This window comes from Homo sapiens, chromosome 8 (genome assembly GCF_000001405.40).
Source record: "Homo sapiens chromosome 8, GRCh38.p14 Primary Assembly".
Lineage (NCBI taxonomy): Eukaryota > Metazoa > Chordata > Mammalia > Primates > Hominidae > Homo > Homo sapiens.
Window position 1 is genome coordinate 45,198,431 of NC_000008.11, and position 72,089 is coordinate 45,270,519.

General features: G+C 39.2%; 1 annotated feature.

Annotated features, from left to right (window-relative positions):
• Positions 1-72,089: part of a centromere (Linear centromere model derived predominantly from reads generated in PMID: 17803354. This region does not represent an actual centromere sequence, as long-range ordering of repeats and unmapped WGS contigs is not provided by the model. For details of model production, see http://arxiv.org/abs/1307.0035.) that runs on past both edges of the window.

Sequence of the window (72,089 nt, forward strand, 5' to 3'; positions counted from 1 at the left end):
CCATATTTCCATTCAAGTCACAGAGTGGAACATTCCCATTCATAGAGCAGGTTTGAAACACTCTTTTTGGAGTATCTGGAAGTGGACATTTGGAGCGCTTTCTGAACTATGGTGAAAAAGGAAATATCTTCCAATGAAAACAAGACAGAAGCATTCTGAGAAACTTATTTGTGATGTGTGTCCTCAACAAACGGACTTGAACCTTTCGTTTCATGCAGTACTTCTGGAACACTCTTTTTGAAGATTCTGCATGTGGATATTTGGATAGCTTTGAGGATTTCGTTGGAAACGGGCTTACATGTAAAAATTAGACAGCAGCATTCTCAGAAACTTCTTTGTGGTGTCTGCATTCAAGTCACAGAATTGAACATCCCCTCACATAGAGCAGTTGTGCAGCACTCTATTTGTAGTATCTGGAAGTGGACATTTGGAGGGCTTTGTAGCCTATCTGGAAAAAGGAAATATCTTCCCATGAATGCGAGATAGAAGTAATCTCAGAAACATGTTTATGCTGTATCTACTCAACTAACTGTGCTGAACATTTCTATTGATAGAGCAGTTTTGAGACACTCTTCTTTTGGAATCTGCAAGTGGATATTTGGATAGATTTGAGGATTTCGTTGGAAACGGGATTATATATCAAAAGTAGACAGCAGCATTCTCAGAAACTTCTTTGTGATGTTTGCATCCAGCTCTCAGAGTTGAACATTCCCTTTCATAGAGTAGGTTTGAAACCCTCTTTTTATAGTGTCTGGAAGCGGGCATTTGGAGCGCTTTCAGGCCTATGCTGAAAAAGGAAATATCTACCTATAGAAACTAGACAGAAGCATTCTGAGAATCACGTTTGTGATGTGGGTACTCAACTAACAGTGTTGATCCATTCTTTTGATACAGCAGTTTTGAACCACACTTTTTGTAGAATCTGCAAGTGGATATTTGGATAGCTGTGAGGATTTCGTTGGAAACGGGAATGTCTTCATAGAAAATTTAGACAGAAGCATTCTCAGAACCTTGATTGTGATGTGTGTTCTCCACTAACAGAGTTGAACCTTTCTTTTGACAGAACTGTTCTGAAACATTCTTTTTATAGAATCTGGAAGTGGATATTTGGAAAGCTTTGAGGATTTCGTTGGAAACGGGAATATCTTCAAATAAAATCTAGCCAGAAGCATTCTAAGAAACATCTTAGGGATGTTTACATTCAAGTCACAGAGTTGAACATTCCCTTTCACAGAGCAGGTTTGAAACAATCTTCTCGTACTATCTGGCAGTGGACATTTTGAGCTCCTTGGGGCCTATGCTGAAAAAGGAAATATCTTCCGACAAAAACTAGACAGAAGCATTCGCAGAATCACGTTTGTGATGTGTGCACTCAACTGTCAGAATTGAACCTTGGTTTGGACAGAGCACTTTTGAAACACTCTTTTTGTAGAATCTGCAGGTGGATATTTGGCTAGCTTTGAGGATTTCGTTGGAAACGGTAATGTCTTCAAAGAAAATCTAGACAGAAGCATTCTCAGAAACACCTTCGTGATGTTTGCAATCAAGTCACAGAGTTGAACCTTCCGTTTCATAGAGCAGGTTGGAAACACTCTTTTTGTAGTATCTGGAAGTGGACATTTGGAGCGCTTTCAGGCCTATGGTGAAAAAGGAAATATCTTCCCATAAAAACGACATAGAAGCTATCTCAGGAACTTGTTTATGATGCATCTAATCAACTAACAGTGTTGAACCTTTGTACTGACAGAGCAGTTTGAAACACTCTTTTTTTGGAATCTGCAAGTGGATATTTGGATCGCTTTGAGGATTTCATTGGAAACGGGATGCAATATAAAACGTACACAGCAGCATACTCAGAAAATACTTTGCCATATTTCCATTCAAGTCACAGAGTGGAACATTCCCATTCATAGAGCAGGTTGGAAACACTCTTTTTGGAGTATCTGGAAGTGGACATTTGGAGCGCTTTCTGAACTATGGTGAAAAAGGAAATATCTTCCAATGAAAACAAGACAGAAGCATTCTGAGAAACTTATTTGTGATGTGTGTCCTCAACAAACGGACTTGAACCTTTTGTTTCATGCAGTATTTCTGGAACACTCTTTTTGAAGATTCTGCATGCGGATATTTGGATAGCTTTGAGGATTTCGTTGGAAACGGGCTTACATGTAAAAATTAGACAGCAGCATTCTCAGAAACTTCTTTGTGGTGTCTGCATTCAAGTCACAGAATTGAACATCCCCTCACATAGAGCAGTTGTGCAGCACTCTATTTGTAGTATCTGGAAGTGGACATTTGGAGGGCTTTGTAGCCTATGTGGAAAAAGGAAATATCTTCCCATGAATGCGAGATAGAAGTAATCTCAGAAACATGTTTATGCTGTATCTACTCAACTAACTGTGCTGAACATTTCTATTGATAGAGCAGTTTTGAGACACTCTTCTTTTGGAATCTGCAAGTGGATATTTGGATAGATTTGAGGATTTCGTTGGAAACGGGATTATATATAAAAAGTAGACAGCAGCATTCTCAGAAACTTCTTTGTGATGTTTGCATCCAGCTCTCAGAGTTGAACATTCCCTTTCATAGAGTAGGTTTGAAACCCTCTTTTTATAGTGTCTGGAAGCGGGCATTTGGAGCGCTTTCAGGCCTATGCTGAAAAAGGAAATATCTACCTATAGAAACTAGACAGAAGCATTCTGAGAATCACGTTTGTGATGTGGGTACTCAACTAACAGTGTTGATCCATTCTTTTGATACAGCAGTTTTGAACCACACTTTTTGTAGAATCTGCAAGTGGATATTTGGATAGCTGTGAGGATTTCGTTGGAAACGGGAATGTCTTCATAGAAAATTTAGACAGAAGCATTCTCAGAACCTTGATTGTGATGTGTGTTCTCCACTAACAGAGTTGAACCTTTCTTTTGACAGAACTGTTCTGAAACATTCTTTTTATAGAATCTGGAAGTGGATATTTGGAAACCTTTGAGGATTTCGTTGGAAACGGGAATATCTTCAAATCAAATCTAGCCAGAAGCATTCTAAGAAACATCTTAGGGATGTTTACATTCAAGTCACAGAGTTGAACATTCCCTTTCACAGAGCAGGTTTGAAACAATCTTCTCGTACTATCTGGCAGTGGACATTTTGAGCTCTTTGGGGCCTATGCTGAAAAAGGAAATATCTTCCGACAAAAACTAGACAGAAGCATTCGCAGAATCAAGTTTGTGATGTGTGCACTCAACTGTCAGAATTGAACCTTGGTTTGGAGAGAGCACTTTTGAAACACTCTTTTTGTAGAATCTGCAGGTGGATATTTGGCTAGCTTTGAGGATTTCGTTGGAAACGGTAATGTCTTCAAAGAAAATCTAGACAGAAGCATTCTCAGAAACACCTTCGTGATGTTTGCAATCAAGTCACAGAGTTGAACCTTCCGTTTCATAGAGCAGGTTGGAAACACTCTTTTTGTAGTATCTGGAAGTGGACATTTGGAGGGCTTTGTAGCCTATCTGGAAAAAGGAAATATCTTCCCATGAATGCGAGATAGAAGTAATCTCAGAAACATGTTTATGCTGTATCTACTCAACTAACTGTGCTGAACATTTCTATTGATAGAGCAGTTTTCAGACACTCTTCTTTTGGAATCTGCAAGTGGATATTTGGATAGATTTGAGGATTTCGTTGGAAACGGGATTATATATAAAAAGTAGACAGCAGCATTCTCAGAAACTTCTTTGTGATGTTTGCATCCAGCTCTCAGAGTTGAACATTCCCTTTCATAGAGTAGGTTTGAAACCCTCTTTTTATAGTGTCCGGAAGCGGGCATTTGGAGCGCTTTCAGGCCTATGCTGAAAAAGGAAATATCTACCTACAGAAACTAGACAGAAGCATTCTGAGAATCACGTTTGTGATGTGGGTACTCAACTAACAGTGTTGATCCATTCTTTTGATACAGCAGTTTTGAACCACACTTTTTGTAGAATCTGCAAGTGGATATTTGGATAGCTGTGAGGATTTCGTTGGAAACGGGAATGTCTTCATAGAAAATTTAGACAGAAGCATTCTCAGAACCTTGATTGTGATGTGTGTTCTCCACTAACAGAGTTGAACCTTTCTTTTGACAGAACTGTTCTGAAACATTCTTTTTATAGAATCTGGAAGTGGATATTTGGAAAGCTTTGAGGATTTCGTTGGAAACGGGAATATCTTCAAATAAAATCTAGCCAGAAGCATTCTAAGAAACATCTTAGGGATGTTTACATTCAAGTCACAGAGTTGAACATTCCCTTTCACAGAGCAGGTTTGAAACAATCTTCTCGTACTATCTGGCAGTGGACATTTTGAGCTCCTTTGGGCCTATGGTGAAAAAGGAAATATCTTCCGACAAAAACTAGACAGAAGCATTCGCAGAATCACGTTTGTGATGTGTGCACTCAACTGTCAGAATTGAACCTTGGTTTGGACAGAGCACTTTTGAAACACTCTTTTTGTAGAATCTGCAGGTGGATATTTGGCTAGCTCTGAGGATTTCGTTGGAAACGGTAATGTCTTCAAAGAAAATCTAGACAGAAACATTCTCAGAAACACCTTCGTGATGTTTGCAATCAAGTCACAGAGTTGAACCTTCCGTTTCATAGAGCAGATTGGAAACACTCTTTTTGTAATATCTGGAAGTGGACATTTGGAGCGCTTTCAGTCCTATGGTGAAGAAGGAAATATCTTCCCATAAAAACGACATAGAAGCTATCTCAGGAACTTGTTTATGATGCATCCAATCAACTAACAGTGTTGAACTTTTGTACTGACAGAGCAGTGTGAAACACTCTTTTTTTTGGAATCTGCAAGTGGATATTTGGATCGCTTTGAGGATTTCGTTGGAAACGGGATGCAATATAAATCGTACACAGCAGCATACTCAGAAAATACTTTGCCATATTTCCATTCAAGTCACAGAGTGGAACATTCCCATTCATAGAGCAGGTTGGAAACACTCTTTTTGGAGTATCTGGAAGTGGACATTTGGAGCGCTTTCTGAACTATGGTGAAAAAGGAAATATCTTCCAATGAAAACAAGACAGAAGCATTCTGAGAAACTTATTTGTGATGTGTGTCCTCAACTAACGGACTTGAACCTTTCGTTTCATGCAGTATTTCTGGAACACTCTTTTTGAAGATTCTGCATGCGGATATTTGGATAGCTTTGAAGATTTCGTTGGAAACGGGCTTACATATAAAAATTAGACAGCAGCATTCTCAGAAACTTCTTTGTGGTGTCTGCATTCAAGTCACAGAATTGAACATCCCCTCACATAGAGCAGCTGTGCAGCACTCTATTTGTAGTATCTCGAAGTGGACATTTGGAGGGCTTTGTAGCCTATCTGGAAAAAGGAAATATCTTCCCATGAATGCGAGATAGAAGTAATCTCAGAAACATGTTCATGCTGTATCTACTCAACTAACTGTGCTGAACATTTCTATTGATAGAGCAGTTTTGAGACACTCTTCTTTTGGAATCTGCAAGTGGATATTTGGATAGATTTGAGGATTTCGTTGGAAACGGGATTATATATAAAAAGTAGACAGCAGCATTCTCAGAAACTTCTTTGTGATGTTTGCATCCAGCTCTCAGAGTTGAACATTCCCTTTCATAGAGTAGGTTTGAAACCCTCTTTTTATAGTGTCTGGAAGCGGGCATTTGGAGCGCTTTCAGGCCTATGCTGAAAAAGGAAATATCTACCTATAGAAACTAGACAGAAGCATTCTGAGAATCACGTTTGTGATGTGGGTACTCAACTAACAGTGTTGATCCATTCTTTTGATACAGCAGTTTTGAACCACACTTTTTGTAGAATCTGCAAGTGGATATTTGGATAGCTGTGAGGATTTCGGTGGAAACGGGAATGTCTTCATAGAAAATGTAGACAGAAGCATTCTCAGAACCTTGATTGTGATGTGTGTTCTCCACTAACAGAGTTGAACCTTTCTTTTGACAGAACTGTTCTGAAACATTCTTTTTATAGAATCTGGAAGTGGATATTTGGAAAGCTTTGAGGATTTCGTTGGAAACGGGAATATCTTCAAATAAAATCTAGCCAGAAGCATTCTAATAAACATCTTAGGGATGTTTACATTCAAGTCACAGAGTCGAACATTCCCTTTCGCAGAGCAGGTTTGAAACAATCTTCTCGTACTATCTGGAAGTGGACATTTTGAGCTCCTTGGGGCCTATGCTGAAAAAGGAAATATCTTCCGACAAAAACTAGACAGAAGCATTCGCAGAATCACGTTTGTGATGTGTGCACTCAACTGTCAGAATTGAACCTTGGTTTGGACAGAGCACTTTTGAAACACTCTTTTTGTAGAATCTGCAGGTGGATATTTGGCTAGCTTTGAGGATTTCGTTGGAAACGGTAATGTCTTCAAAGAAAATCTAGACAGAAACATTCTCAGAAACACCTTCGTGATGTTTGCAATCAAGTCACAGAGTTGAACCTTCCGTTTCATAGAGCAGGTTGGAAACACTCTTTTTGTAGTTTCTGGAAGTGGACAATTGGAGCGCTTTCAGGCCTCTGGTGAAAAAGGAAATATCTTCCCATAAAAACAACATAGAAGCTATCTCAGGAACTTGTTTATGATGCATCTAATCAACTAACAGTGTTGAACCTTTGTACTGACAGAGCAGTTTGAAACACTCTTTTTTTGGAATCTGAAAGTGGATATTTGGATCGCTTTGAGGATTTCGTTGGAAACGGGATGCAATATAAAACGTACACAGCAGCATACTCAGAAAATACTTTGCCATATTTCCATTCAAGTCACAGAGTGGAACATTCCCATTCATAGAGCAGGTTGGAAACACTCTTTTTGGAGTATCTGGAAGTGGACATTTGGAGCGCTTTCTGAACTATGGTGAAAAAGGAAATATCTTCTAATGAAAACAAGACAGAAGCATTCTGAGAAACTTATTTGTGATGTGTGTCCTCAACAAACGGACTTGAACCTTTCGTTTCATGCAGTACTTCTGGAACACTCTTTTTGAAGATTCTGCATGCGGATATTTGGATAGCTTTGAGGATTTCGTTGGAAACGGGCTTACATGTAAAAATTAGACAGCAGCATTCTCAGAAACTTCTTTGTGGTGTCTGCATTCAAGTCACAGAATTGAACTTCCCCTCACATAGAGCAGTTGTGCAGCACTCTATTTGTAGTATCTGGAAGTGGACATTTGGAGGGCTTTGTAGCCTATCTGGAAAAAGGAAATATCTTCCCATGAATGCGAGATAGAAGTAATCTCAGAAACATGTTTATGCTGTATCTACTCAACTAACTGTGCTGAACATTTCTATTGATAGAGCAGTTTTGAGACACTCTTCTTTTGGAATCTGCAAGTGGATATTTGGATAGATTTGAGGATTTCGTTGGAAACGGGATGATATATAAAAAGTAGACAGCAGCATTCTCAGAAACTTCTTTGTGATGTTTGCATCCAGCTCTCAGAGTTGAACATTCCCTTTCATAGAGTAGGTTTGAAACCCTCTTTTTATAGTGTCTGGAAGCGGGCATTTGGAGCGCTTTCAGGCCTATGCTGAAAAAGGAAATATCTACATATAGAAACTAGACAGAAGCATTCTGAGAATCACGTTTGTGATGTGGGTACTCAACTAACAGTGTTGATCCATTCTTTTGATACAGCAGTTTTGAACCACACTTTTTGTAGAATCTGCAAGTGGATATTTGGATAGCTGTGAGGATTTCGTTGGAAACGGGAATGTCTTCATAGAAAATTTAGACAGAAGCATTCTCAGAACCTTGATTGTGATGTGTGTTCTCCACTAACAGCAGTTGAACCTTTCTTTTGACAGAACTGTTCTGAAACATTCTTTTTATAGAATCTGGAAGTGGATATTTGGAAAGCTTTGAGGATTTCGTTGGAAACGGGAATATCTTCAAATCAAATCTAGCCAGAAGCATTCTAAGAAACATCTTAGGGATGTTTACATTCAAGTCACAGAGTTGAACATTCCCTTTCACAGAGCAGGTTTGAAACAATCTTCTCGTACTATCTGGCAGTGGACATTTTGAGCTCCTTGGGGCCTATGCTGAAAAAGGAAATATCTTCCGACAAAAACTAGACAGAAGCATTCGCAGAATCACGTTTGTGATGTGTGCACTCAACTGTCAGAATTGAACCTTGGTTTGGACAGAGCACTTTTGAAACACTCTTTTTGTAGAATCTGCAGGTGGATATTTGGCTAGCTCTGAGGATTTCATTGGAAACGGTAATGTCTTCAAAGAAAATCTAGACAGAAGCATTCTCAGAAACACCTTCGTGATGTTTGCAATCAAGTCACAGAGTTGAACCTTCCGTTTCATAGAGCAGGTTGGAAACACTCTTTTTGTAGTATCTGGAAGTGGACATTTGGAGCGCTTTCAGGCCTATGGTGAAAAAGGAAATATCTTCCCATAAAAACGACATAGAAGCTATCTCAGGAACTTGTTTATGATGCATCTAATCAACTAAGAGTGTTGAACCTTTGTACTGACAGAGCAGTTTGAAACACTCTTTTTTTGGAATCTGCAAGTGGATATTTGGATCGCTTTGAGGATTTCGTTGGAAACGGGATGCAATATAAAACGTACACAGCAGCATACTCAGAAAATACTTTGCCATATTTCCATTCAAGTCACAGAGTGGAACATTCCCATTCATAGAGCAGGTTTGAAACACTCTTTTTGGAGTATCTGGAAGTGGACATTTGGAGCGCTTTCTGAACTATGGTGAAAAAGGAAATATCTTCCAATGAAAACAAGACAGAAGCATTCTGAGAAACTTATTTGTGATGCGTGTCCTCAACTAACGGACTCGAACCTTTCGTTTCATGCAGTACTTCTGGAACACTCTTTTTGAAGATTCTGCATGCGGATATTTGGATAGCTTTGAGGATTTCGTTGGAAACGGGCTTACATATAAAAATTAGACAGCAGCATTCTCAGAAACTTCTTTGTGGTGTCTGCATTCAAGTCACAGAATTGAACTTCCCCTCACATAGAGCAGTTGTGCAGCACTCTATTTGTAGTATCTGGAAGTGGACATTTGGAGGGCTTTGTAGCCTATCTGGAAAAAGGAAATATCTTCCCATGAATGCGAGATAGAAGTAATCTCAGAAACATGTTTATGCTGTATCTACTCAACTAACTGTGCTGAACATTTCTATTGATAGAGCAGTTTTGAGACCCTCTTCTTTTGGAATCTGCAAGTGGATATTTGGATAGATTTGAGGATTTCGTTGGAAACGGGATTATATATAAAAAGTAGACAGCAGCATTCTCAGAAACTTCTTTGTGATGTTTGCATCCAGCTCTCAGAGTTGAACATTCCCTTTCATAGAGTAGGTTTGAAACCCTCTTTTTATAGTGTCTGGAAGCGGGCATTTGGAGCGCTTTCAGGCCTATGCTGAAAAAGGAAATATCTACATATAGAAACTAGACAGAAGCATTCTGAGAATCACGTTTGTGATGTGGGTACTCAACTAACAGTGTTGATCCATTCTTTTGATACAGCAGTTTTGAACCACACTTTTTGTAGAATCTGCAAGTGGATATTTGGATAGCTGTGAGGATTTCGTTGGAAACGGGAATGTCTTCATAGAAAATTTAGACAGAAGCATTCTCAGAACCTTGATTGTGATGTGTGTTCTCCACTAACAGAGTTGAACCTTTCTTTTGACAGAACTGTTCTGAAACATTCTTTTTATAGAATCTGGAAGTGGATATTTGGAAAGCTTTGAGGATTTCGTTGGAAACGGGAATATCTTCAAATCAAATCTAGCCAGAAGCATTCTAAGAAACATCTTAGGGATGTTTACATTCAAGTCACAGAGTTGAACATTCCCTTTCACAGAGCAGGTTTGAAACAATCTTCTCGTACTATCTGGCAGTGGACATTTTGAGCTCCTTGGGGCCTATGCTGAAAAAGGAAATATCTTCCGACAAAAACTAGACAGAAGCATTCGCAGAATCACGTTTGTGATGTGTGCACTCAACTGTCAGAATTGAACCTTGGTTTGGACAGAGCACTTTTGAAACACTCTTTTTGTAGAATCTGCAGGTGGATATTTGGCTAGCTTTGAGGATTTCGTTGGAAACGGTAATGTCTTCAAAGAAAATCTAGACAGAAGCATTCTCAGAAACAACTTCGTGATGTTTGCAATCAAGTCACAGAGTTGAACCTTCCGTTTCATAGAGCAGGTTGGAAACACACTTTTTGTAGTATCTGGAAGTGGACATTTGGAGGGCTTTGTAGCCTATCTGGAAAAAGGAAATATCTTCCCATGAATGCGAGATAGAAGTAATCTCAGAAACATGTTTATGCTGTATCTACTCAACTAACTGTGCTGAACATTTCTATTGATAGAGCAGTTTTGAGACACTCTTCTTTTGGAATCTGCAAGTGGATATTTGGATAGATTTGAGGATTTCGTTGGAAACGGGATTATATATAAAAAGTAGACAGCAGCATTCTCAGAAACTTCTTTGTGATGTTTGCATCCAGCTCTCAGAGTTGAACATTCCCTTTCATAGAGTAGGTTTGAAACCCTCTTTTTATAGTGTCTGGAAGCGGGCATTTGGAGCGCTTTCAGGCCTATGCTTAAAATAGGAAATATCTACCTACAGAAACTAGACAGAAGCATTCTGAGAATCACGTTTGTGATGTGGGTACTCAACTAACAGTGTTGATCCATTCTTTTGATACAGCAGTTTTGAACCACACTTTTTGTAGAATCTGCAAGAGGATATTTGGATAGCTGTGAGGATTTCGTTGGAAACGGGAAAGTCTTCAAAGAAAATCTAGACAGAAGCATTCTCAGAACCTTGATTGTGATGTGTGTTCTCCACTAACAGAGTTGAACCTTTCTTTTGACAGAACTGTTCTGAAACATTCTTTTTATAGAATCTGGAAGTGGATATTTGGAAAGCTTTGAGGATTTCGTTGGAAACGGGAATATCTTCAAATCAAATCTAGCCAGAAGCATTCTAAGAAACATCTTAGGGATGTTTACATTCAAGTCACAGAGTTGAACATTCCCTTTCACAGAGCAGGTTTGAAACAATCTTCTCGTACTATCTGGAAGTGGACATTTTGAGCTCCTTGGGGCCTATGCTGAAAAAGGAAATATCTTCCGACAAAAACTAGACAGAAGCATTCGCAGAATCACGTTTGTGATGTGTGCACTCAACTGTCAGAATTGAACCTTGGTTTGGACAGAGCACTTTTGAAACACTCTTTTTGTAGAATCTGCAGGTGGATATTTGGCTAGCTTTGAGGATTTCGTTGGAAACGGTAATGTCTTCAAAGAAAATCTAGACAGAAGCATTCTCAGAAACACCTTCGTGATGTTTGCAATCAAGTCACAGAGTTGAACCTTCCGTTTCATAGAGCAGGTTGGAAACACTCTTTTTGTAGTATCTGGAAGTGGACATTTGGAGGGCTTTGTAGCCTATGTGGAAAAAGGAAATATCTTCCCATGAATGCGAGATAGAAGTAATCTCAGAAACATGTTTATGCTGTATCTACTCAACTAACTGTGCTGAACATTTCTATTGATAGAGCAGTTTTGAGACACTCTTCTTTTGGAATCTGCAAGTGGATATTTGGAGAGATTTGAGGATTTCGTTGGAAACGGGATTATATATAAAAAGTAGACAGCAGCATTCTCAGAAACTTCTTTGTGATGTTTGCATCCAGCTCTCAGAGTTGAACATTCCCTTTCATAGAGTAGGTTTGAAACCCTCTTTTTATAGTGTCTGGAAGCGGGCATTTGGAGCGCTTTCAGGCCTATGCTTAAAATAGGAAATATCTACCTACAGAAACTAGACAGAAGCATTCTGAGAATCTCGTTTGTGATGTGGGTACTCAACTAACAGTGTTGATCCATTCTTTTGATACAGCAGTTTTGAACCACACTTTTTGTAGAATCTGCAAGAGGATATTTGGATAGCTGTGAGGATTTCGTTGGAAACGGGGATGTCTTCAAAGAAAATCTAGACAGAAGCATTCTCAGAAATACCTTCGTGATGTTTGCAATCAAGTCACAGAGTTGAACCTTCCGTTTCATAGAGCAGGTTGGAAACACTCTTATTGTAGTATCTGGAAGTGGACATTTGGAGCGCTTTCAGGCCTATGGTGAAAAAGGAAATATCTTCCCATAAAAACGATATAGAAGCTATCTCAGGAACTTGTTTATGATGCATCTAATCAACTAACAGTGTTGAACTTTTGTACTGACAGAGCAGTTTGAAACACTCTTTTTTTGGAATCTGCAAGTGGATATTTGGATCGCTTTGAGGATTTCGTTGGAAACGGGATGCAATATAAAACGTACACAGCAGCATACTCAGAAAATACTTTGCCATATTTCCATTCAAGTCACAGAGTGGAACATTCCCATTCATAGAGCAGGTTTGAAACACTCTTTTTGGAGTATCTGGAAGTGGACATTTGGAGCGCTTTCTGAACTATGGTGAAAAAGGAAATATCTTCCAATGAAAACAAGACAGAAGCATTCTGAGAAACTTATTTGTGATGTGTGTCCTCAACAAACGGACTTGAACCTTTCGTTTCATGCAGTACTTCTGGAACACTCTTTTTGAAGATTCTGCATGCGGATATTTGGATAGCTTTGAGGATTTCGTTGGAAACGGGCTTACATGTAAAAATTAGACAGCAGCATTCTCAGAAACTTCTTTGTGGTGTCTGCATTCAAGTCACAGAATTGAACTTCCCCTCACATAGAGCAGTTGTGCAGCACTCTATTTGTAGTATCTGGAAGTGGACATTTGGAGGGCTTTGTAGCCTATCTGGAAAAAGGAAATATCTTCCCATGAATGCGAGATAGAAGTAATCTCAGAAACATGTTTATGCTGTATCTACTCAACTAACTGTGCTGAACATTTCTATTGATAGAGCAGTTTTGAGACACTCTTCTTTTGGAATCTGCAAGTGGATATTTGGATAGATTTGAGGATTTCGTTGGAAACGGGATTATATATCAAAAGTAGACAGCAGCATTCTCAGAAACTTCTTTGTGATGTTTGCATCCAGCTCTCAGAGTTGAACATTCCCTTTCATAGAGTAGGTTTGAAACCCTCTTTTTATAGTGTCTGGAAGCGGGCATTTGGAGCGCTTTCAGGCCTATGCTTAAAATAGGAAATATCTACCTACAGAAACTAGACAGAAGCATTCTGAGAATCACGTTTGTGATGTGGGTACTCAACTAACAGTGTTGATCCATTCTTTTGATACAGCAGTTTTGAACCACACTTTTTGTAGAATCTGCAAGTGGATATTTGGATAGCTGTGAAGATTTCGTTGGAAACGGTAATGTCTTCAAAGAAAATCTAGACAGAAGCATTCTCAGAAACACCTTCGTGATGTTTGCAATCAAGTCACAGAGTTGAACCTTCCGTTTCATAGAGCAGGTTGGAAACACTCTTATTGTAGTATCTGGAAGTGGACATTTGGAGCGCTTTCAGGCCTATGGTGAAAAAGGAAATATCTTCCCATAAAAACGACATAGAAGCTATCTCAGGAACTTGTTTATGATGCATCTAATCAACTAACAGTGTTGAACCTTTGTACTGACAGAGCAGTTTGAAACACTCTTTTTTTGGAATCTGCAAGTGGATATTTGGATCGCTTTGAGGATTTCGTTGGAAACGGGATGCAATATAAAACGTACACAGCAGCATACTCAGAAAATACTTTGCCATATTTCCATTCAAGTCACAGAGCGGAACATTCCCATTCATAGAGCAGGTTTGAAACACTCTTTTTGGAGTATCTGGAAGTGGACATTTGGAGCGCTTTCTGAACTATGGTGAAAAAGGAAATATCTTCCAATGAAAACAAGACAGAAGCATTCTGAGAAACTTATTTGTGATGTGTGTCCTCAACAAACGGACTTGAACCTTTCGTTTCATGCAGTACTTCTGGAACACTCTTTTTGAAGATTCTGCATGCGGATATTTGGATAGCTTTGAGGATTTCGTTGGAAACGGGCTTACATGTAAAAATTAGACAGCAGCATTCTCAGAAACTTCTTTGTGGTGTCTGCATTCAAGTCACAGAATTGAACATCCCCTCACATAGAGCAGTTGTGCAGCACTCTATTTGTAGTATCTGGAAGTGGACATTTGGAGGGCTTTGTAGCCTATCTGGAAAAAGGAAATATCTTCCCATGAATGCGAGATAGAAGTAATCTCAGAAACATGTTTATGCTGTATCTACTCAACTAACTGTGCTGAACATTTCTATTGATAGAGCAGTTTTGAGACACTCTTCTTTTGGAATCTGCAAGTGGATATTTGGATAGATTTGAGGATTTCGTTGGAAACGGGATTATATATAAAAAGTAGACAGCAGCATTCTCAAAACTTCTTTGTGATGTTTGCATCCAGCTCTCAGAGTTGAACATTCCCTTTCATAGAGTAGGTTTGAAACCCCCTTTTTATAGTGTCTGGAAGCGGGCATTTGGAGCGCTTTCAGGCCTATGCTGAAAAAGGAAATATCTACCTACAGAAACTAGACAGAAGCATTCTGAGAATCACGTTTGTGATGTGGGTACTCAACTAACAGTGTTGATCCATTCTTTTGATACAGCAGTTTTGAACCACCCTTTTCGTAGAATCTGCAAGTGGATATTTGGATAGCTGTGAGGATTTCGTTGGAAACGGGAATGTCTTCATAGAAAATTTAGACAGAAGCATTCTCAGAACCTGGATTGTGATGTGTTCTCCACTAACAGAGTTGAACCTTTCTTTGGACAGAACTGTTTTGAAACATTCTTTTTATAGAATCTGGAAGTGTATATTTGGAAAGCTTTGAGGATTTCGTTGGAAACGGGAATATCTTCAAATCAAATCTAGCCAGAAGCATTCTAAGAAACATCTTAGGGATGTTTACATTCAAGTCACAGAGTTGAACATTCCCTTTCACAGAGCAGGTTTGAAACAATCTTCTCGTACTATCTGGCAGTGGACATTTTGAGCTCCTTGGGGCCTATGCTGAAAAAGGAAATATCTTCCGACAAAAACTAGACAGAAGCATTCGCAGAATCACGTTTGTGATGTGTGCACTCAACTGTCAGATTTGAACCTTGGTTTGGACAGAGCACTTTTGAAACACTCTTTTTGTAGAATCTGCAGGTGGATATTTGGCTAGCTTTGAGGATTTCGTTGGAAACGGTAATGTCTTCAAAGAAAATCTAGACAGAAGCATTCTCAGAAACACCTTCGTGATGTTTGCAATCAAGTCACAGAGTTGAACCTTCCGTTTCATAGAGCAGGTTGGAAACACTCTTTTTGTAGTATCTGGAAGTGGACATTTGGAGGGCTTTGTAGCCTATCTGGAAAAAGGAAATATCTTCCCATGAATGCGAGATAGAAGTAATCTCAGAAACATGTTTATGCTGTATCTACTCAACTAACTGTGCTGAACATTTCTATTGATAGAGCAGTTTTGAGACACTCTTCTTTTGGAATCTGCAAGTGGATATTTGGATAGATTTGAGGATTTCGTTGGAAACGGGATTATATATCAAAAGTTGACAGCAGCATTCTCAGAAACTTCTTTGTGATGTTTGCATCCAGCTCTCAGAGTTGAACATTCCCTTTCATAGAGTAGGTTTGAAACCCTCTTTTTATAGTGTCTGGAAGCGGGCATTTGGAGCGCTTTCAGGCCTATGCTTAAAATAGGAAATATCTACCTACAGAAACTAGACAGAAGCATTCTGAGAATCACGTTTGTGATGTGGGTACTCAACTAACAGTGTTGATCCATTCTTTTGATACAGCAGTTTTGAACCACACTTTCTGTAGAATCTGCAAGAGGATATTTGGATAGCTGTGAGGATTTCGTTGGAAACGGGAATGTCTTCAAAGAAAATCTAGACAGAAGCATTCTCAGAACCTTGATTGTGATGTGTGTTCTCCACTAACAGAGTTGAACCTTTCTTTTGACAGAACTGTTCTGAAACATTCTTTTTATAGAATCTGGAAGTGGATATTTGGAAAGCTTTGAGGATTTCGTTGGAAACGGGAATATCTTCAAATCAAATCTAGCCAGAAGCATTCTAAGAAACATCTTAGGGATGATTACATTCAAGTCACAGAGTTGAACATTCCCTTTCACAGAGCAGGTTTGAAACAATCTTCTCGTACTATCTGGCAGTGGACATTTTGAGCTCCTTGGGGCCTATGCTGAAAAAGGAAATATCTTCCGACAAAAACTAGACAGAAGCATTCGCAGAATCACGTTTGTGATGTGTGCACTCAACTGTCAGAATTGAACCTTGGTTTGGACAGAGCACTTTTGAAACACTCTTTTTGTAGAATCTGCAGGTGGATATTTGGCTAGCTTTGAGGATTTCGTTGGAAACGGTAATGTCTTCAAAGAAAATCTAGACAGAAACATTCTCAGAAACACCTTCGTGATGTTTGCAATCAAGTCACAGAGTTGAACCTTCCGTTTCATAGAGCAGGTTGGAAACACTCTTTTTGTAGTTTCTGGAAGTGGACAATTGGAGCGCTTTCAGGCCTCTGGTGAAAAAGGAAATATCTTCCCATAAAAACAACATAGAAGCTATCTCAGGAACTTGTTTATGATGCATCTAATCAACTAACAGTGTTGAACCTTTGTACTGACAGAGCAGTTTGAAACACTCTTTTTTTGGAATCTGCAAGTGGATATTTGGATCGCTTTGAGGATTTCGTTGGAAACGGGATGCAATATAAAACGTACACAGCAGCATACTCAGAAAATACTTTGCCATATTTCCATTCAAGTCACAGAGTGGAACATTCCCATTCATAGAGCAGGTTTGAAACACTCTTTTTGGAGTATCTGGAAGTGGACATTTGGAGCGCTTTCTGAACTATGGTGAAAAAGGAAATATCTTCCAATGAAAACAAGACAGAAGCATTCTGAGAAACTTATTTGTGATGTGTGTCCTCAACAAACGGACTTGAACCTTTCGTTTCATGCAGTACTTCTGGAACACTCTTTTTGAAGATTCTGCATGCGGATATTTGGATAGCTTTGAGGATTTCGTTGGAAACGGGCTTACATGTAAAAATTAGACAGCAGCATTCTCAGAAACTTCTTTGTGGTGTCTGCATTCAAGTCACAGAATTGAACTTCCCCCTCACATAGAGCAGTTGTGCAGCACTCTATTTGTAGTATCTGGAAGTGGACATTTGGAGGGCTTTGTAGCCTATCTGGAAAAAGGAAATATCTTCCCATGAATGCGAGATAGAAGTAATCTCAGAAACATGTTTATGCTGTATCTATTCAACTAACTGTGCTGAACATTTCTATTGATAGAGCAGTTTTGAGACACTCTTCTTTTGGAATCTGCAAGTGGATATTTGGATAGATTTGAGGATTTCGTTGGAAACGGGATTATATATAAAAAGTAGACAGCAGCATTCTCAGAAACTTCTTTGTGATGTTTGCATCCAGCTCTCAGAGTTGAACATTCCCTTTCATAGAGTAGGTTTGAAACCCTCTTTTTATAGTGTCTGGAAGCGGGCATTTGGAGCGCTTTCAGGCCTATGCTGAAAAAGGAAATATCTACCTATAGAAACTAGACAGAAGCATTCTGAGAATCACGTTTGTGATGTGGGTACTCAACTAACAGTGTTGATCCATTCTTTTGATACAGCAGTTTTGAACCACACTTTTTGTAGAATCTGCAAGTGGATATTTGGATAGCTGTGAGGATTTCGTTGGAAACGGGAATGTCTTCATAGAAAATTTAGACAGAAGCATTCTCAGAACCTTGATTGTGATGTGTGTTCTCCACTAACAGAGTTGAACCTTTCTTTTGACAGAACTGTTCTGAAACATTCTTTTTATAGAATCTGGAAGTGGATATTTGGAAAGCTTTGAGGATTTCGTTGGAAACGGGAATATCTTCAAATCAAATCTAGCCAGAAGCATTCTAAGAAACATCTTAGGGATGTTTACATTCAAGTCACAGAGTTGAACATTCCCTTTCACAGAGCAGGTTTGAAACAATCTTCTCGTACTATCTGGCAGTGGACATTTTGAGCTCCTTGGGGCCTATGCTGAAAAAGGAAATATCTTCCGACAAAAACTAGACAGAAGCATTCGCAGAATCACGTTTGTGATGTGTGCACTCAACTGTCAGAATTGAACCTTGGTTTGGACAGAGCACTTTTGAAACACTCTTTTTGTAGAATCTGCAGGTGGATATTTGGCTAGCTTTGAGGATTTCGTTGGAAACGGTAATGTCTTCAAAGAAAATCTAGACAGAAGCATTCTCAGAAACACCTTCATGATGTTTGCAATCAAGTCACAGAGTTGAACCTTCCGTTTCATAGAGCAGGTTGGAAACACTCTTTTTGTAGTATCTGGAAGTGGACATTTGGAGGGCTTTGTAGCCTATCTGGAAAAAGGAAATATATTCCCATGAATGCGAGATAGAAGTAATCTCAGAAACATGTTTATGCTGTATCTACTCAACTAACTGTGCTGAACATTTCTATTGATAGAGCAGTTTTGAGACACTCTTCTTTTGGAATCTGCAAGTGGATATTTGGATAGATTTGAGGATTTCGTTGGAAACGGGATTATATATAAAAAGTAGACAGCAGCATTCTCAGAAACTTCTTTGTGATGTTTGCATCCAGCTCTCAGAGTTGAATATTCCCTTTCATAGAGTAGGTTTGAAACCCTCTTTTTATAGTGTCTGGAAGCGGGCATTTGGAGCGCTTTCAGGCCTATGCTTAAAATAGGAAATATCTACCTACAGAAACTAGACAGAAGCATTCTGAGAATCACGTTTGTGATGTGGGTACTCAACTAACAGTGTTGATCTATTCTTTTGATACAGCAGTTTTGAACCACACTTTTTGGAGAACCTGCAAGAGGATATTTGGATAGCTGTGAGGATTTCGTTGGAAACGGGAATGTCTTCAAAGAAAATCTAGACAGAAGCATTCTCAGAAATACCTTCGTGATGTTTGCAATCAAGTCACAGAGTTGAACCTTCCGTTTCATAGAGCAGGTTGGAAACACTCTTATTGTAGTATCTGGAAGTGGACATTTGGAGCGCTTTCAGGCCTATGGTGAAAAAGGAAATATCTTCCCATAAAAACGATATAGAAGCTATCTCAGGAACTTGTTTATGATGCATCTAATCAACTAACAGTGTTGAACCTTTGTACTGACAGAGCAGTTTGAAACACTCTTTTTTTGGAATCTGCAAGTGGATATTTGGATCGCTTTGAGGATTTCGTTGGAAACGGGATGCAATATAAAACGTACACAGCAGCATACTCAGAAAATACTTTGCCATATTTCCATTCAAGTCACAGAGTGGAACATTCCCATTCATAGAGCAGGTTGGAAACACTCTTTTTGGAGTATCTGGAAGTGGACATTTGGAGCGCTTTCTGAACTATGGTGAAAAAGGAAATATCTTCCAATGAAAACAAGACAGAAGCATTCTGAGAAACTTATTTGTGATGTGTGTCCTCAACAAACGGACTTGAAACTTTCGTTTCATGCAGTACTTCTGGAACACTTTTTGAAGATTCTGCATGCGGATATTTGGATAGCTTTGAGGATTTCGTTGGAAACGGGCTTACATGTAAAAATTAGACAGCAGCATTCTCAGAAACTTCTTTGTCGTGTCTGCATTCAAGTCACAGAGTTGAACTTCCCCTCACATAGAGCAGTTGTGCAGCACTCTATTTGTAGTATCTGGAAGTGGACATTTGGAGGGCTTTGTAGCCTATCTGGAAAAAGGAAATATCTTCCCATGAATGCGAGATAGAAGTAATCTCAGAAACATGTTTATGCTGTATCTACTCAACTAACTGTGCTGAACATTTCTATTGATAGAGCAGTTTTGAGACACTCTTCTTTTGGAATCTGCAAGTGGATATTTGGATAGATTTGAGGATTTCGTTGGAAACGGGATTATATATCAAAAGTAGACAGCAGCATTCTCAGAAACTTCTTTGTGATGTTTGCTTCCAGCTCTCAGAGTTGAACATTCCCTTTCATAGAGTAGGTTTGAAACCCTCTTTTTATAGTGTCTGGAAGCGGGCATTTGGAGCGCTTTCAGGCCTATGCTGAAAAAGGAAATATCTACCTATAGAAACTAGACAGAAGCATTCTGAGAATCACGTTTGTGATGTGGGTACTCAACTAACAGTGTTGATCCATTCTTTTGATACAGCAGTTTTGAACCACACTTTTTGTAGAATCTGCAAGTGGATATTTGGATAGCTGTGAGGATTTCGTTGGAAACGGGAATGTCTTCATAGAAAATTTAGACAGAAGCATTCTCAGAAACACCTTCGTGATGTTTGCAATCAAGTCACAGAGTTGAACCTTCCGTTTCATAGAGCAGGTTGGAAACACTCTTATTGTAGTATCTGGAAGGGGACATTTGGAGCGCTTTCAGGCCTATGGTGAAAAAGGAAATATCTTCCCATAAAAACGACATAGAAGCTGTCTCAGGAACTTGTTTATGATGCATCTAATCAACTAACAGTGTTGAACCTTTGTACTGACAGAGCAGTTTGAAACACTCTTTTTTTGGAATCTGCAAGTGGATATTTGGATCGCTTTGAGGATTTCGTTGGAAACGGGATGCAATATAAAACGTACACAGCAGCATACTCAGAAAATACTTTGCCATATTTCCATTCAAGTCACAGAGTGGAACATTCCCATTCATAGAGCAGGTTTGAAACACTCTTTTTGGAGTATCTGGAAGTGGACATTTGGAGCGCTTTCTGAACTATGGTGAAAAAGGAAATATCTTCCAATGAAAACAAGACAGAAGCATTCTGAGAAACTTATTTGTGATGTGTGTCCTCAACAAACGGACTTGAACCTTTCGTTTCATGCAGTACTTCTGGAACACTCTTTTTGAAGATTCTGCATGCGGATATTTGGATAGCTTTGAGGATTTCGTTGGAAACGGGCTTACATGTAAAAATTAGACAGCAGCATTCTCAGAAACTTCTTTGTGGTGTCTGCATTCAAGTCACAGAATTGAACTTCCCCTCACATAGAGCAGCTGTGCAGCACTCTATTTGTAGTATCTGGAAGTGGACATTTGGAGGGCTTTGTAGCCTATCTGGAAAAAGGAAATATCTTCCCATGAATGCGAGATAGAAGTAATCTCAGAAACATGTTTATGCTGTATCTACTCAACTAACTGTGCTGAACATTTCTATTGATAGAGCAGTTTTGAGACACTCTTCTTTTGGAATCTGCAAGTGGATATTTGGATAGATTTGAGGATTTCGTTGGCAACGGGATTATATATAAAAAGTAGACAGCCGCATTCTCAGAAACTTCTTTGTGATGTTTGCATCCAGCTCTCAGAGTTGAACATTCCCTTTCATAGAGTAGGTTTGAAACCCTCTTTTTATAGTGTGTGGAAGCGGGCATTTGGAGCGCTTTCAGGCCTATGCTGAAAAAGGAAATATCTACCTATAGAAACTAGACAGAAGCATTCTGAGAATCACGTTTGTGATGTGGGTACTCAACTAACAGTGTTGATCCATTCTTTTGATACAGCAGTTTTGAACCACACTTTTTGTAGAATCTGCAAGTGGATATTTGGATAGCTGTGAGGATTTCGTTGGAAACGGGAATGTCTTCATAGAAAATGTAGACAGAAGCATTCTCAGAACCTTGATTGTGATGTGTGTTCTCCACTAACAGAGTTGAACCTTTCTTTTGACAGAACTGTTCTGAAACATTCTTTTTATAGAATCTGGAAGTGGATATTTGGAAAGCTTTGAGGATTTCGTTGGAAACGGGAATATCTTCAAATAAAATCTAGCCAGAAGCATTCTAAGAAACATCTTAGGGATGTTTACATTCAAGTCACAGAGTTGAACATTCCCTTTCACAGAGCAGGTTTGAAACAATCTTCTCGTACTATCTGGCAGTGGACATTTTGAGCTCCTTGGGGCCTATGCTGAAAAAGGAAATATCTTCCGACAAAAACTAGACAGAAGCATTCGCAGAATCACGTTTGTGATGTGTGCACTCAACTGTCAGAACTGAACCTTGGTTTGGACAGAGCACTTTTGAAACACTCTTTTTGTAGAATCTGCAGGTGGATATTTGGCTAGCTTTGAGGATTTCGTTGGAAACGGTAATGTCTTCAAAGAAAATCTAGACAGAAGCATTCTCAGAAACACCTTCGTGATGTTTGCAATCAAGTCACAGAGTTGAACCTTCCGTTTCATAGAGCAGGTTGGAAACACTCTTTTTGTAGTATCTGGAAGTGGACATTTGGAGGGCTTTGTAGCCTATCTGGAAAAAGGAAATATCTTCCCATGAATGCGAGATAGAAGTAATCTCAGAAACATGTTTATGCTGTATCTACTCAACTAACTGTGCTGAACATTTCTATTGATAGAGCAGTTTTGAGACACTCTTCTTTTGGAATCTGCAAGTGGATATTTGGATAGATTTGAGGATTTCGTTGGAAACGGGATTATATATAAAAAGTAGACAGCAGCATTCTCAGAAACTTCTTTGTGATGTTTGCATCCAGCTCTCAGAGTTGAACATTCCCTTTCATAGAGTAGGTTTGAAACCCTCTTTTTATAGTGTCTGGAAGCGGGCATTTGGAGCGCTTTCAGGCCTATGCTTAAAATAGGAAATATCTACCTACAGAAACTAGACAGAAGCATTCTGAGAATCACGTTTGTGATGTGGGTACTCAACTAACAGTGTTGATCCATTCTTTTGATACAGCAGTTTTGAACCACACTTTTTGTAGAATCTGCAAGAGGATATTTGGATAGCTGTGAGGATTTCGTTGGAAACGGGAATGTCTTCAAAGAAAATCTAGACAGAAGCATTCTCAGAAACACCTTCGTGATGTTTGCAATCAAGTCACAGAGTTGAACCTTCCGTTTCATAGAGCAGGTTGGAAACACTCTTATTGTAGTATCTGGAAGTGGACATTTGGAGCGCTTTCAGGCCTATGGTGAAAAAGGAAATATCTTCCCATAAAAACGACATAGAAGCTATCTCAGGAACTTGTTTATGATGCATCTAATCAACTAACAGTGTTGAACCTTTGTACTGACAGAGCAGTTTGAAACACTCTTTTTTTGGAATCTGCAAGTGGATATTTGGATCACTTTGAGGATTTCGTTGGAAACGGGATGCAATATAAAACGTACACAGCAGCATACTCAGAAAATTCTTTGCCATATTTCCATTCAAGTCACAGAGTGGAACATTCCCATTCATAGAGCAGGTTGGAAACACTCTTTTTGGAGTATCTGGAAGTGGACATTTGGAGCGCTTTCTGAACTATGGTGAAAAAGGAAATATCTTCCAATGAAAACAAGACAGAAGCATTCTGAGAAACTTATTTGTGATGTGTGTCCTCAACAAACGGACTTGAACCTTTCGTTTCATGCAGTACTTCTGGAACACTCTTTTTGAAGATTCTGCATGCGGATATTTGGATAGCTTTGAGGATTTCGTTGGAAACGGGCTTACATGTAAAAATTAGACAGCAGCATTCTCAGAAACTTCTTTGTGGTGTCTGCATTCAAGTCACAGAATTGAACATCCCCTCACATAGAGCAGTTGTGCAGCACTCTATTTGTAGTATCTGGAAGTGGACATTTGGAGGGCTTTGTAGCCTATGTGGAAAAAGGAAATATCTTCCCATGAATGCGAGATAGAAGTAATCTCAGAAACATGTTTATGCTGTATCTACTCAACTAACTGTGCTGAACATTTCTATTGATAGAGCAGTTTTGAGACACTCTTCTTTTGGAATCTGCAAGTGGATATTTGGATAGATTTGAGGATTTCGTTGGAAACGGGATTATATATAAAAAGTAGACAGCAGCATTCTCAGAAACTTCTTTGTGATGTTTGCATCCAGCTCTCAGAGTTGAACATTCCCTTTCATAGAGTAGGTTTGAAACCCTCTTTTTATAGTGTCTGGAAGCGGACATTTGGAGCGCTTTCAGGCCTATGCTTAAAATAGGAAATATCTACCTACAGAAACTAGACAGAAGCATTCTGAGAATCACGTTTGTGATGTGGGTACTCAACTAACAGTGTTGATCCATTCTTTTGATACAGCAGTTTTGAACCACACTTTTTGTAGAATCTGCAAGAGGATATTTGGATAGCTGTGAGGATTTCGTTGGAAACGGGAATGTCTTCAAAGAAAATCTAGACAGAAGCATTCTCAGAAACACCTTCGTGATGTTTGCAATCAAGTCACAGAGTTGAACCTTCCGTTTCATAGAGCAGGTTGGAAACACTCTTATTGTAGTATCAGGAAGTGGACATTTGGAGCGCTTTCAGGCCTATGGTGAAAAAGGAAATATCTTCCCATAAAAACGACATAGAAGCTATCTCAGGAACTTGTTTATGATGCATCTAATCAACTAACAGTGTTGAACCTTTGTACTGACAGAGCAGTTTGAAACACTCTTTTTTTGGAATCTGCAAGTGGATATTTGGATCGCTTTGAGGATTTCGTTGGAAACGGGATGCAATATAAAACGTACACAGCAGCATACTCAGAAAATACTTTGCCATATTTCCATTCAAGTCACAGAGTGGAACATTCCCATTCATAGAGCAGGTTGGAAACACTCTTTTTGGAGTATCTGGAAGTGGACATTTGGAGCGCTTTCTGAACTATGGTGAAAAAGGAAATATCTTCCAATGAAAACAACACAGAAGCATTCTGAGAAACTTATTTGTGATGTGTGTCCTCAACAAACGGACTTGAACCTTTCGTTTCATGCAGTACTTCTGGAACACTCTTTTTGAAGATTCTGCATGCGGATATTTGGATAGCTTTGAGGATTTCGTTGGAAACGGGCTTACATGTAAAAATTAGACAGCAGCATTCTCAGAAACTTCTTTGTGGTGTCTGCATTCAAGTCACAGAATTGAACATCCCCTCACATAGAGCAGTTGTGCAGCACTCTATTTGTAGTATCTGGAAGTGGACATTTGGAGGGCTTTGTAGCCTATGTGGAAAAAGGAAATATCTTCCCATGAATGCGAGATAGAAGTAATCTCAGAAACATGTTTATGCTGTATCTACTCAACTAACTGTGCTGAACATTTCTATTGATAGAGCAGTTTTGAGACACTCTTCTTTTGGAATCTGCAAGTGGATATTTGGATAGATTTGAGGATTTCGTTGGAAACGGGATTATATATAAAAAGTAGACAGCAGCATTCTCAGAAACTTCTTTGTGATGTTTGCATCCAGCTCTCAGAGTTGAACATTCCCTTTCATAGAGTAGGTTTGAAACCCTCTTTTTATAGTGTCTGGAAGCGGGCATTTGGAGCGCTTTCAGGCCTATGCTGAAAAAGGAAATATCTACCTATAGAAACTAGACAGAAGCATTCTGAGAATCACGTTTGTGATGTGGGTACTCAACTAACAGTGTTGATCCATTCTTTTGATACAGCAGTTTTGAACCACACTTTTTGTAGAATCTGCAAGTGGATATTTGGATAGCTGTGAGGATTTCGTTGGAAACGGGAATGTCTTCATAGAAAATTTAGACAGAAGCATTCTCAGAACCTTGATTGTGATGTGTGTTCTCCACTAACAGAGTTGAACCTTTCTTTTGACAGAAATGTTCTGAAACATTCTTTTTATAGAATCTGGAAGTGGATATTTGGAAAGCTTTGAGGATTTCGTTGGAAACGAGAATATCTTCAAATAAAATCTAGCCAGAAGCATTCTAAGAAACATCTTAGGGATGTTTACATTCAAGTCACAGAGTTGAACATTCCCTTTCACAGAGCAGGTTTGAAACAATCTTCTCGTACTATCTGGCAGTGGACATTTTGAGCTCCTTGGGGCCTATGCTGAAAAAGGAAATATCTTCCGACAAAAACTAGACAGAAGCATTCGCAGAATCACGTTTGTGATGTGTGCACTCAACTGTCAGAATTGAACCTTGGTTTGGACAGAGCACTTTTGAAACACTCTTTTTGTAGAATCTGCAGGTGGATATTTGGCTAGCTTTGAGGATTTCGTTGGAAACGGTAATGTCTTCAAAGAAAATCTAGACAGAAGCATTCTCAGAAACACCTTCGTGATGTTTGCAATCAAGTCACAGAGTTGAACCTTCCGTTTCATAGAGCAGGTTGGAAACACTCTTTTTGTAGTATCTGGAAGTGGACATTTGGAGGGCTTTGTAGCCTATCTGGAAAAAGGAAATATCTTCCCATGAATGCGAGATAGAAGTAATCTCAGAAACATGTTTATGCTGTATCTACTCAACTAACTGTGCTGAACATTTCTATTGATAGAGCAGTTTTGAGACACTCTTCTTTTGGAATCTGCAAGTGGATATTTGGATAGATTTGAGGATTTCGTTGGAAACGGGATTATATATCAAAAGTAGACAGCAGCATTCTCAGAAACTTCTTTGTGATGTTTGCATCCAGCTCTCAGAGTTGAACATTCCCTTTCATAGAGTAGGTTTGAAACCCTCTTTTTATAGTGTCTGGAAGCGGGCATTTGGAGCGCTTTCAGGCCTATGCTGAAAAAGGAAATATCTACCTATAGAAACTAGACAGAAGCATTCTGAGAATCACGTTTGTGATGTGGGTACTCAACTAACAGTGTTGATCCATTCTTTTGATACAGCAGTTTTGAACCACACTTTTTGTAGAATCTGCAAGTGGATATTTGGATAGCTGTGAGGATTTCGTTGGAAACGGGAATGTCTTCATAGAAAATTTAGACAGAAGCATTCTCAGAACCTTGATTGTGATGTGTGTTCTCCACTAACAGAGTTGAACCTTTCTTTTGACAGAACTGTTCTGAAACATTCTTTTTATAGAATCTGGAAGTGGATATTTGGAAACCTTTGAGGATTTCGTTGGAAACGGGAATATCTTCAAATCAAATCTAGCCAGAAGCATTCTAAGAAACATCTTAGGGATGTTTACATTCAAGTCACAGAGTTGAACATTCCCTTTCACAGAGCAGGTTTGAAACAATCTTCTCGTACTATCTGGCAGTGGACATTTTGAGCTCCTTGGGGCCTATGCTGAAAAAGGAAATATCTTCCGACAAAAACTAGACAGAAGCATTCGCAGAATCACGTTTGTGACGTGTGCACTCAACTGTCAGAATTGAACCTTGGTTTGGACAGAGCACTTTTGAAACACTCTTTTTGTAGAATCTGCAGGTGGATATTTGGCTAGCTTTGAGGATTTCGTTGGAAACGGTAATGTCTTCAAAGAAAATCTAGACAGAAGCATTCTCAGAAACACCTTCGTGATGTTTGCAATCAAGTCACAGAGTTGAACCTTCCGTTTCATAGAGCAGGTTGGAAACACTCTTTTTGTAGTATCTGGAAGTGGACATTTGGAGGGCTTTGTAGCCTATGTGGAAAAAGGAAATATCTTCCCATGAATGCGAGATAGAAGTAATCTCAGAAACATGTTTATGCTGTATCTACTCAACTAACTGTGCTGAACATTTCTATTGATAGAGCAGTTTTGAGACACTCTTCTTTTGGAATCTGCAAGTGGATATTTGGATAGATTTGAGGATTTCGTTGGAAACGGGATTATATATCAAAAGTAGACAGCAGCATTCTCAGAAACTTCTTTGTGATGTTTGCATCCAGCTCTCAGAGTTGAACATTCCCTTTCATAGAGTAGGTTTGAAACCCTCTTTTTATAGTGTCTGGAAGCGGGCATTTGGAGCGCTTTCAGGCCTATGCTGAAAAAGGAAATATCTACCTATAGAAACTAGACAGAAGCATTCTGAGAATCACGTTTGTGATGTGGGTACTCAACTAACAGTGTTGATCCATTCTTTTGATACAGCAGTTTTGAACCACACTTTTTGTAGAATCTGCAAGAGGATATTTGGATAGCTGTGAGGATTTCGTTGGAAACGGGAATGTCTTCAAAGAAAATCTAGACAGAAGCATTCTGAGGAACACCTTCGTGATGTTTGCAATCAAGTCACAGAGTTGAACCTTCCGTTTCATAGAGCAGGTTGGAAACACTCTTATTGTAGTATCTGGAAGTGGACATTTGGAGCGCTTTCAGGCCTATGGTGAAAAAGGAAATATCTTCCCATAAAAACGACATAGAAGCTATCTCAGGAACTTGTTTATGATGCATCTAATCAACTAACAGTGTTGAACCTTTCTACTGACAGAGCAGTTTGAAACACTCTTTTTTTGGAATCTGCAAGTGGATATTTGGATCACTTTGAGGATTTCGTTGGAAACGGGATGCAATATAAAACGTACACAGCAGCATACTCAGAAAATACTTTGCCATGTTTCCATTCAAGTCACAGAGTGGAACATTCCCATTCATAGAGCAGGTTGGAAACACTCTTTTTGGAGTATCTGGAAGTGGACATTTGGAGCGCTTTCTGAACTATGGTGAAAAAGGAAATATCTTCCAATGAAAACAAGACAGAAGCATTCTGAGAAACTTATTTGTGATGTGTGTCCTCAACAAACGGACTTGAACCTTTCGTTTCATGCAGTACTTCTGGAACACTCTTTTTGAAGATTCTGCATGCGGATATTTGGATAGCTTTGAGGATTTCGTTGGAAACGGCCTTACATGTAAAAATTAGACAGCAGCATTCTCAGAAACTTCTTTGTGGTGTCTGCATTCAAGTCACAGAATTGAACTTCCCCTCACATAGAGCAGTTGTGCAGCACTCTATTTGTAGTATCTGGAAGTGGACATTTGGAGGGCTTTGTAGCCTATCTGGAAAAAGGAAATATCTTCCCATGAATGCGAGATAGAAGTAATCTCAGAAACGTGTTTATGCTGTATCTACTCAACTAACTGTGCTGAACATTTCTATTGATAGAGCAGTTTTGAGACACTCTTCTTTTGGAATCTGCAAGTGGATATTTGGATAGATTTGAGGATTTCGTTGGAAACGGGATTATATATAAAAAGTAGACAGCAGCATTCTCAGAAACTTCTTTGTGATGTTTGCATCCAGCTCTCAGAGTTGAACATTCCCTTTCATAGAGTAGGTTTGAAACCCTCTTTTTATAGTGTCTGGAAGCGGGCATTTGGAGCGCTTTCAGGCCTATGCTTAAAATAGGAAATATCTACCTACAGAAACTAGACAGAAGCATTCTGAGAATCACGTTTGTGATGTGGGTACTCAACTAACAGTGTTGATCCATTCTTTTGATACAGCAGTTTTGAACCACACTTTTTGTAGAATCTGCAAGAGGATATTTGGATAGCTGTGAGGATTTCGTTGGAAACGGGAATGTCTTCAAAGAAAATCTAGACAGAAGCATTCTCAGAAACACCTTCGTGATGTTTGCAATCAAGTCACAGAGTTGAACCTTCCGTTTCATAGAGCAGGTTGGAAACACTCTTATTGTAGTATCTGGAAGTGGACATTTGGAGCGCTTTCAGGCCTATGGTGAAAAAGGAAATATCTTCCCATAAAAACGACATAGAAGCTATCTCAGGAACTTGTTTATGATGCATCTAATCAACTAACAGTGTTGAACCTTTGTACTGACAGAGCAGTTTGAAACACTCTTTTTTTGGAATCTGCAAGTGGATATTTGGATCGCTTTGAGGATTTCGTTGGAAACGGGATGCAATATAAAACGTACACAGCAGCATACTCAGAAAATACTTTGCCATATTTCCATTCAAGTCACAGAGTGGCACATTCCCATTCACAGAGCAGGTTGGAAACACTCTTTTTGGAGTATCTGGAAGTGGACATTTGGAGCGCTTTCTGAACTATGGTGAAAAAGGAAATATCTTCCAATGAAAACAAGACAGAAGCATTCTGAGAAACTTATTTGTGATGTGTGTCCTCAACAAACGGACTTGAACCTTTCGTTTCATGCAGTACTTCTGGAACACTCTTTTTGAAGATTCTGCATGCGGATATTTGGATAGCTTTGAGGATTTCGTTGGAAACGGGCTTACATGTAAAAATTAGACAGCAGCATTCTCAGAAACTTCTTTGTGGTGTCTGCATTCAAGTCACAGAGTTGAACTTCCCCTCACATAGAGCAGTTGTGCAGCACTCTATTTGTAGTATCTGGAAGGGGACATTTGGAGGGCTTTGTAGCCTATCTGGAAAAAGGAAATATCTTCCCATGAATGCGAGATAGAAGTAATCTCAGAAACATGTTTATGCTGTATCTACTCAACTAACTGTGCTGAACATTTCTATTGATAGAGCAGTTTTCAGACACTCTTCTTTTGGAATCTGCAAGTGGATATTTGGATAGATTTGAGGATTTCGTTGGAAACGGGATTATATATAAAAAGTAGACAGCAGCATTCTCAGAAACTTCTTTGTGATGTTTGCATCCAGCTCTCAGAGTTGAACATTCCCTTTCATAGAGTAGGTTTGAAACCCTCTTTTTATAGTGTCTGGAAGCGGGCATTTGGAGCGCTTTCAGGCCTATGCTGAAAAAGGAAATATCTACCTATAGAAACTAGACAGAAAGCATTCTGAGAATCACGTTTGTGATGTGGGTACTCAACTAACAGTGTTGATCCATTCTTTTGATACAGCAGTTTTGAACCACCCTTTTTGTAGAATCTGCAAGTGGATATTTGGATAGCTGTGAGGATTTCGTTGGAAACGGGAATGTCTTCATAGAAAATTTAGACAGAGCATTCTCAGAACCTTGATTGTGATGTGTGTTCTCCACTAACAGAGTTGAACCTTTCTTTTGACAGAACTGTTCTGAAACATTCTTTTTATAGAATCTGGAAGTGGATATTTGGAAAGCTTTGAGGATTTCGTTGGAAACGGGAATATCTTCAAATGAAATCTAGCCAGAAGCATTCTAAGAAACATCTTAGGGATGTTTACATTCAAGTCACAGAGTTGAACATTCCCTTTCACAGAGCAGGTTTGAAACAATCTTCTCGTACTATCTGGCAGTGGACATTTTGAGCTCCTTGGGGCCTATGCTGAAAAAGGAAATATCTTCCGACAAAAACTAGACAGAAGCATTCGCAGAATCACGTTTGTGATGTGTGCACTCAACTCTCAGAATTGAACCTTGGTTTGGACAGAGCACTTTTGAAACACTCTTTTTGTAGAATCTGCAGGTGGATATTTGGCTAGCTTTGAGGATTTCGTTGGAAACGGTAATGTCTTCAAAGAAAATCTAGACAGAAGCATTCTCAGAAACACCTTCGTGATGTTTGCAATCAAGTCACAGAGTTGAACCTTCCGTTTCATAGAGCAGGTTGGAAACACTCTTATTGTAGTATCTGGAAGTGGACATTTGGAGCGCTTTCAGGCCTATGGTGAAAAAGGAAATATCTTCCCATAAAAACGACATAGAAGCTATCTCAGGAACTTGTTTATGAGGCATCTAATCAACTAACAGTGTTGAACCTTTGTACTGACAGAGCAGTTTGAAACACTCTTTTTTTGGAATCTGCAAGTGGATATTTGGATCGCTTTGAGGATTTCGTTGGAAACGGGATGCAATATAAAACGTACACAGCAGCATACTCAGAAAATACTTTGCCATATTTCCATTCAAGTCACAGAGTGGAACATTCCCATTCATAGAGCAGGTTGGAAACACTCTTTTTGGAGTATCTGGAAGTGGACATTTGGAGCGCTTTCTGAACTATGGTGAAAAAGGAAATATCTTCCAATGAAAACAAGACAGAAGCATTCTGAGAAACTTATTTGTGATGTGTGTCCTCAACAAACGGGACTTGAACCTTTCGTTTCATGCAGTACTTCTGGAACACTCTTTTTGAAGATTCTGCATGCGGATATTTGGATAGCTTTGAGGATTTCGTTGGAAACGGGCTTACATGTAAAAATTAGACAGCAGCATTCTCAGAAACTTCTTTGTGGTGTCTGCATTCAAGTCACAGAATTGAACATCCCCTCACATAGAGCAGTTGTGCAGCACTCTATTTGTAGTATCTCGAAGTGGACATTTGGAGGGCTTTGTAGCCTATCTGGAAAAAGGAAATATCTTCCCATGAATGCGAGATAGAAGTAATCTCAGAAACATGTTTATGCTGTATCTACTGAACTAACTGTGCTGAACATTTCTATTGATAGAGCAGTTTTGAGACACTCTTCTTTTGGAATCTGCAAGTGGGTATTTGGATAGATATGAGGATTTCGTTGGAAACGGGATTATATATAAAAAGTAGACAGCCGCATACTCAGAAACTTCTTTGTGATGTTTGCATCCAGCTCTCAGGGTTGAACATTCCCTTTCATAGAGTAGGTTTGAAACCCTCTTTTTATAGTGTGTGGAAGCGGGCATTTGGAGCGCTTTCAGGCCTATGCTGAAAAAGGAAATATCTACCTATAGAAACTAGACAGAAGCATTCTGAGAATCACGTTTGTGATGTGGGTACTCAACTAACAGTGTTGATTCATTCTTTTGATACAGCAGTTTTGAACCACACTTTTTGTAGAATCTGCAAGTGGATATTTGGATAGCTGTGAGGATTTCCTTGGAAACGGGAATGTCTTCATAGAAAATTTAGACAGAAGCATTCTCAGAACCTTGATTGTGATGTGTGTTCTCCACTAACAGAGTTGAACCTTTCTTTTGACAGAACTGTTCTGAAACATTCTTTTTATAGAATCTGGAAGTGGATATTTGGAAAGCTTTGAGGATTTCGTTGGAAACGGGAATATCTTCAAATCAAATCTAGCCAGAAGCATTCTAAGAAACATCTTAGGGATGTTTACATTCAAGTCACAGAGTTGAACATTCCCTTTCACAGAGCAGGTTTGAAACAATCTTCTCGTACTATCTGGAAGTGGACATTTTGAGCTCCTTGGGGCCTATGCTGAAAAAGGAAATATCTTCCGACAAAAACTAGACAGAAGCATTCGCAGAATCACGTTTGTGATGTGTGCACTCAACTGTCAGAATTGAACCTTGGTTTGGACAGAGCACTTTTGAAACACTCTTTTTGTAGAATCTGCAGGTGGATATTTGGCTAGCTTTGAGGATTTCGTTGGAAACGGTAATGTCTTCAAAGAAAATCTAGACAGAAGCATTCTCAGAAACACCTTCGTGATGTTTGCAATCAAGTCACAGAGTTGAACCTTCCGTTTCATAGAGCAGGTTGGAAACACTCTTTTTGTAGTATCTGGAAGTGGACATTTGGAGGGCTTTGTAGCCTATGTGGAAAAAGGAAATATCTTCCCATGAATGCGAGATAGAAGTAATCTCAGAAACATGTTTATGCTGTATCTACTCAACTAACTGTGCTGAACATTTCTATTGATAGAGCAGTTTTGAGACACTCTTCTTTTGGAATCTGCAAGTGGATATTTGGATAGATTTGAGGATTTCGTTGGAAACGGGATTATATATAAAAAGTAGACAGCAGCATTCTCAGAAACTTCTTTGTGATGTTTGCATCCAGCTCTCAGAGTTGAACATTCCCTTTCATAGAGTAGGTTTGAAACCCTCTTTTTATAGTGTCTGGAAGCGGGCATTTGGAGCGCTTTCAGGCCTATGCTTAAAATAGGAAATATCTACCTACAGAAACTAGACAGAAGCATTCTGAGAATCACGTTTGTGATGTGGGTACTCAACTAACAGTGTTGATCCATTCTTTTGATACAGCAGTTTTGAACCACACTTTTTGTAGAATCTGCAAGTGGATATTTGGATAGCTGTGAGGATTTCGTTGGAAACGGGAATGTCTTCATAGAAAATTTAGACAGAAGCATTCTCAGAAACACCTTCGTGATGTTTGCAATCAAGTCACAGAGTTGAACCTTCCGTTTCATAGAGCAGGTTGGAAACACTCTTATTGTAGTATCTGGAAGTGGACATTTGGAGCGCTTTCAGGCCTATGGTGAAAAAGGAAATATCTTCCCATAAAAACGACATAGAAGCTATCTCAGGAACTTGTTTATGATGCATCTAATCAACTAACAGTGTTGAACCTTTGTACTGACAGAGCAGTTTGAAACACTCTTTTTTTGGAATCTGCAAGTGGATATTTGGATCGCTTTGAGGATTTCGTTGGAAACGGGATGCAATATAAAACGTACACAGCAGCATACTCAGAAAATACTTTGCCATATTTCCATTCAAGTCACAGAGTGGAACATTCCCATTCATAGAGCAGGTTTGAAACACTCTTTTTGGAGTATCTGGAAGTGGACATTTGGAGCGCTTTCTGAACTATGGTGAAAAAGGAAATATCTTCCAATGAAAACAAGACAGAAGCATTCTGAGAAACTTATTTGTGATGTGTGTCCTCAACAAACGGACTTGAAACTTTCGTTTCATGCAGTACTTCTGGAACACTCTTTTTGAAGATTCTGCATGCGGATATTTGGATAGCTTTGAGGATTTCGTTGGAAACGGGCTTACATGTAAAAATTAGACAGCAGCATTCTCAGAAACTTCTTTGTGGTGTCTGCATTCAAGTCACAGAATTGAACTTCCCCTCACATAGAGCAGTTGTGCAGCACTCTATTTGTAGTATCTGGAAGTGGACATTTGGAGGGCTTTGTAGCCTATCTGGAAAAAGGAAATATCTTCCCATGAATGCGAGATAGAAGTAATCTCAGAAACATGTTTATGCTGTATCTACTCAACTAACTGTGCTGAACATTTCTATTGATAGAGCAGTTTTGAGACACTCTTCTTTTGGAATCTGCAAGTGGATATTTGGATAGATTTGAGGATTTCGTTGGAAACGGGATTATATATAAAAAGTAGACAGCAGCATTCTCAGAAACTTCTTTGTGATGTTTGCATCCAGCTCTCAGAGTTGAACATTCCCTTTCATAGAGTAGGTTTGAAACCCTCTTTTTATAGTGTCTGGAAGCGGGCATTTGGAGCGCTTTCAGGCCTATGCTTAAAATAGGAAATATCTACCTATAGAAACTAGACAGAAGCATTCTGAGAATCACGTTTGTGATGTGGGTACTCAACTAACAGTGTTGATCCATTCTTTTGATACAGCAGTTTTGAACCACACTTTTTGTAGAATCTGCAAGTGGATATTTGGATAGCTGTGAGGATTTCGTTGGAAACGGGAATGTCTTCATAGAAAATTTAGACAGAAGCATTCTCAGAACCTTGATTGTGATGTGTGTTCTCCACTAACAGAGTTGAAACTTTCTTTTGACAGAACTGTTCTGAAACATTCTTTTTATAGAATCTGGAAGTGGATATTTGGAAAGCTTTGAGGATTTCGTTGGAAACGGGAATATCTTCAAATCAAATCTAGCCAGAAGCATTCTAAGAAACAGCTTAGGGATGTTTACATTCAAGTCACAGAGTTGAACATTCCCTTTCACAGAGCAGGTTTGAAACAATCTTCTCGTACTATCTGGCAGTGGACATTTTGAGCTCCTTGGGGCCTATGCTGAAAAAGGAAATATCTTCCGACAAAAACTAGACAGAAGCATTCGCAGAATCACGTTTGTGATGTGTGCACTCAACTGTCAGAATTGAACCTTGGTTTGGAGAGAGCACTCTTGAAACACTCTTTTTGTAGAATCTGCAGGTGGATATTTGGCTAGCTTTGAGGATTTCGTTGGAAACGGGAATGTCTTCAAAGAAAATCTAGACAGAAGCATTCTCAGAAACACCTTCGTGATGTTTGCAATCAAGTCACAGAGTTGAACCTTCCGTTTCATAGAGCAGGTTGGAAACACTCTTTTTGTAGTATCTGGAAGTGGACATTTGGAGTGCTTTCAGGCCTATGGTGAAAAAGGAAATATCTTCCCATAAAAACGACATAGAAGCTATCTCAGGAACTTGTTTATGATGCATCTAATCAACTAACAGTGTTGAACCTTTGTACTGACAGAGCACTTTGAAACACTCTTTTTTTGGAATCTGCAAGTGGATATTTGGATCGCTTTGAGGATTTCGTTGGAAACGGGATGCAATATAAAACGTACACAGCAGCATACTCAGAAAATACTTTGCCATATTTCCATTCAAGTCACAGAGTGGAACATTCCCATTCATAGAGCAGGTTGGAAACACTCTTTTTGGAGTATCTGGAAGTGGACATTTGGAGCGCTTTCTGAACTATGGTGAAAAAGGAAATATCTTCCAATGAAAACAAGACAGAAGCATTCTGAGAAACTTATTTGTGATGTGTGTCCTCAACAAACGGACTTGAACCTTTCGTTTCATGCAGTACTTCTGGAACACTCTTTTTGAAGATTCTGCATGCGGATATTTGGATAGCTTTGAGGATTTCGTTGGAAACGGGCTTACATGTAAAAATAGACAGCAGCATTCTCAGAAACTTCTCTGTGGTGTCTGCATCCAAGTCACAGAATTGAACATCCCCTCACATAGAGCAGTTGTGCAGCACTCTATTTGTAGTATCTCGAAGTGGACATTTGGAGGGCTTTGTAGCCTATCTGGAAAAAGGAAATATCTTCCCAAGAATGCGAGATAGAAGTAATCTCAGAAACATGTTTATGCTGTATCTACTCAACTAACTGTGCTGAACATTTCTATTGATAGAGCAGTTTTGAGACACTCTTCTTTTGGAATCTGCAAGTGGATATTTGGATGGATTTGAGGATTTCGTTGGAAACGGGATTATATATAAAAAGTGAGACAGCCGCATTCTCAGAAACTTCTTTGTGATGTTTGCATCCAGCTCTCAGAGTTGAACATTCCCTTTCGTAGAGTAGGTTTGAAACCCTCTTTTTATAGTGTCTGGAAGCGGGCATTTGGAGCGCTTTCAGGCCTATGCTGAAAAAGGAAATATCTACCTATAGAAACTAGACAGAAGCATTCTGAGAATCACGTTGGTGATGTGGGTACTCAACTAACAGTGTTGATCCATTCTTTTGATACAGCAGTTTTGAACCACACTTTTTGTAGAATCTGCAAGTGGATATTTGGATAGCTGTGAGGATTTCCTTGGAAACGGGAATGTCTTCATAGAAAATTTAGACAGAAGCATTCTCAGAACCTTGATTGTGATGTGTGTTCTCCACTAACAGAGTTGAACCTTTCTTTTGACAGAACTGTTCTGAAACATTCTTTTTATAGAATCTGGAAGTGGATATTTGGAAAGCTTTGAGGATTTCGTTGGAAACGGGAATATCTTCAAATCAAATCTAGCCAGAAGCATTCTAAGAAACAGCTTAGGGATGTTTACATTCAAGTCACAGAGTTGAACATTCCCTTTCACAGAGCAGGTTTGAAACAATCTTCTCGTACTATCTGGCAGTGGACATTTTGAGCTCCTTGGGGCCTATGCTGAAAAAGGAAATATCTTCCGACAAAAACTAGACAGAAGCATTCGCAGAATCACGTTTGTGATGTGTGCACTCAACTGTCAGAATTGAACCTTGGTTTGGAGAGAGCACTCTTGAAACACTCTTTTTGTAGAATCTGCAGGTGGATATTTGGCTAGCTTTGAGGATTTCGTTGGAAACGGGAATGTCTTCAAAGAAAATCTAGACAGAAGCATTCTCAGAAACACCTTCGTGATGTTTGCAATCAAGTCACAGAGTTGAACCTTCCGTTTCATAGAGCAGGTTGGAAACACTCTTTTTGTAGTATCTGGAAGTGGACATTTGGAGCGCTTTCAGGCCTATGGTGAAAAAGGAAATATCTTCCCATAAAAACGACATAGAAGCTATCTCAGGAACTTGTTTATGATGCATCTAATCAACTAACAGTGTTGAACCTTTGTACTGACAGAGCAGTTTGAAACACTCTTTTTTTGGAATCTGCAAGTGGATATTTGGATCGCTTTGAGGATTTCGTTGGAAACGGGATGCAATATAAAACGTACACAGCAGCATACTCAGAAAATACTTTGCCATATTTCCATTCAAGTCACAGAGTGGAACATTCCCATTCATAGAGCAGGTTGGAAACACTCTTTTTGGAGTATCTGGAAGTGGACATTTGGAGCGCTTTCTGAACTATGGTGAAAAAGGAAATATCTTCCAATGAAAACAAGACAGAAGCATTCTGAGAAACTTATTTGTGATGTGTGTCCTCAACAAACGGACTTGAACCTTTCGTTTCATGCAGTACTTCTGGAACACTCTTTTTGAAGATTCTGCATGCGGATATTTGGATAGCTTTGAGGATTTCGTTGGAAACGGGCTTACATGTAAAAATTAGACAGCAGCATTCTCAGAAACTTCTTTGTGGTGTCTGCATTCAAGTCACAGAATTGAACATCCCCTCACATAGAGCAGTTGTGCAGCACTCTATTTGTAGTATCTCGAAGTGGACATTTGGAGGGCTTTGAAGCCTATCTGGAAAAAGGAAATATCTTCCCATGAATGCGAGATAGAAGTAATCTCAGAAACATGTTTATGCTGTATCTACTCAACTAACTGTGCTGAACATTTCTATTGATAGAGCAGTTTTGAGACACTCTTCTTTTGGAATCTGCAAGTGGATATTTGGATAGATTTGAGGATTTCGTTGGAAACGGGATTATATATCAAAAGTAGACAGCAGCATTCTCAGAAACTTCTTTGTGATGTTTGCATCCAGCTCTCAGAGTTGAACATTCCCTTTCGTAGAGTAGGTTTGAAACCCTCTTTTTATAGTGTCTGGAAGCGGGCATTTGGAGCGCTTTCAGGCCTATGCTGAAAAAGGAAATATCTACCTATAGAAAGTAGACAGAAGCATTCTGAGAATCACGTTTGTGATGTGGGTACTCAACTAACAGTGTTGATCCATTCTTTTGATACAGCAGTTTTGAACCACACTTTTTGTAGAATCTGCAAGTGGATATTTGGATAGCTGTGAGGATTTCGTTGGAAACGGGAATGTCTTCATAGAAAATTTAGACAGAAGCATTCTCAGAACCTTGATTGTGATGTGTGTTCTCCACTAACAGCAGTTGAACCTTTCTTTTGACAGAACTGTTCTGAAACATTCTTTTTATAGAATCTGGAAGTGGATATTTGGAAAGCTTTGAGGATTTCGTTGGAAACGGGAATATCTTCAAATCAAATCTAGCCAGAAGCATTCTAAGAAACATCTTAGGGATGTTTACATTCAAGTCACAGAGTTGAACATTCCCCTTTCTCAGAGCAGGTTTGAAACAATCTTCTCGTACTATCTGGCAGTGGACATTTTGAGCTCCTTGCGGCCTATGCTGAAAAAGGAAATATCTTCCGACAAAAACTAGACAGAAGCATTCGCAGAATCACGTTTGTGATGTGTGCACTCAACTGTCAGAATTGAACCTTGGTTTGGACAGAGCACTTTTGAAACACTCTTTTTGTAGAATCTGCAGGTGGATATTTGGCTAGCTTTGAGGATTTCGTTGGAAACGGTAATGTCTTCAAAGAAAATCTAGACAGAAGCATTCTCAGAAACACCTTCGTGATGTTTGCAATCAAGTCACAGAGTTGAACCTTCCGTTTCATAGAGCAGGTTGGAAACACTCTTTTTGTAGTATCTGGAAGTGGACATTTGGAGGGCTTTGTAGCCTATGTGGAAAAAGGAAATATCTTCCCATGAATGCGAGATAGAAGTAATCTCAGAAACATGTTTATGCTGTATCTACTCAACTAACTGTGCTGAACATTTCTATTGATAGAGCAGTTTTGAGACACTCTTCTTTTGGAATCTGCAAGTGGATATTTGGAGAGATTTGAGGATTTCGTTGGAAACGGGATTATATATAAAAAGTAGACAGCAGCATTCTCAGAAACTTCTTTGTGATGTTTGCATCCAGCTCTCAGAGTTGAACATTCCCTTTCATAGAGTAGGTTTGAAACCCTCTTTTTATAGTGTCTGGAAGCGGGCATTTGGAGCGCTTTCAGGCCTATGCTGAAAAAGGAAATATCTACCTATAGAAACTAGACAGAAGCATTCTGAGAATCACGTTTGTGATGTGGGTACTCAACTAACAGTGTTGATCCATTCTTTTGATACAGCAGTTTTGAACCACACTTTTTGTAGAATCTGCAAGTGGATATTTGGATAGCTGTGAGGATTTCGTTGGAAACGGGAATGTCTTCATAGAAAATTTAGACAGAAGCATTCTCAGAACCTTGATTGTGATGTGTGTTCTCCACTAACAGAGTTGAAACTTTCTTTTGACAGAACTGTTCTGAAACATTCTTTTTATAGAATCTGGAAGTGGATATTTGGAAAGCTTTGAGGATTTCGTTGGAAACGGGAATATCTTCAAATCAAATCTAGCCAGAAGCATTCTAAGAAACATCTTAGGGATGTTTACATTCAAGTCACAGAGTTGAACATTCCCTTTCACAGAGCAGGTTTGAAACAATCTTCTCGTACTATCTGGCAGTGGACATTTTGAGCTCCTTGGGGCCTATGCTGAAAAAGGAAATATCTTCCGACAAAAACTAGACAGAAGCATTCGCAGAATCACGTTTGTGATGTGTGCACTCAACTGTCAGAATTGAACCTTGGTTTGGACAGAGCACTTTTGAAACACTCTTTTTGTGGAATCTGCAGGTGGATATTTGGCTAGCTTTGAGGATTTCGTTGGAAACGGTAATGTCTTCAAAGAAAATCTAGACAGAAACATTCTCAGAAACACCTTCGTGATGTTTGCAATCAAGTCACAGAGTTGAACCTTCCGTTTCATAGAGCAGGTTGGAAACACTCTTATTGTAGTATCTGGAAGTGGACATTTGGAGCGCTTTCAGGCCTATGGTGAAAAAGGAAATATCTTCCCATAAAAACGACATAGAAGCTATCTCAGGAACTTGTTTATGAGGCATCTAATCAACTAACAGTGTTGAACCTTTGTACTGACAGAGCAGTTTGAAACACTCTTTTTTTGGAATCTGCAAGTGGATATTTGGATCGCTTTGAGGATTTCGTTGGAAACGGGATGCAATATAAAACGTACACAGCAGCATACTCAGAAAATTCTTTGCCATATTTCCATTCAAGTCACAGAGTGGAACATTCCCATTCATAGAGCAGGTTGGAAACACTCTTTTTGGAGTATCTGGAAGTGGACATTTGGAGCGCTTTCTGAACTATGGTGAAAAAGGAAATATCTTCCAATGAAAACAAGACAGAAGCATTCTGAGAAACTTATTTGTGATGTGTGTCCTCAACAAACGGACTTGAACCTTTCGTTTCATGCAGTACTTCTGGAACACTCTTTTTGAAGATTCTGCATGCGGATATTTGGATAGCTTTGAGGATTTCGTTGGAAACGGGCTTACATGTAAAAATAGACAGCAGCATTCTCAGAAACTTCTTTGTGGTGTCTGCATTCAAGTCACAGAATTGAACTTCCCCCTCACATAGAGCAGTTGTGCAGCACTCTATTTGTAGTATCTGGAAGTGGACATTTGGAGGGCTTTGTAGCCTATCTGGAAAAAGGAAATATCTTCCCATGAATGCGAGATAGAAGTAATCTCAGCAAACATGTTTATGCTGTATCTAATCAACTAACTGTGCTGAACATTTCTATTGATAGAGCAGTTTTGAGACACTCTTCTTTTGGAATCTGCAAGTGGATATTTGGATAGATTTGAGGATTTCGTTGGAAACGGGATTATATATAAAAAGTAGACAGCAGCATTCTCAGAAACTTCTTTGTGATGTTTGCATCCAGCTCTCAGAGTTGAACATTCCCTTTCATAGAGTAGGTTTGAAACCCTCTTTTTATAGTGTCTGGAAGCGGGCATTTGGAGCGCTTTCAGGCCTATGCTTAAAATAGGAAATATCTACCTACAGAAACTAGACAGAAGCATTCTGAGAATCACGTTTGTGATGTGGGTACTCAACTAACAGTGTTGATCCATTCTTTTGATACAGCAGTTTTGAACCACACTTTTTGTAGAATCTGCAAGAGGATATTTGGATAGCTGTGAGGATTTCGTTGGAAACGGGAATGTCTTCAAAGAAAATCTAGACAGAAGCATTCTCAGAAACACCTTCGTGATGTTTGCAATCAAGTCACAGAGTTGAACCTTCCGTTTCATAGAGCAGGTTGGAAACACTCTTATTGTAGTATCTGGAAGTGGACATTTGGAGCGCTTTCAGGCCTATGGTGAAAAAGGAAATATCTTCCCATAAAAACGACATAGAAGCTATCTCAGGAACTTGTTTATGATGCATCTAATCAACTAACAGTGTTGAACCTTTGTACTGACAGAGCAGTTTGAAACACTCTTTTTTTGGAATCTGCAAGTGGATATTTGGATCGCTTTGAGGATTTCGTTGGAAACGGGATGCAATATAAAACGTACACAGCAGCATACTCAGAAAATACTTTGCCATATTTCCATTCAAGTCACAGAGTGGAACATTCCCATTCATAGAGCAGGTTGGAAACACTCTTTTTGGAGTATCTGGAAGTGGACATTTGGAGCGCTTTCTGAACTATGGTGAAAAAGGAAATATCTTCCAATGAAAACAAGACAGAAGCATTCTGAAAAACTTATTTGTGATGTGTGTCCTCAACAAACGGACTTGAACCTTTCGTTTCATGCAGTACTTCTGGAACACTCTTTTTGAAGATTCTGCATGCGGATATTTGGATAGCTTTGAGGATTTCGTTGGAAACGGGCTTACATGTAAAAATTAGACAGCAGCATTCTCAGAAACTTCTTTGTGGTGTCTGCATTCAAGTCACAGAATTGAACATCCCCTCACATAGAGCAGTTGTGCAGCACTCTATTTGTAGTATCTGGAAGTGGACATTTGGAGGGCTTTGTAGCCTATCTGGAAAAAGGAAATATCTTCCCATGAATGCGAGATAGAAGTAATCTCAGAAAGATGTTTATGCTGTATCTACTCAACTAACTGTGCTGAACATTTCTATTGATAGAGCAGTTTTGAGACACTCTTCTTTTGGAATCTGCAAGTGGATATTTGGATAGATTTGAGGATTTCGTTGGAAACGGGATTATATATAAAAAGTAGACAGCAGCATTCTCAGAAACTTCTTTGTGATGTTTGCATCCAGCTCTCAGAGTTGAACATTCCCTTTCATAGAGTAGGTTTGAAACCCTCTTTTTATAGTGTCTGGAAGCGGGCATTTGGAGCGCTTTCAGGCCTATGCTTAAAATAGGAAATATCTACCTACAGAAACTAGACAGAAGCATTCTGAGAATCACGTTTGTGATGTGGGTACTCAACTAACAGTGTTGATCCATTCTTTTGATACAGCAGTTTTGAACCACACTTTTTGTAGAATCTGCAAGAGGATATTTGGATAGCTGTGAGGATTTCGTTGGAAACGGGAATGTCTTCAAAGAAAATCTAGACAGAAGCATTCTCAGAAACACCTTCGTGATGTTTGCAATCAAGTCACAGAGTTGAACCTTCCGTTTCATAGAGCAGGTTGGAAACACTCTTATTGTAGTATCTGGAAGTGGACATTTGGAGCGCTTTCAGGCCTATGGTGAAAAAGGAAATATCTTCCCATAAAAACGACATAGAAGCTATCTCAGGAACTTGTTTATGATGCATCTAATCAACTAACAGTGTTGAACCTTTGTACTGACAGAGCAGTTTGAAACACTCTTTTTTTGGAATCTACAAGTGGATATTTGGATCGCTTTGAGGATTTCGTTGGAAACGGGATGCAATATAAAACGTACACAGCAGCATACTCAGAAAATACTTTGCCATATTTCCATTCAAGTCACAGAGTGGAACATTCCCATTCATAGAGCAGGTTGGAAACACTCTTTTTGGAGTATCTGGAAGTGGACATTTGGAGCGCTTTCTGAACTATGGTGAAAAAGGAAATATCTTCCAATGAAAACAAGACAGAAGCATTCTGAGAAACTTATTTGTGATGTGTGTCCTCAACAAACGGACTTGAACCTTTCGTTTCATGCAGTACTTCTGGAACACTCTTTTTGAAGATTCTGCATGCGGATATTTGGATAGCTTTGAGGATTTCGTTGGAAACGGGCTTACATGTAAAAATTAGACAGCAGCATTCTCAGAAACTTCTTTGTGGTGTCTGCATTCAAGTCACAGAATTGAACTTCCCCTCACATAGAGCAGTTGTGCAGCACTCTATTTGTAGTATCTGGAAGTGGACATTTGGAGGGCTTTGTAGCCTATCTGGAAAAAGGAAATATCTTCCCATGAATGCGAGATAGAAGTAATCTGAGAAACATGTTTATGCTGTATCTACTCAACTAACTGTGCTGAACATTTCTATTGATAGAGCAGTTTTGAGACACTCTTCTTTTGGAATCTGCAAGTGGATATTTGGATAGATTTGAGGATTTCGTTGGAAACGGGATTATATATAAAAAGTAGACAGCAGCATTCTCAGAAACTTCTTTGTGATGTTTGCATCCAGCTCTCAGAGTTGAACATTCCCTTTCATAGAGTAGGTTTGAAACCCTCTTTTTATAGTGTCTGGAAGCGGGCATTTGGAGCGCTTTCAGGCCTATGCTTAAAATAGGAAATATCTACCTACAGAAACTAGACAGAAGCATTCTGAGAATCACGTTGGTGATGTGGGTACTCAACTAACAGTGTTGATCCATTCTTTTGATACAGCAGTTTTGAACCACACTTTTTGTAGAATCTGCAAGTGGATACTTGGATAGCTGTGAGGATTTCGTTGGAAACGGGAATGTCTTCATAGAAAATTTAGACAGGAAGCATTCTCAGAACCTTGATTGTGAAGTGTGTTCTCCACTAACAGAGTTGAACCTTTCTTTTGACAGAACTGTTCTGAAACATTCTTGTTATAGAATCTGGAAGTGGATATTTGGAAAGCTTTGAGGATTTCGTTGGAAACGGGAATATCTTCAAATCAAATCTAGCCAGAAGCATTCTAAGAAACATCTTAGGGATGTTTACATTCAAGTCACAGAGTTGAACATTCCCTTTCACAGAGCAGGTTTGAAACAATCTTCTCGTACTATCTGGCAGTGGACATTTTGAGCTCCTTGGGGCCTATGCTGAAAAAGGAAATATCTTCCGACAAAAACTAGACAGAAGCATTCGCAGAATCACGTTTGTGATGTGTGCACTCAACTGTCAGAATTGAACCTTGGTTTGGACAGAGCACTTTTGAAACACTCTTTTTGTAGAATCTGCAGGTGGATATTTGGCTAGCTTTGAGGATTTCGTTGGAAACGGTAATGACTTCAAAGAAAATCTACACAGAAGCATTCTCAGAAACACCTTCGTGATGTTTGCAATCAAGTCACAGAGTTGAACCTTCCGTTTCATAGAGCAGGTTGGAAACACTCTTTTTGTAGTATCTGGAAGTGGACATTTGGAGGGCTTTGTAGCCTATCTGGAAAAAGGAAATATCTTCCCATGAATGCGAGATAGAAGTAATCTCAGAAACATGTTTATGCTGTATCTACTCAACTAACTGTGCTGAACATTTCTATTGATAGAGCAGTTTTGAGACACTCTTCTTTTGGAATCTGCAAGTGGATATTTGGATAGATTTGAGGATTTCGTTGGAAACGGGATTATATATAAAAAGTAGACAGCAGCATTCTCAGAAACTTCTTTGTGATGTTTGCATCCAGCTCTCAGAGTTGAACATTCCCTTTCATAGAGTAGGTTTGAAACCCTCTTTTTATAGTGTCTGGAAGCGGGCATTTGGAGCGCTTTCAGGCCTATGCTGAAAAAGGAAATATCTACCTATAGAAACTAGACAGAAGCATTCTGAGAATCACGTTTCTGATGTGGGTACTCAACTAACAGTGTTGATCCATTCTTTTGATACAGCAGTTTTGAACCACACTTTTTGTAGAATCTGCAAGTGGATATTTGGATAGCTGTGAGGATTTCGTTGGAAACGGGAATGTCTTCATAGAAAATTTAGACAGAAGCATTCTCAGAACCTTGATTGTGATGTGTGTTCTCCACTAACAGAGTTGAAACTTTCTTTTGACAGAACTGTTCTGAAACATTCTTTTTATAGAATCTGGAAGTGGATATTTGGAAAGCTTTGAGGATTTCGTTGGAAACGGGAATATCTTCAAATCAAATCTAGCCAGAAGCATTCTAAGAAACAGCTTAGGGATGTTTACATTCAAGTCACAGAGTTGAACATTCCCTTTCACAGAGCAGGTTTGAAACAATCTTCTCGTACTATCTGGCAGTGGACATTTTGAGCTCCTTGGGGCCTATGCTGAAAAAGGAAATATCTTCCGACAAAAACTAGACAGAAGCATTCGCAGAATCACGTTTGTGATGTGTGCACTCAACTGTCAGAATTGAACCTTGGTTTGGAGATTGCACTCTTGAAACACTCTTTTTGTAAAATCTGCAGGTGGATATTTGGCTAGCTTTGAGGATTTCGTTGGAAACGGTAATGTCTTCAAAGAAAATCTAGACAGAAGCATTCTCAGAAACACCTTCGTGATGTTTGCAATCAAGTCACAGAGTTGAACCTTCCGTTTCATAGAGCAGGTTGGAAACACTCTTTTTGTAGTATCTGGAAGTGGACATTTGGAGTGCTTTCAGGCCTATGGTGAAAAAGGAAATATCTTCCCATAAAAACGACATAGAAGCTATCTCAGGAACTTGTTTATGATGCATCCAATCAACTAACAGTGTTGAACCTTTGTACTGACAGAGCAGTGTGAAACACTCTTTTTTTTGGAATCTGCAAGTGGATATTTGGATCGCTTTGAGGATTTCGTTGGAAACGGGATGCAATATAAAACGTACACAGCAGCATACTCAGAAAATACTTTGCCATATTTCCATTCAAGTCACAGAGTGGAACATTCCCATTCATAGAGCAGGTTTGACACACTCTTTTTGTAGTATCTGGAAGTGGACATTTGGAGCGCTTTCTGAACTATGGTGAAAAAGGAAATATCTTCCAATGAAAACAAGACAGAAGCATTCTGAGAAACTTATTTGTGATGTGTGTCCTCAACTAACGGACTTGAACCTTTCGTTTCATGCAGTACTTCTGGAACACTCTTTTTGAAGATTCTGCATGCGGATATTTGGATAGCTTTGAGGATTTCGTTGGAAACGGGCTTACATATAAAAATTAGACAGCAGCATTCTCAGAAACTTCTTTGTGGTGTCTGCATTCAAGTCACAGAATTGAACATCCCCTCACATAGAGCAGTTGTGCAGCACTCTATTTGTAGTATCTCGAAGTGGACATTTGGAGGGCTTTGTAGCCTATCTGGAAAAAGGAAATATCTTCCCATGAATGCGAGATAGAAGTAATCTCAGAAACATGTTTATGCTGTATGTACTCAACTAACTGTGCTGAACATTTCTATTGATAGAGCAGTTTTGAGACACTCTTCTTTTGGAATCTGCAAGTGGATATTTGGATAGATTTGAGGATTTCCCTTGGAAACGGGATTATATATAAAAAGTAGACAGCCGCATTCTCAGAAACTTCTTTGTGATGTTTGCATCCAGCTCTCAGAGTTGAACATTCCCTTTCGTAGAGTAGGTTTGAAACCCTCTTTTTATAGTGTCTGGAAGCGGGCATTTGGAGCGCTTTCAGGCCTATGCTGAAAAAGGAAATATCTACCTATAGAAACTAGACAGAAGCATTCTGAGAATCACGTTTGTGATGTGGGTACTCAACTAACAGTGTTGATCCATTCTTTTGATACAGCAGATTTGAACCACACTTTTTGTAGAATCTGCAAGTGGATATTTGGATAGCTGTGAGGATTTCCTTGGAAACGGGAATGCCTTCATAGAAAATTTAGACAGAAGCATTCTCAGAACCTTGATTGTGATGTGTGTTCTCCACTAACAGAGTTGAACCTTTCTTTTGACAGAACTGTTCTGAAACATTCTTTTTATAGAATCTGGAAGTGGATATTTGGAAAGCCTTGAGGATTTCGTTGGAAACGGGAATATCTTCAAATCAAATCTAGCCAGAAGCATTCTAAGAAACATCTTAGGGATGTTTACATTCAAGTCACAGAGTTGAACATTCCCTTTCACAGAGCAGGTTTGAAACAATCTTCTCGTACTATCTGGCAGTGGACATTTTGAGCTCCTTGGGGCCTATGCTGAAAAAGGAAATATCTTCCGACAAAAACTAGACAGAAGCATTCGCAGAATCACGTTTGTGATGTGTGCACTCAACTGTCAGAATTGAACCTTGGTTTGGACAGAGCACTTTTGAAACACTCTTTTTGTAGAATCTGCAGGTGGATATTTGGCTAGCTTTGAGGATTTCGTTGGAAACGGGAATGTCTTCAAAGAAAATCTAGACAGAAGCATTCTCAGAAACACCTTCGTGATGTTTGCAATCAAGTCACAGAGTTGAACCTTCCGTTTCATAGAGCAGGTTGGAAACACTCTTTTTGTAGTATCTGGAAGTGGACATTTGGAGCGCTTTCAGGCCTATGGTGAAAAAGGAAATATCTTCCCATAAAAACGACATAGAAGCTATCTCAGGAACTTGTTTATGATGCATCTAATCAACTAACAGTGTTGAACCTTTGTACTGACAGAGCAGTTTGAAACACTCTTTTTTTGGAATCTGCAAGTGGATATTTGGATCGCTTTGAGGATTTCGTTGGAAACGGGATGCAATATAAAACGTACACAGCAGCATACTCAGAAAATACTTTGCCATATTTCCATTCAAGTCACAGAGTGGAACATTCCCATTCATAGAGCAGGTTGGAAACACTCTTTTTGGAGTATCTGGAAGTGGACATTTGGAGCGCTTTCTGAACTATGGTGAAAAAGGAAATATCTTCCAATGAAAACAAGACAGAAGCATTCTGAGAAACTTATTTGTGATGTGTGTCCTCAACAAACGGACTTGAACCTTTCGTTTCATGCAGTACTTCTGGAACACTCTTTTTGAAGATTCTGCATGCGGATATTTGGATAGCTTTGAGGATTTCGTTGGAAACGGGCTTACATGTAAAAATTAGACAGCAGCATTCTCAGAAACTTCTTTGTGGTGTCTGCATTCAAGTCACAGAATTGAACTTCCCCTCACATAGAGCAGTTGTGCAGCACTCTATTTGTAGTATCTGGAAGTGGACATTTGGAGGGCTTTGTAGCCTATCTGGAAAAAGGAAATATCTTCCCATGAATGCGAGATAGAAGTAATCTCAGAAACATGTTTATGCTGTATCTACTCAACTAACTGTGCTGAACATTTCTATTGATAGAGCAGTTTTGAGACACTCTTCTTTTGGAATCTGCAAGTGGATATTTGGATAGATTTGAGGATTTCCTTTGAAACGGGATTATATATAAAAAGTAGACAGCAGCATTCTCAGAAACTTCTTTGTGATGTTTGCATCCAGCTCTCAGAGTTGAACATTCCCTTTCATAGAGTAGGTTTGAAACCCTCTTTTTATAGTGTCTGGAAGCGGGCATTTGGAGCGCTTTCAGGCCTATGCTGAAAAAGGAAATATCTACCTATAGAAACTAGACAGAAGCATTCTGAGAATCACGTTTGTGATGTGGGTACTCAACTAACAGTGTTGATCCATTCTTTTGATACAGCAGTTTTGAACCACACTTTTTGTAGAATCTGCAAGTGGATATTTGGATAGCTGTGAGGATTTCGTTGGAAACGGGAATGTCTTCATAGAAAATTTAGACAGAAGCATTCTCAGAACCTTGATTGTGATGTGTGTTCTCCACTAACAGAGTTGAACCTTTCTTTTGACAGAACTGTTCTGAAACATTCTTTTTATAGAATCTGGAAGTGGATATTTGGAAAGCTTTGAGGATTTCGTTGGAAACGGGAATATCTTCAAATAAAATCTAGCCAGAAGCATTCTAAGAAACATCTTAGGGATGTTTACATTCAAGTCACAGAGTTGAACATTCCCTTTCACAGAGCAGGTTTGAAACAATCTTCTCGTACTATCTGGCAGTGGACATTTTGAGCTCCTTGGGGCCTATGCTGAAAAAGGAAATATCTTCCGACAAAAACTAGACAGAAGCATTCGCAGAATCACGTTTGTGATGTGTGCACTCAACTGTCAGAATTGAACCTTGGTTTGGACAGAGCACTTTTGAAACACTCTTTTTGTAGAATCTGCAGGTGGATATTTGGCTACCTTTGAGGATTTCGTTGGAAACGGTAATGTCTTCAAAGAAAATCTAGACAGAAGCATTCTCAGAAACACCTTCGTGATGTTTGCAATCAAGTCACAGAGTTGAACCTTCCGTTTCATAGAGCAGGTTGGAAACACTCTTTTTGTAGTATCTGGAAGTGGACATTTGGAGGGCTTTGTAGCCTATCTGGAAAAAGGAAATATCTTCCCATGAATGCGAGATAGAAGTAATCTCAGAAACATGTTTATGCTGTATCTACTCAACTAACTGTGCTGAACATTTCTATTGATAGAGCAGTTTTGAGACACTCTTCTTTTGGAATCTGCAAGTGGATATTTGGATAGATTTGAGGATTTCGTTGGAAACGGGATTATATATAAAAAGTAGACAGCAGCATTCTCAGAAACTTCTTTGTGATGTTTGCATCCAGCTCTCAGAGTTGAACATTCCCTTTCATAGAGTAGGTTTGAAACCCTCTTTTTATAGTGTCTGGAAGCGGGCATTTGGAGCGCTTTCAGGCCTATGCTGAAAAAGGAAATATCTACCTATAGAAACTAGACAGAAGCATTCTGAGAATCACGTTTGTGATGTGGGTACTCAACTAACAGTGTTGATCCATTCTTTTGATACAGCAGTTTTGAACCACACTTTTTGTAGAATCTGCAAGTGGATATTTGGATAGCTGTGAGGATTTCGTTGGAAACGGGAATGTCTTCATAGAAAATTTAGACAGAAGCATTCTCAGAACCTTGATTGTGATGTGTGTTCTCCACTAACAGAGTTGAACCTTTCTTTTGACAGAACTGTTCTGAAACATTCTTTTTATAGAATCTGGAAGTGGATATTTGGAAAGCTTTGAGGATTTCGTTGGAAACGGGAATATCTTCAAATCAAATCTAGCCAGAAGCATTCTAAGAAACATCTTAGGGATGTTTACATTCAAGTCACAGAGTTGAACATTCCCTTTCACAGAGCAGGTTTGAAACAATCTTCTCGTACTATCTGGCAGTGGACATTTTGAGCTCCTTGGGGCCTATGCTGAAAAAGGAAATATCTTCCGACAAAAACTAGACAGAAGCATTCGCAGAATCACGTTTGTGATGTGTGCACCCAACTGTCAGAATTGAACCTTGGTTTGGACAGAGCACTTTTGAAACACTCTTTTTGTAGAATCTGCAGGTGGATATTTGGCTAGCTTTGAGGATTTCGTTGGAAACGGTAATGTCTTCAAAGAAAATCTAGACAGAAACATTCTCAGAAACACCTTCGTGATGTTTGCAATCAAGTCACAGAGTTGAACCTTCCGTTTCATAGAGCAGGTTGGAAACACTCTTTTTGTAGTATCTGGAAGTGGACATTTGGAGCGCTTTCAGGCCTATGGTGAAAAAGGAAATATCTTCCCATAAAAACGACATAGAAGCTATCTCAGGAACTTGTTTATGATGCATCTAATCAACTAACAGTGTTGAACCTTTGTACTGACAGAGCAGTTTGAAACACTCTTTTTTTGGAATCTGCAAGTGGATATTTGGATCGCTTTGAGGATTTCGTTGGAAACGGGATGCAATATAAAACGTACACAGCAGCATACTCAGAAAATACTTTGCCATATTTCCATTCAAGTCACAGAGTGGAACATTCCCATTCATAGAGCAGGTTTGAAACACTCTTTTTGGAGTATCTGGAAGTGGACATTTGGAGCGCTTTCTGAACTATGGTGAAAAAGGAAATATCTTCCAATGAAAACAAGACAGAAGCATTCTGAGAAACTTATTTGTGATGTGTGTCCTCAACAAACGGACTTGAACCTTTCGTTTCATGCAGTACTTCTGGAACACTCTTTTTGAAGATTCTGCATGCGGATATTTGGATAGCTTTGAGGATTTCGTTGGAAACGGGCTTACATGTAAAAATTAGACAGCAGCATTCTCAGAAACTTCTTTGTGGTGTCTGCATTCAAGTCACAGAATTGAACTTCCCCTCACATAGAGCAGTTGTGCAGCACTCTATTTGTAGTATCTGGAAGTGGACATTTGGAGGGCTTTGTAGCCTATCTGGAAAAAGGAAATATCTTCCCATGAATGCGAGATAGAAGTAATCTCAGAAACATGTTTATGCTGTATCTACTCAACTAACTGTGCTGAACATTTCTATTGATAGAGCAGTTTTGAGACACTCTTCTTTTGGAATCTGCAAGTGGATATTTGGATAGATTTGAGGATTTCGTTGGAAACGGGATTATATATCAAAAGCAGACAGCAGCATTCTCAGAAACTTCTTTGTGATGTTTGCATCCAGCTCTCAGAGTTGAACATTCCCTTTCATAGAGTAGGTTTGAAACCCTCTTTTTATAGTGTCTGGAAGCGGGCATTTGGAGCGCTTTCAGGCCTATGCTGAAAAAGGAAATATCTACCTATAGAAACTAGACAGAAGCATTCTGAGAATCACGTTTGTGATGTGGGTACTCAACTAACAGTGTTGATCCATTCTTTTGATACAGCAGTTTTGAACCACACTTTTTGTAGAATCTGCAAGTGGATATTTGGATAGCTGTGAGGATTTCGTTGGAAACGGGAATGTCTTCATAGAAAATTTAGACAGAAGCATTCTCAGAACCTTGATTGTGATGTGTGTTCTCCACTAACAGAGTTGAACCTTTCTTTTGACAGAACTGTTCTGAAACATTCTTTTTATAGAATCTGGAAGTGGATATTTGGAAAGCTTTGAGGATTTCGTTGGAAACGGGAATATCTTCCAATCAAATCTAGCCAGAAGCATTCTAAGAAACATCTTAGGGATGTTTACATTCAAGTCACAGAGTTGAACATTCCCTTTCACAGAGCAGGTTTGAAACAATCTTCTCGTACTATCTGGCAGTGGACATTTTGAGCTCCTTGGGGCCTATGCTGAAAAAGGAAATATCTTCCGACAAAAACTAGACAGAAGCATTCGCAGAATCACGTTTGTGATGTGTGCACTCAACTGTCAGAATTGAACCTTGGTTTGGACAGAGCACTTTTGAAACACTCTTTTTGTAGAATCTGCAGGTGGATATTTGGCTAGCTTTGAGGATTTCGTTGCAAACGGTAATGTCTTCAAAGAAAATCTAGACAGAAGCATTCTCAGAAACACCTTCGTGATGTTTGCAATCAAGTCACAGAGTTGAACCTTCCGTTTCATAGAGCAGGTTGGAAACACTCTTTTTGTAGTATCTGGAAGTGGACATTTGGAGGGCTTTGTAGCCTATCTGGAAAAAGGAAATATCTTCCCATGAATGCGAGATAGAAGTAATCTCAGAAACATGTTTATGCTGTATCTACTCAACTAACTGTGCTGAGCATTTCTATTGATAGAGCAGTTTTGAGACACTCTTCTTTTGGAATCTGCAAGTGGATATTTGGATAGATTTGAGGATTTCGTTGGAAACGGGATTATATATCAAAAGTAGACAGCAGCATTCTCAGAAACTTCTTTGTGATGTTTGCATCCAGCTCTCAGAGTTGAACATTCCCTTTCATAGAGTAGGTTTGAAACCCTCTTTTTATAGTGTCTGGAAGCGGGCATTTGGAGCGCTTTCAGGCCTATGCTGAAAAAGGAAATATCTACCTACAGAAACTAGACAGAAGCATTCTGAGAATCACGTTTGTGATGTGGGTACTCAACTAACAGTGTTGATCCATTCTTTTGATACAGCAGTTTTGAACCACACTTTTTGTAGAATCTGCAAGTGGATATTTGGATAGCTGTGAGGATTTCGTTGGAAACGGGAATGTCTTCATCGAAAATTTAGACAGAAGCATTCTCAGAACCTTGATTGTGATGTGTGTTCTCCACTAACAGAGTTGAACCTTTCTTTTGACAGAACTGTTCTGAAACATTCTTTTTATAGAATCTGGAAGTGGATATTTGGAAAGATTTGAGGATTTCGTTGGAAACGGGAATATCTTCAAATAAAATCTAGCCAGAAGCATTCTAAGAAACATATTAGGGATGTTTACATTCAAGTCACAGAGTGGAACATTCCCTTTCGCAGAACAGGTTTGAAACAATCTTCTCGTACTATCTGGAAGTGGACATTTTGAGCTCCTTGGGGCCTATGCTGAAAAAGGAAATATCTTCCGACAAAAACTAGATAGAAGCATTCGCAGAATCACGTTTGTGATGTGTGCACTCAACTGTCAGAATTGAACCTTGGTTTGGACAGAGCACTTTTGAAACACTCTTTTTGTAGAATCTGCAGGTGGATATTTGGCTAGCTTTGAGGATTTCGTTGGAAACGGAAATGTCTTCAAAGAAAATCTAGACAGAAACATTCTCAGAAACACCTTCGTGATGTTTGCAATCAAGTCACAGAGTTGAACCTTCCGTTTCATAGAGCAGGTTGGAAACACTCTTTTTGTAGTATCTGGAAGTGGACATTTGGAGCGCTTTCAGGCCTATGGTGAAAAAGGAAATATCTTCCCATAAAAACGACATAGAATCTATCTCAGGAACTTGTTTATGACGCATCTAATCAACTAACAGTGTTGAACCTTTGTACTGACAGAGCCGTTTGAAACACTCTTTTTTTTGGAATCTGCAAGTGGATATTTGGATCGCTTTGAGGATTTCGTTGGAAACGGGATGCAATATAAAACGTACACAGCAGCATACTCAGAAAATACTTTGCCATATTTCCATTCAAGTCACAGAGTGGAACATTCCCATTCATAGAGCAGGTTTGAAACAGTCTTTTTGGAGTATCTGGAAGTGGACATTTGGAGCGCTTTCTGAACTATGGTGAAAAAGGAAATATCTTCCAATGAAAACAAGACAGAAGCATTCTGAGAAACTTATTTGTGATGTGTGTCCTCAACAAACGGACTTGAACCTTTCGTTTCATGCAGTACTTCTGGAACACTCTTTTTGAAGATTCTGCATGCGGATATTTGGATAGCTTTGAGGATTTCGTTGGAAACGGGCTTACATGTAAAAATTAGACAGCAGCATTCTCAGAAACTTCTTTGTGGTGTCTGCATTCAAGTCACAGAATTGAACTTCCCCTCACATAGAGCAGTTGTGCAGCACTCTATTTGTAGTATCTCGAAGTGGACATTTGGAGGGCTTTGTAGCCTATCTGGAAAAAGGAAATATCTTCCCATGAATGCGAGATAGAAGTAATCTCAGAAACATGTTTATGCTGTATCTATTCAACTAACTGTGCTGAACATTTCTATTGATAGAGCAGTTTTGAGACACTCTTCTTTTGGAATCTGCAAGTGGATATTTGGATAGATTTGAGGATTTCGTTGGAAACGGGATTATATATAAAAAGTAGACAGCAGCATTCTCAGAAACTTCTTTGTGATGTTTGCATCCAGCTCTCAGAGTTGAACATTCCCTTTCATAGAGTAGGTTTGAAACCCTCTTTTTATAGTGTCTGGAAGCGGGCATTTGGAGCGCTTTCAGGCCTATGCTGAAAAAGGAAATATCTACCTATAGAAACTAGACAGAAGCATTCTGAGAATCACGTTTGTGATGTGGGTACTCAACTAACAGTGTTGATCCATTCTTTTGATACAGCAGTTTTGAACCACACTTTTTGTAGAATCTGCAAGTGGATATTTGGATAGCTGTGAGGATTTCGTTGGAAACGGGAATGTCTTCATAGAAAATTTAGACAGAAGCATTCTCAGAACCTTGATTGTGATGTGTGTTCTCCACTAACAGAGTTGAACCTTTCTTTTGACAGAACTGTTCTGAAACATTCTTTTTATAGAATCTGGAAGTGGATATTTGGAAAGCTTTGAGGATTTCGTTGGAAACGGGAATATCTTCAAATCAAATCTAGCCAGAAGCATTCTAAGAAACATCTTAGGGATGTTTACATTCAAGTCACAGAGTTGAACATTCCCTTTCACAGAGCAGGTTTGAAACAATCTTCTCGTACTATCTGGCAGTGGACATTTTGAGCTCCTTGGGGCCTATGCTGAAAAAGGAAATATCTTCCGACAAAAACTAGACAGAAGCATTCGCAGAATCACGTTTGTGATGTGTGCACTCAACTGTCAGAATTGAACCTTGGTTTGGACAGAGCACTTTTGAAACACTCTTTTTGTAGAATCTGCAGGTGGATATTTGGCTAGCTTTGAGGATTTCGTTGGAAACGGTAATGTCTTCAAAGAAAATCTAGACAGAAGCATTCTCAGAAACACCTTCGTGATGTTTGCAATCAAGTCACAGAGTTGAACCTTCCGTTTCATAGAGCAGGTTGGAAACACTCTTTTTGTAGTATCTGGAAGTGGACATTTGGAGGGCTTTGTAGCCTATCTGGAAAAAGGAAATATCTTCCCATGAATGCGAGATAGAAGTAATCTCAGAAACATGTTTATGCTGTATCTACTCAACTAACTGTGCTGAACATTTCTATTGATAGAGCAGTTTTGAGACACTCTTCTTTTGGAATCTGCAAGTGGATATTTGGATAGATTTGAGGATTTCGTTGGAAACGGGATTATATATCAAAAGTAGACAGCAGCATTCTCAGAAACTTCTTTGTGATGTTTGCATCCAGCTCTCAGAGTTGAACATTCCCTTTCATAGAGTAGGTTTGAAACCCTCTTTTTATAGTGTCTGGAAGCGGGCATTTGGAGCGCTTTCAGGCCTATGCTGAAAAAGGAAATATCTACCTATAGAAACTAGACAGAAGCATTCTGAGAATCACGTTTGTGATGTGGGTACTCAACTAACAGTGTTGATCCATTCTTTTGATACAGCAGTTTTGAACCACACTTTTTGTAGAATCTGCAAGTGGATATTTGGATAGCTGTGAGGATTTCGTTGGAAACGGGAATGTCTTCATAGAAAATTTAGACAGAAGCATTCTCAGAACCTTGGTTGTGATGTGTGTTCTCCACTAACAGTAGTTGAACCTTTCTTTTGACAGAAATGTTCTGAAACATTCTTTTTATAGAATCTGGAAGTGGATATTTGGAAAGCTTTGAGGATTTCGTTGGAAACGAGAATATCTTCAAATAAAATCTAGCCAGAAGCATTCTAAGAAACATCTTAGGGATGTTTACATTCAAGTCACAGAGTTGAACATTCCCTTTCACAGAGCAGGTTTGAAACAATCTTCTCGTACTATCTGGCAGTGGACATTTTGAGCTCCTTGGGGCCTATGCTGAAAAAGGAAATATCTTCCGACAAAAACTAGACAGAAGCATTCGCAGAATCACGTTTGTGATGTGTGCACTCAACTGTCAGAATTGAACCTTGGTTTGGACAGAGCACTTTTGAAACACTCTTTTTGTAGAATCTGCTGGTGGATATTTGGCTAGCTTTGAGGATTTCGTTGGAAACGGTAATGTCTTCAAAGAAAATCTAGACGGAAGCATTCTCAGAAACACCTTCGTGATGTTTGCAATCAAGTCACAGAGTTGAACCTTCCGTTTCATAGAGCAGGTTGGAAACACTCTTTTTGTAGTATCTGGAAGTGGACATTTGGAGGGCTTTGTAGCCTATCTGGAAAAAGGAAATATCTTCCCATGAATGCGAGATAGAAGTAATCTCAGAAACATGTTTATGCTGTATCTACTCAACTAACTGTGCTGAACATTTCTATTGATAGAGCAGTTTTGAGACACTCTTCTTTTGGAATCTGCAAGTGGATATTTGGATAGATTTGAGGATTTCGTTGGAAACGGGATTATATATAAAAAGTAGACAGCAGCATTCTCAGAAACTTCTTTGTGATGTTTGCATCCAGCTCTCAGAGTTGAACATTCCCTTTCATAGAGTAGGTTTGAAACCCTCTTTTTATAGTGTCTGGAAGCGGGCATTTGGAGCGCTTTCAGGCCTATGCTTAAAATAGGAAATATCTACGTACAGAAACTAGACAGAAGCATTCTGAGAATCACGTTTGTGATGTGGGTACTCAACTAACAGTGTTGATCCATTCTTTTGATACAGCAGTTTTGAACCACACTTTTTGTAGAATCTGCAAGAGGATATTTGGATAGCTGTGAGGATTTCGTTGGAAACGGGAATGTCTTCAAAGAAAATCTAGACAGAAGCATTCTCAGAAACACCTTCGTGATGTTTGCAATCAAGTCACAGAGTTGAACCTTCCGTTTCATAGAGCAGGTTGGAAACACTCTTATTGTAGTATCTGGAAGTGGACATTTGGAGCGCTTTCAGGCCTATGGTGAAAAAGGAAATATCTTCCCATAAAAACGACATAGAAGGTATCTCAGGAACTTGTTTATGATGCATCTAATCAACTAACAGTGTTGAACCTTTGTACTGACAGAGCACTTTGAAACACTCTTTTTTTGGAATCTGCAAGTGGATATTTGGATCGCTTTGAGGATTTCGTTGGAAACGGGATGCAATATAAAACGTACACAGCAGCATACTCAGAAAATACTTTGCCATATTTCCATTCAAGTCAGAGAGTGGAACATTCCCATTCATAGAGCAGGTTGGAAACACTCTTTTTGGAGTATCTGGAAGTGGACATTTGGAGCGCTTTCTGAACTATGGTGAAAAAGGAAATATCTTCCAATGAAAACAAGACAGAAGCATTCTGAGAAACTTATTTGTGATGTGTGTCCTCAACAAACGGACTTGAACCTTTCGTTTCATGCAGTACTTCTGGAACACTCTTTTTGAAGATTCTGCATGCGGATATTTGGATAGCTTTGAGGATTTCGTTGGAAACGGGCTTACATGTAAAAATTAGACAGCAGCATTCTCAGAAACTTCTTTGTGGTGTCTGCATTCAAGTCACAGAATTGAACTTCCCCTCACATAGAGCAGTTGTGCAGCACTCTATTTGTAGTATCTGGAAGTGGACATTTGGAGGGCTTTGTAGCCTATCTGGAAAAAGGAAATATCTTCCCATGAATGCGAGATAGAAGTAATCTCAGAAACATGTTTATGCTGTATCTACTCAACTAACTGTGCTGAACATTTCTATTGATAGGGCAGTTTTGAGACACTCTTCTTTTGGAATCTGCAAGTGGATATTTGGATAGATTTGAGGATTTCGTTGGAAACGGGATTATATATAAAAAGTAGACAGCAGCATTCTCAGAAACTTCTTTGTGATGTTTGCATCCAGCTCTCAGCAGTTGAACATTCCCTTTCATAGAGTAGGTTTGAAACCCTCTTTTTATAGTGTCTGGAAGCGGGCATTTGGAGCGCTTTCAGGCCTATGCTGAAAAAGGAAATATCTACCTATAGAAACTAGACAGAAGCATTCTGAGAATCACGTTTGTGATGTGGGTACTCAACTAACAGTGTTGATCCATTCTTTTGATACAGCAGTTTTGAACCACACTTTTTGTAGAATCTGCAAGTGGATATTTGGATAGCTGTGAGGATTTCGTTGGAAACGGGAATGTCTTCATAGAAAATTTAGACAGAAGCATTCTCAGAACCTTGATTGTGATGTGTGTTCTCCACTAACAGAGTTGAACCTTTCTTTTGACAGAACTGTTCTGAAACATTCTTTTTATAGAATCTGGAAGTGGATATTTGGAAAGCTTTGAGGATTTCGTTGGAAACGGGAATATCTTCAAATAAAATCTAGCCAGAAGCATTCTAAGAAACATCTTAGGGATGTTTACATTCAAGTCACAGAGTTGAACATTCCCTTTCACAGAGCAGGTTTGAAACAATCTTCTCGTACTATCTGGCAGTGGACATTTTGAGCTCCTTGGGGCCTATGCTGAAAAAGGAAATATCTTCCGACAAAAACTAGACAGAAGCATTCGCAGAATCACGTTTGTGATGTGTGCACTCAACTGTCAGAATTGAACCTTGGTTTGGACAGAGCACTTTTGAAACACTCTTTTTGTAGAATCTGCAGGTGGATATTTGGCTAGCTTTGAGGATTTCGTTGGAAACGGTAATGTCTTCAAAGAAAATCTAGACAGAAGCATTCTCAGAAACAGCGTCGTGATGTTTGCAATCAAGTCACAGAGTTGAACCTTCCGTTTCATAGAGCAGGTTGGAAACACTCTTTTTGTAGTATCTGGAAGTGGACATTTGGAGGGCTTTGTAGCCTATCTGGAAAAAGGAAATATCTTCCCATGAATGCGAGATAGAAGTAATCTCAGAAACATGTTTATGCTGTATCTACTCAACTAACTGTGCTGAACATTTCTATTGATAGAGCAGTTTTGAGACACTCTTCTTTTGGAATCTGCAAGTGGATATTTGGATAGATTTGAGGATTTCGTTGGAAACGGGATTATATATAAAAAGTAGACAGCAGCATTCTCAGAAACTTCTTTGTGATGTTTGCATCCAGCTCTCAGAGTTGAACATTCCCTTTCATAGAGTAGGTTTGAAACCCTCTTTTTATAGTGTCTGGAAGCGGGCATTTGGAGCGCTTTCAGGCCTATGCTGAAAAAGGAAATATCTACCTATAGAAACTAGACAGAAGCATTCTGAGAATCACGTTTGTGATGTGGGTACTCAACTAACAGTGTTGATCCATTCTTTTGATACAGCAGTTTTGAACCACACTTTTTGTAGAATCTGCAAGTGGATATTTGGATAGCTGTGAGGATTTCGTTGGAAACGGGAATGTCTTCATAGAAAATTTAGACAGAAGCATTCTCAGAACCTTGATTGTGATGTGTGTTCTCCACTAACAGAGTTGAACCTTTCTTTTGACAGAACTGTTCTGAAACATTCTTTTTATAGAATCTGGAAGTGGATATTTGGAAAGCTTTGAGGATTTCGTTGGAAACGGGAATATCTTCAAATCAAATCTAGCCAGAAGCATTCTAAGAAACATCTTAGGGATGTTTACATTCAAGTCACAGAGTTGAACATTCCCTTTCACAGAGCAGGTTTGAAACAATCTTCTCGTACTATCTGGCAGTGGACATTTTGAGCTCCTTGGGGCCTATGCTGAAAAAGGAAATATCTTCCGACAAAAACTAGACAGAAGCATTCGCAGAATCACGTTTGTGATGTGTGCACTCAACTGTCAGAATTGAACCTTGGTTTGGACAGAGCACTTTTGAAACACTCTTTTTGTAGAATCTGCAGGTGGATATTTGGCTAGCTTTGAGGATTTCGTTGGAAACGGTAATGTCTTCAAAGAAAATCTAGACAGAAGCATTCTCAGAAACACCTTCGTGATGTTTGCAATCAAGTCACAGAGTTGAACCTTCCGTTTCATAGAGCAGGTTGGAAACACTCTTTTTGTAGTATCTGGAAGTGGACATTTGGAGGGCTTTGTAGCCTATCTGGAAAAAGGAAATATCTTCCCATGAATGCGAGATAGAAGTAATCTCAGAAACATGTTTATGCTGTATCTACTCAACTAACTGTGCTGAACATTTCTATTGATAGAGCAGTTTTGAGACACTCTTCTTTTGGAATCTGCAAGTGGATATTTGGATAGATTTGAGGATTTCGTTGGAAACGGGATTATATATAAAAAGTAGACAGCAGCATTCTCAGAAACTTCTTTGTGATGTTTGCATCCAGCTCTCAGAGTTGAACATTCCCTTTCATAGAGTAGGTTTGAAACCCTCTTTTTATAGTGTCTGGAAGCGGGCATTTGGAGCGCTTTCAGGCCTATGCTGAAAAAGGAGATATCTACCTATAGAAACTAGACAGAAGCATTCTGAGAATCACGTTTGTGATGTGGGTACTCAACTAACAGTGTTGATCCATTCTTTTGATACAGCAGTTTTGAACCACACTTTTTGTAGAATCTGCAAGTGGATATTTGGATAGCTGTGAGGATTTCGTTGGAAACGGGAATGTCTTCATAGAAAATTTAGAGAGAAGCATTCTCAGAACCTTGATTGTGATGTGTGTTCTCCACTAACAGAGTTGAACCTTTCTTTTGACAGAACTGTTCTGAAACATTCTTTTTATAGAATCTGGAAGTGGATATTTGGAAAGCTTTGAGGATTTCGTTGGAAACGGGAATATCTTCAAATAAAATCTAGCCAGAAGCATTCTAAGAAACATCTTAGGGATGTTTACATTCAAGTCACAGAGTTGAACATTCCCTTTCACAGAGCAGGTTTGAAACAATCTTCTCGTACTATCTGGAAGTGGACATTTTGAGCTCCTTGGGGCCTATGCTGAAAAAGGAAATATCTTCCGACAAAAACTAGACAGAAGCATTCGCAGAATCACGTTTGTGATGTGTGCACTCAACTGTCAGAATTGAACCTTGGTTTGGACAGAGCACTTTTGAAACACTCTTTTTGTAGAATCTGCAGGTGGATATTTGGCTAGCTTTGAGGATTTCGTTGGAAACGGTAATGTCTTCAAAGAAAATCTAGACAGAAAACATTCTCAGAAACACCTTCATGATGTTTGCAATCAAGTCACAGTAGTTGAACCTTCCGTTTCATAGAGCAGGTTGGAAACACTCTTTTTGTAGTATCTGGAAGTGGACATTTGGAGCGCTTTCAGGCCTATGGTGAAAAAGGAAATATCTTCCCATAAAAACGACATAGAAGCTATCTCAGGAACTTGTTTATGATGCATCTAATCAACTAACAGTGTTGAACCTTTGTACTGACAGAGCAGTTTGAAACACTCTTTTTTTGGAATCTGCAAGTGGATATTTGGATCGCTTTGAGGATTTCGTTGGAAACGGGATGCAATATAAAACGTACACAGCAGCTTACTCAGAAAATACTTTGCCATATTTCCATTCAAGTCACAGAGTGGAACATTCCCATTCATAGAGCAGGTTGGAAACACTCTTTTTGGAGTATCTGGAAGTGGACATTTGGAGCGCTTTCTGAACTATGGTGAAAAAGGAAATATCTTCCAATGAAAACAAGACAGAAGCATTCTGAGAAACTTATTTGTGATGTGTGTCCTCAACAAACGGACTTGAACCTTTCGTTTCATGCAGTACTTCTGGAACACTCTTTTTGAAGATTCTGCATGCGGATATTTGGATAGCTTTGAGGATTTCGTTGGAAACGGGCTTACATGTAAAAATTAGACAGCAGCATTCTCAGAAACTTCTTTGTGGTGTCTGCATTCAAGTCACAGAATTGAACTTCCCCTCACATAGAGCAGTTGTGCAGCACTATATTTGTAGTATCTGGAAGTGGACATTTGGAGGGCTTTGTAGCCTATCTGGAAAAAGGAAATATCTTCCCATGAATGCGAGATAGAAGTAATCTCAGAAACATGTTTATGCTGTATCTACTCAACTAACTGTGCTGAACATTTCTATTGATAGAGCAGTTTTGAGACCCTCTTCTTTTGGAATCTGCAAGTGGATATTTGGATAGATTTGAGGATTTCGTTGGAAACGGGATTATATATAAAAAGTAGACAGCAGCATTCTCAGAAACTTCTTTGTGATGTTTGCATCCAGCTCTCAGAGTTGAACATTCCCTTTCATAGAGTAGGTTTGAAACCCTCTTTTTATAGTGTCTGGAAGCGGGCATTTGGAGCGCTTTCAGGCCTATGCTGAAAAAGGAAATATCTACCTATAGAAACTAGACAGAAGCATTCTGAGAATCAAGTTTGTGATGTGGGTACTCAACTAACAGTGTTGATCCATTCTTTTGATACAGCAGTTTTGAACCACACTTTTTGTAGAATCTGCAAGTGGATATTTGGATAGCTGTGAGGATTTCGTTGGAAACGGGAATGTCTTCATAGAAAATTTAGACAGAAGCATTCTCAGAACCTTGATTGTGATGTGTGTTCTCCACTAACAGAGTTGAACCTTTCTTTTGACAGAACTGTTCTGAAACATTCTTTTTATAGAATCTGGAAGTGGATATTTGGAAAGCTTTGAGGATTTCGTTGGAAACGGGAATATCTTCAAATCAAATCTAGCCAGAAGCATTCTAAGAAACATCTTAGGGATGTTTACATTCAAGTCACAGAGTTGAACATTCCCTTTCACAGAGCAGGTTTGAAACAATCTTCTCGTACTATCTGGAAGTGGACATTTTGAGCTCCTTGGGGCCTATGCTGAAAAAGGAAATATCTTCCGACAAAAACTAGACAGAAGCATTCGCAGAATCACGTTTGTGATGTGTGCACTCAACTGTCAGAATTGAACCTTGGTTTGGACAGAGCACTTTTGAAACACTCTTTTTGTAGAATCTGCAGGTGGATATTTGGCTAGCTTTGAGGATTTCGTTGGAAACGGTAATGTCTTCAAAGAAAATCTAGACAGAAGCATTCTCAGAAACACCTTCGTGATGTTTGCAATCAAGTCACAGAGTTGAACCTTCCGTTTCATAGAGCAGGTTGGAAACACTCTTTTTGTAGTATCTGGAAGTGGACATTGGGAGGGCTTTGTAGCCTATGTGGAAAAAGGAAATATCTTCCCATGAATGCGAGATAGAAGCTATCTCAGGAACTTGTTTATGATGCATCTAATCAACTAACAGTGTTGAACTTTTGTACTGACAGAGCAGTTTGAAACACTCTTTTTTTGGAATCTGCAAGTGGATATTTGGATCGCTTTGAGGATTTCGTTGGAAACGGGATGCAATATAAAACGTACACAGCAGCATACTCAGAAAATACTTTGCCATATTTCCATTCAAGTCACAGAGTGGAACATTCCCATTCATAGAGCAGGTTTGAAACACTCTTTTTGGAGTATCTGGAAGTGGACATTTGGAGCGCTTTCTGAACTATGGTGAAAAAGGAAATATCTTCCAATGAAAACAAGACAGAAGCATTCTGAGAAACTTATTTGTGATGTGTGTCCTCAACAAACGGACTTGAACCTTTCGTTTCATGCAGTACTTCTGGAACACTCTTTTTGAAGATTCTGCATGCGGATATTTGGATAGCTTTGAGGATTTCGTTGGAAACGGGCTTACATGTAAAAATTAGACAGCAGCATTCTCTGAAACTTCTTTGTGGTGTCTGCATTCAAGTCACAGAATTGAACTTCCCCTCACATAGAGCAGTTGTGCAGCACTCTATTTGTAGTATCTCGAAGTGGACATTTGGAGGGCTTTGTAGCCTATCTGGAAAAAGGAAATATCTTCCCATGAATGCGAGATAGAAGTAATCTCAGAAACATGTTTATGCTGTATCTACTCAACTAACTGTGCTGAACATTTCTATTGATAGAGCAGTTTTGAGACACTCTTCTTTTGGAATCTGCAAGTGGATATTTGGATAGATTTGAGGATTTCGTTGGAAACGGGATATATATAAAAAGTAGACAGCAGCATTCTCAGAAACTTCTTTGTGATGTTTGCATCCAGCTCTCAGAGTTGAACATTCCCTTTCATAGAGTAGGTTTGAAACCCTCTTTTTATAGTGTCTGGAAGCGGGCATTTAGAGCGCTTTCAGGCCTATGCTGAAAAAGGAAATATCTACCTATAGAAACTAGACAGAAGCATTCTGAGAATCACGTTTGTGATGTGGGTACTCAACTAACAGTGTTGATCCATTCTTTTGATACAGCAGTTTTGAACCACACTTTTTGTAGAATCTGCAAGTGGATATTTGGATAGCTGTGAGGATTTCGTTGGAAACGGGAATGTCTTCATAGAAAATTTAGACAGAAGCATTCTCAGAACCTTGATTGTGATGTGTGTTCTCCACTAACAGAGTTGAACCTTTCTTTTGACAGAACTGTTCTGAAACATTCTTGTTATAGAATCTGGAAGTGGATATTTGGAAAGCTTTGAGGATTTCGTTGGAAACGGGAATATCTTCAAATCAAATCTAGCCAGAAGCATTCTAAGAAACATCTTAGGGATGTTTACATTCAAGTCACAGAGTTGAACATTCCCTTTCACAGAGCAGGTTTGAAACAATCTTCTCGTACTATCTGGCAGTGGACATTTTGAGCTCCTTGGGGCCTATGCTGAAAAAGGAAATATCTTCCGACAAAAACTAGACAGAAGCATTCGCAGAATCACGTTTGTGATGTGTGCACTCAACTGTCAGAATTGAACCTTGGTTTGGACAGAGCACTTTTGAAACACTCTTTTTGTAGAATCTGCAGGTGGATATTTGGCTAGCTTTGAGGATTTCGTTGGAAACGGTAATGTCTTCAAAGAAAATCTAGACAGAAGCATTCTCAGAAACACCTTCGTGATGTTTGCAATCAAGTCACAGAGTTGAACCTTCCGTTTCATAGAGCAGGTTGGAAACACTCTTTTTGTAGTATCTGGAAGTGGACATTTGGAGGGCTTTGTAGCCTATGTGGAAAAAGGAAATATCTTCCCATGAATGCGAGATAGAAGTAATCTCAGAAACATGTTTATGCTGTATCTACTCAACTAACTGTGCTGAACATTTCTATTGATAGAGCAGTTTTGAGACACTCTTCTTTTGGAATCTGCAAGTGGATATTTGGATAGATTTGAGGATTTCGTTGGAAACGGGATTATATATCAAAAGTAGACAGCAGCATTCTCAGAAACTTCTTTGTGATGTTTGCATCCAGCTCTCAGAGTTGAACATTCCCTTTCATAGAGTAGGTTTGAAACCCTCTTTTTATAGTGTCTGGAAGCGGGCATTTGGAGCGCTTTCAGGCCTATGCTGAAAAAGGAAATATCTACCTATAAAAACTAGACAGAAGCATTCTGAGAATCACGTTTGTGATGTGGGTACTCAACTAACAGTGTTGATCCATTCTTTTGATACAGCAGTTTTGAACCACACTTTTTGTAGAATCTGCAAGTGGATATTTGGATAGCTGTGAGGATTTCGTTGGAAACGGGAATGTCTTCATAGAAAATTTAGACAGAAGCATTCTCAGAACCTTGATTGTGATGTGTGTTCTCCACTAACAGAGCTGAACCTTTCTTTTGACAGAACTGTTCTGAAACATTCTTTTTATAGAATCTGGAAGTGGATATTTGGAAAGCTTTGAGGATTTCGTTGGAAACGGGAATATCTTCAAATCAAATCTAGCCAGAAGCATTCTAAGAAACAGCTTAGGGATGTTTACATTCAAGTCACAGAGTTGAACATTCCCTTTCACAGAGCAGGTTTGAAACAATCTTCTCGTACTATCTGGCAGTGGACATTTTGAGCTCCTTGGGGCCTATGCTGAAAAAGGAAATATCTTCCGACAAAAACTAGACAGAAGCATTCGCAGAATCACGTTTGTGATGTGTGCACTCAACTGTCAGAATTGAACCTTGGTTTGGACAGAGCACTTTTGAAACACTCTTTTTGTAGAATCTGCAGGTGGATATTTGGCTAGCTTTGAGGATTTCGTTGGAAACGGTAATGTCTTCAAAGAAAATCTAGACAGAAGCATTCTCAGAAACACCTTCGTGATGTTTGCAATCAAGTCACAGGAGTTGAACCTTCCGTTTCATAGAGCAGGTTGGAAACACTCTTTTTGTAGTATCTGGAAGTGGACATTTGGAGGGCTTTGTAGCCTATCTGGAAAAAGGAAATATCTTCCCATGAATGCGAGATAGAAGCTATCTCAGGAAATTGTTTATGATGCATCTAATCAACTAACAGTGTTGAACCTTTGTACTGACAGAGCACTTTGAAACACTCTTTTTTTGGAATCTGCAAGTGGATATTTGGATCGCTTTGAGGATTTCGTTGGAAACGGGATGCAATATAAAACGTACACAGCAGCATACTCAGAAAATACTTTGCCATATTTCCATTCAAGTCACAGAGTGGAACATTCCCATTCATAGAGCAGGTTGGAAACACTCTTTTTGGAGTATCTGGAAGTGGACATTTGGAGCGCTTTCTGAACTATGGTGAAAAAGGAAATATCTTCCAATGAAAACAAGACAGAAGCATTCTGAGAAACTTATTTGTGATGTGTGTCCTCAACAAACGGACTTGAACCTTTCGTTTCATGCAGTACTTCTGGAACACTCTTTTTGAAGATTCTGCATGCGGATATTTGGATAGCTTTGAGGATTTCGTTGGAAACGGGCTTACATGTAAAAATTAGACAGCAGCATTCTCAGAAACTTCTTTGTGGTGTCTGCATTCAAGTCACAGAATTGAACTTCCCCTCACATAGAGCAGTTGTGCAGCACTCTATTTGTAGTATCTGGAAGTGGACATTTGGAGGGCTTTGTAGCCTATCTGGAAAAAGGAAATATCTTCCCATGAATGCGAGATAGAAGTAATCTCAGAAACATGTTTATGCTGTATCTACTCAACTAACTGTGCTGAACATTTCTATTGATAGAGCAGTTTTGAGACACTCTTCTTTTGGAATCTGCAAGTGGATATTTGGATAGATTTGAGGATTTCGTTGGAAACGGGATTATATATAAAAAGTAGACAGCAGCATTCTCAGAAACTTCTTTGTGATATTTGCATCCAGCTCTCAGAGTTGAACATTCCCTTTCATAGAGTAGGTTTGAAACCCTCTTTTTATAGTGTCTGGAAGCGGGCATTTGGAGCGCTTTCAGGTCTATGCTTAAAATAGGAAATATCTACCTACAGAAACTAGACAGAAGCATTCTGAGAATCACGTTTGTGATGTGGGTACTCAAGTAACAGTGTTGATCCATTCTTTTGATACAGCAGTTTTGAACCACACTTTTTGTAGAATCTGCAAGAGGATATTTGGATAGCTGTGAGGATTTCGTTGGAAACGGGAATGTCTTCAAAGAAAATCTAGACAGAAGCATTCTCAGAAACACCTTCGTGATGTTTGCAATCAAGTCACAGAGTTGAACCTTCCGTTTCATAGAGCAGGTTGGAAACACTCTTATTGTAGTATCTGGAAGTGGACATTTGGAGCGCTTTCAGGCCTATGGTGAAAAAGGAAATATCTTCCCATAAAAACGACATAGAAGCTATCTCAGGAACTTGTTTATGAGGCATCTAATCAACTAACAGTGTTGAACCTTTGTACTGACAGAGCAGTTTGAAACACTTTTTTTTTGGAATCTGCAAGTGGATATTTGGATCGCTTTGAGGATTTCGTTGGAAACGGGATGCAATATAAAACGTACACAGCAGCATACTCAGAAAATACTTTGCCATATTTCCATTCAAGTCACAGAGTGGAACATTCCCATTCATAGAGCAGGTTGGAAACACTCTTTTTGGAGTATCTGGAAGTGGACATTTGGAGCGCTTTCTGAACTATGGTGAAAAAGGAAATATCTTCCAATGAAAACAAGACAGAAGCATTCTGAGAAACTTATTTGTGATGTGTGTCCTCAACAAACGGACTTGAACCTTTCGTTTCATGCAGTACTTCTGGAACACTCTTTTTGAAGATTCTGCATGCGGATATTTGGATTGCTTTGAGGATTTCGTTGGAAACGGGCTTACATGTAAAAATTAGACAGCAGCATTCTCAGAAACTTCTTTGTGGTGTCTGCATTCAAGTCACAGAATTGAACTTCCCCTCACATAGAGCAGTTGTGCAGCACTCTATTTGTAGTATCTGGAAGTGGACATTTGGAGGGCTTTGTAGCCTATCTGGAAAAAGGAAATATCTTCCCATGAATGCGAGATAGTAGTAATCTCAGAAACATGTTTATGCTGTATCTACTCAACTAACTGTGCTGAACATTTCTATTGATAGAGCAGTTTTGAGACACTCTTCTTTTGGAATCTGCAAGTGGATATTTGGATAGATTTGAGGATTTCGTTGGAAACGGGATTATATATAAAAAGTAGACAGCAGCATTCTCAGAAACTTCTTTGTGATGTTTGCATCCAGCTCTCAGAGTTGAACATTCCCTTTCATAGAGTAGGTTTGAAACCCTCTTTTTATAGTGTCTGGAAGCGGGCATTTGGAGCGCTTTCAGGCCTATGCTTAAAATAGGAAATATCTACCTACAGAAACTAGACAGAAGCATTCTGAGAATCACGTTTGTGATGTGGGTACTCAACTAACAGTGTTGATCCATTCTTTTGATACAGCAGTTTTGAACCACACTTTTTGTAGAATCTGCAAGAGGATATGTGGATAGCTGTGAGGATTTCGTTGGAAACGGGAATGTCTTCAAAGAAAATCTAGACAGAAGCATTCTCAGAAACACCTTTCGTGATGTTTGCAATCAAGTCACAGAGTTGAACCTTCCGTTTCATAGAGCAGGTTGGAAACACTCTTATTGTAGTATCTGGAAGTGGACATTTGGAGCGCTTTCAGGCCTATGGTGAAAAAGGAAATATCTTCCCATAAAAACGACATAGAAGCTATCTCAGGAACTTGTTTATGATGCATCTAATCAACTAACAGTGTTGAACCTTTGTACTGACAGAGCAGTTTGAAACACTCTTTTTTTGGAATCTGCAAGTGGATATTTGGATCGCTTTGAGGATTTCGTTGGAAACGGGATGCAATATAAAACGTACACAGCAGCATACTCAGAAAATACTTTGCCATATTTCCATTCAAGTCACAGAGTGAAACATTCCCATTCATAGAGCAGGTTGGAAACACTCTTTTTGGAGTATCTGGAAGTGGACATTTGGAGCGCTTTCTGAACTATGGTGAAAAAGGAAATATCTTCCAATGAAAACAAGACAGAAGCATTCTGAGAAACTTATTTGTGATGTGTGTCCTCAACAAACGGACTTGAACCTTTCGTTTCATGCAGTACTTCTGGAACACTCTTTTTGAAGATTCTGCATGCGGATATTTGGATAGCTTTGAGGATTTCGTTGGAAACGGGCTTACATGTAAAAATTAGACAGCAGCATTCTCAGAAACTTCTTTGTGGTGTCTGCATTCAAGTCACAGAATTGAACTTCCCCTCACATAGAGCAGTTGTGCAGCACTCTATTTGTAGTATCTGGAAGTGGACATTTGGAGGGCTTTGTAGCCTATGTGGAAAAAGGAAATATCTTCCCATGAATGCGAGATAGAAGTAATCTCAGAAACATGTTTATGCTGTATCTACTCAACTAACTGTGCTGAACATTTCTATTGATAGAGCAGTTTTGAGACACTCTTCTTTTGGAATCTGCAAGTGGATATTTGGATAGATTTGAGGATTTCGTTGGAAACGGGATTATATATAAAAAGTAGACAGCAGCATTCTCAGAAACTTCTTTGTGATGTTTGCATCCAGCTCTCAGAGTTGAACATTCCCTTTCATAGAGTAGGTTTGAAACCCTCTTTTTATAGTGTCTGGAAGCGGGCATTTGGAGCGCTTTCAGGCCTATGCTGAAAAAGGAAATATCTACCTATAGAAACTAGACAGAAGCATTCTGAGAATCACGTTTGTGATGTGGGTACTCAACTAACAGTGTTGATCCATTCTTTTGATACAGCAGTTTTGAACCACTCTTTTTGTAGAATCTGCAAGTGGATATTTGGATAGCTGTGAGGATTTCGTTGGAAACGGGAATGTCTTCATAGAAAATTTAGACAGAAGCATTCTCAGAACCTTGATTGTGATGTGTGTTCTCCACTAACAGAGTTGAACCTTTCTTTTGACAGAACTGTTCTGAAACATTCTTTTTATAGAATCTGGAAGTGGATATTTGGAAAGCTTTGAGGATTTCGTTGGAAACGGGAATATCTTCAAATCAAATCTAGCCAGAAGCATTCTAAGAAACATCTTAGGGATGTTTACATTCAAGTCACAGAGTTGAACATTCCCTTTCACAGAGCAGGTTTGAAACAATCTTCTCGTACTATCTGGCAGTGGACATTTTGAGCTCCTTGGGGCCTATGCTGAAAAAGGAAATATCTTCCGACAAAAACTAGACAGAAGCATTCGCAGAATCACGTTTGTGATGTGTGCACTCAACTGTCAGAATTGAACCTTGGTTTGGAGAGAGCACTCTTGAAACACTCTTTTTGTAGAATCTGCAGGTGGATATTTGGCTAGCTTTGAGGATTTCGTTGGAAACGGTAATGTCTTCAAAGAAAATCTAGACAGAAGCATTCTCAGAAACACCTTCGTGATGTTTGCAATCAAGTCACAGAGTTGAACCTTCCGTTTCATAGAGCAGGTTGGAAACACTCTTATTGTAGTATCTGGAAGGGGACATTTGGAGCGCTTTCAGGCCTATGGTGAAAAAGGAAATATCTTCCCATAAAAACGACATAGAAGCTGTCTCAGGAAATTGTTTATGATGCATCTAATCAACTAACAGTGTTG